This window comes from Melanotaenia boesemani, chromosome 12 (genome assembly GCF_017639745.1).
Source record: "Melanotaenia boesemani isolate fMelBoe1 chromosome 12, fMelBoe1.pri, whole genome shotgun sequence".
Taxonomy (NCBI): domain Eukaryota; kingdom Metazoa; phylum Chordata; class Actinopteri; order Atheriniformes; family Melanotaeniidae; genus Melanotaenia; species Melanotaenia boesemani.
Genome location: NC_055693.1, coordinates 15,596,565 through 15,652,713, shown reverse-complemented (window position 1 = coordinate 15,652,713; position 56,149 = coordinate 15,596,565). Strand labels below are relative to the sequence as shown.

The 56,149-nt window shown below is 37.6% G+C and overlaps 3 protein-coding genes across 3 annotated transcripts; 1 reads left to right on the top strand and 2 right to left on the bottom strand.

The window, feature by feature from the left end:
• Positions 1–1,523: 1,523 nt before the first annotated feature.
• On the bottom strand, positions 1,524–2,930 carry LOC121650451 (NAD(P)H dehydrogenase [quinone] 1-like). The gene is made up of 6 exons (XM_042001976.1): positions 2,825–2,930; positions 2,510–2,677; positions 2,302–2,432; positions 2,122–2,235; positions 1,948–2,049; positions 1,524–1,867 (listed from the first exon to the last, which is right to left on the bottom strand). The coding sequence occupies exons 1-6, from the start codon at positions 2,826–2,828 to the stop codon at positions 1,571–1,573; spliced, it is 816 nt and encodes a 271-aa protein (XP_041857910.1). The 5' UTR covers positions 2,829–2,930; the 3' UTR covers positions 1,524–1,570.
• A 9,287-nt stretch (positions 2,931–12,217) lies between these two features.
• LOC121649766 (vang-like protein 1) lies at positions 12,218–31,880 on the top strand. The gene is made up of 9 exons (XM_042000815.1): positions 12,218–12,332; positions 16,896–17,134; positions 17,898–18,069; positions 24,962–25,390; positions 26,080–26,255; positions 27,518–27,651; positions 29,184–29,334; positions 30,246–30,480; positions 31,202–31,880. The coding sequence occupies exons 1-9, from the start codon at positions 12,243–12,245 to the stop codon at positions 31,460–31,462; spliced, it is 1,887 nt and encodes a 628-aa protein (XP_041856749.1). The 5' UTR covers positions 12,218–12,242; the 3' UTR covers positions 31,463–31,880.
• A 2,446-nt stretch (positions 31,881–34,326) lies between these two features.
• LOC121650408 (calsequestrin-2-like) lies at positions 34,327–41,061 on the bottom strand. Its single transcript, XM_042001904.1, has 11 exons — positions 40,608–41,061; positions 38,376–38,460; positions 38,157–38,257; positions 37,945–38,056; positions 37,438–37,511; positions 37,226–37,356; positions 37,057–37,102; positions 36,917–36,971; positions 36,333–36,433; positions 36,136–36,210; positions 34,327–36,031 (listed from the first exon to the last, which is right to left on the bottom strand). Exons 1-11 carry the CDS (start codon positions 40,842–40,844, stop codon positions 35,723–35,725), a joined length of 1,326 nt encoding a protein of 441 aa, XP_041857838.1. The 5' UTR covers positions 40,845–41,061; the 3' UTR covers positions 34,327–35,722.
• Between the last annotated feature and the right edge of the window lie 15,088 nt (positions 41,062–56,149).

Here is a 56,149-nt window from a genome sequence, read left to right as displayed (position 1 = left end):
AATTCTCTCTCTTACAATGTCTTGCCCAGAATAACATCTGTTGAACATATGTTGTACCACCTGCTTTAAAAGTACATCTTCTGATGCCTCTGGACACATCTTCTGTGGTATTCTTGGAATCACTAGCTTTCAACATCATACACCCTCATGTGACCCAACCGAGGCTGATCAGTCCTCAGCTGGTGTCCAGGTGGCTAGCTAGCTACCCTGTCTCCAAAGATCTCCTCTCTTGAGCCACAGCCATCTTGACACTCACTCTGCCAATTCGATGGTATTACAAATGGCTCTGCTTTTCGTCTCTCTCCTCTATGTCCAAATTGCTGTAGGCTCTGGCTAAAGAAAGTGCTGTGAAACCTCTGCAACCCACCTCCACTGGGAGGCACCTCACTCTCCATCCAGCAGACAGTCACTGACCAGTCCCATGTACTTTGAGAGCTTCCTCTCAAAGGCTTCTTCCAGGCGGTCTTCCCTTGGGACCGTCATCTCCAGCAGCACAGCCTGCTTGGTGGTTGTAGTTTAATTGATTTCATGTAATATTCTAACTTTCTGGGATTTTGATTTTTCATAAGCTGTAAGCCACAATCATCAAAATGATAAATGCTTGAAATATCTTATTTTAATAAGTCTGTATATTAATTTCTCCTTTTAAGTTGAATTACTGAAATAAAAGTTTTGCATGATATTCTCTGAGTTTCACCTGTATTGGTTGTGTAAATTTACTTTTTGCGCTATTATATAAAAGTGCTAAAATAGTAAGCATGAAAGCTACACTAGAAACTGGTAGTTTCAGCCACATCTATTTAAATACAAGTTAATCAGAATATTTAAGGTGGAGTTATGGTTCAGACATTGAGTTTTGTGGTTAACCATCTTGTTAAAAAAAAAAAAAAAACAGCATTTAATAAGTACTTAAATATCAAACAGTTGCACATGCGTTTAAAAGCACATTTAAAACCTGAATTGGTTAGCGCATTTTGCATTGTAACAGGAATGGCCCCAACTTGAACACAAACACAGGCTGGTTAGCTCAGTCCAGTTGAGTGCACATCCAGGGTGGAAGTTTTATAGAGCTGTATCACCCTTTATAGAACAAGTACATTTCATGCCATTACTGAATCTTCACAGGTGTACCCTACAAAATGTTGCCCCACGCCCATTTAGCACAACAGGAAAATGCGATATGGGCCATTTAGAAGTACTCCAGCAGGCCACCTGCAACAGACTCCTGGTCCCATAAGGTTAGAAGGATGCACGTCAATTCTTGTGCCAATTCCTCATCTTTTGAGACCTAGAGGTTCCTAATGATTATCTCCCTAGCCAGCATGTCCATTTACATAGTAAATGAGCATTTAAGTTACTGCCTTCATAAAATCAGGCAATGACTGTGCAAGCTTTGATAACCTATTATCCCCACACCATATGTTGGGGTGGCAGTTTGTTTGGCTGTTTTACTAAACAGACCTAATGTAATAAGCCTCAACCTTTAAGGTGTAAGAAAGCGCTGCACCAGACAAGCACAAATGTCAAAATGAACCAGCTTTTATTCATCATCCATATCAAAACCACATCTTCAGCATCCAGCCTTCATCTGGCTGTGGGGTGGCAGTGGCTTGCCCAGGTGGATGCCCACTGTCAGTCCAAACTCCTTGCTGGCATGTTTCTCACGAACGTCAGGCTTCAGCTGGAAGCCCTTCTCGTCAAAGCTGTCCAAGGGAATGAAGGACAGCGGTTTCTCTTCCAGGAGGCCTTGCAGCCGCGCACGCCAGCCCTCCAGCATGCTCTGGCGAGCTTCAGGAGAAGCACAAGAGGGAGCCCAGAAGATCTGGGGAGCCAGAACCTGGAAGCCACAGTAGTGCAGGATGCCATTCTGCAGAGATAACATTAACGCCAGTGTGGTCACATGATATTTGGTCACTACAACAAGCCCATTTTATACCAGAGCGGTACCTGCAGTGGCCACAAGGTAACATTCATGTCCCCATTGACGCCAGTTGGGCTGAACATGGATTCAAGAGACCCAGTGGTAAAGGACAGCATGGCCTTCTTGTTCTGAGAGGAGGAAGCAAGTTCAAGCCACAAGATCCTTGGAGACATATGCAAGCATCCTGACTGAGCCCTTACCTTGAAGACTCCCTGGCTGTACAGCTTCTCCAGAGAGAATGCAAATCCACTTGTGAGCACCCGATCAAACCAGCCCTTCAGGATTCCAGGAACACTGAACCAGTACATGGGGAACTGGGAAGAAAGTCAAGTTAGTATAAAGATAATGGGCTGCAAGCATCACTGCTACACAGGTTCTACCTGAAAGATAACAAGCTCTGCTTCAGTGAGCTTGGTTTGCTCCTTAGTGATGTCATCTGACAGCCTCCCTTCCTCCCATGCCAGTCTGCTCTCCTTCAAGTAACTGAAGTTCTCAGCTTCCTTGATGTCACCTTTAAAACACAACAGTGTATGTTAAATTTGATGAGAAGTATCAAAGATTTAGACTCCCACCCACCCAGTAGAATACCTTTGATGTCCTCAGCAGTAGCAGTGGCTTTAAAATTCATGGCATACAGGTCAGAGACTTCCACTGTGCAGCCCTGAGCTGTCAAAACCTCCACAGCAGCATTTTTGGCTGCAGCACTAAATGATCCAGAGCTCTGATGGGCAAACACAATCAACACTTTCTTGGCAGCTAAATCCAAGAAAGAAAGAAGAGGTTCAGTACCCTTCATTTCAGAGTTAGTATAATAAAATGAAGTGAAAACTGAAAGGAAGCAAATGCATTTTTGATTTAACATAAACAAGTTTGTTTTTCATTTTTTTAAAAAAAGTACATTACCCATGCTGAAGACAAACTGAAACACCACAAACAGCTGGTTAGCTGAAAGAAAGAAGAGCTCATTCTCTTGCAAAGCTCAGTATGCTGATTTTATACAGCTTGGAAAAGCAAGCTCACTCAGCTGCTGTCAATCAGCAATCAGGTCCTTTAGTCAGTCAGGTGGATGTTAAGGATTATCCACAGTCTCTATTTTATTTTACTGTAAAATTTGAAAATTAAATACACCCCCCCCCCCCTCAAAAAAAAGGAAAATGTAAACACATTTGCATGCCATGCATACATTAAACTTTATATATTATAAGGTGTATGCTTCTTATTTGAGCCTAACAAAAGGGGGTAAAGTTCATGTTTGCAGGCATAAGTTGGTATACAGATTTCTGTATTACTCCAACACCACAAAAACACACAGATAATATTCATTTTAACATTATCTGTGTATTCTCTGATTATTTCTTTGGCCAATAAAATAGTTTCTTGGAGTTTGGAGTTAAATAGAACAGTAAAGTTGAACTGGTCTATCTGACTGAAATAACAGGAAATGGTTTAAAACCACAGATTTAAAAAGCTGGCCTGAGGCCACACCACACAATAACACTCACAAAGTCACTTCTAAGCTTCTACCAGTAGATGGCAAAAATGCACTATTAAAGCCAAGAGATTTATTTTAGGTAGTGTATAGTTTAATCATGAATTGTTAATATCCAGAGTGAGTGATTGCCCTGCAGATGGTGAGACATAAATTGTAGATGCACATTGATTAAACATAATCATTGTAAAGCATGCAAATGGCAACCTTTAACAGATTAATGTAGCTGATCTCATCACCAGGATGACTGCGAGTAAACAGAGCAGCAGGATTTATTGTCGGACTTTTGGCTCCACTGCTAAAGGCGTGTCTGATAGGCTGTCTTGCATATCCTGCCGACTGTCTGGTCAGACGTGCAGGCACTGAGGATTTAATCATTGACCAGATTTTGATCAGTTTGCATGTGTGTCTGCTTTAATATAAGGCCAATAAAGGCTTTTAGTTCACCTTTCAAGTAAGGACTTGCTGTCATTGTAATATGTAAGTCCAAGTTTCCAGTAATAGGTCCAAAAATATATACTGTTAAATTTGTCACCCCACCCTGTCACACACTCACTTTTACATAATTTATTTTCATCATTTAATGTGACAGAATTTATTGTACTTTTTAAAAATGATTAATGAATGCAAACATAGTTAAAGATTAGGTACGCACTTTCCGCATTGGATAGTTAAGTCATAAACAAACAAGACAACAATCTAGATGAGACTTGATAGGAGTAAATGGATCATCACTTTTTGATTTCACCTGCGGCTGAGGGTACCACCATTTTATCTCATGATGAACGGTGATTTTGTAAGTACTTTGTTAATATTTTTTAACTTAAAAATATTAAGCCCTGTTCCAGTAAATGTGACATATTAAGTCTCAGTGTATCTCCACCTTCTTCTCATACTTCCTCTGCTTTGTTCTACTGATAAATCATTCATTACATTTTTGTTAGCTAAAGAAGGGTTTCCTCAGAAAAAAAAAACAGAACCTCCTGGCATCATGAAGAAATGCTCAACGAACTGTGACAGTGAGGCACTGAGTTACACTGTGAATAGAACGGATGACTGACAACTTTTGTGCATTTTTATTTGATGTCATAACTTGGGAATGCACTCAGATAAGAGCCTCTGTTTCTGGAAAACCTGAGTGAAACTCTACTTGCTTTGAACCTTAACATGCAGCTTTCTACTGTTCACTCAGCACACCAGAGGAGTCACAAACTCTTGTCTTTAATAATTTATTTGCTCATAGAATAAGAATTATAAAAAAAAAAAACTAAAGTTGCTGCCTTAGTTTGAAATAAATAGCTGCCAAAGTGTTCCCTAGTGAATGTACAACAAATCCGTTTACGCTTCATTTTCATTTAAATGTCTTTTCTCAGTTGATGTTAATTATTCGTTTTGCTGCATCATCCTGTGTGAAATTGTTCTTTACATTACTTTACATTTGGAGATTTTGCACACAGGCCTTAAAATAAGCTACGTAACTGTAAAAACTGTAAAAAAAAAAAAAAAAAGTGTTCGAGGTCTATTAAACATCTTGCTCTTAATAAACAAGTGATACAACACAACATCTTCTTATAAAAAATTGTGGCCCATTCTCTCCTTTCTTTGAGAGCATTTATGGAAAATGATGCCTAAAGACAGCCTGCTGCACCATTCCACACTGAGCATCATCTGTTCGAAATGTTGCTCTTTGGAAAGCATTTCAGGACATAAAAACAAGGACAAAGAGACTGAAACAGTTTTTGTGTCAGCATTGTTACTGCAGTTAACACAAACATTTACAATGCTTTGAAATTCCTTAAACGTTAACTATAAATAAACTATAAATCTGATTCTTGACTTAGCACACATCATAGCTCCTGAAATATGTGGACTATTTTCCCCACCACTGCTGCCACAGCTGATCAGTTCAATGTCACCAGATTCTCCACCTGTAGAAACAGATCGTGACAGCAAAAAACCCAGACACAGCGAGTTAGAGAAGAAATCTTAAAATCAACAATTCACCTATTAGTATCATACTGTGAATGAAATTGTTGACAAAATGGAAAACAGGTGAAAACAACTAACATTTAATAAAGGAATAATGTAATTTTTTCAGCACTGAAATAAAGACATCAGCTATACCTTGAGACAGATTTTGAACTATGGGATGCATCTGTTTTGTTTATTTTGTTGTTATTATTATTATTATTATTTTACGTAAAAAAAAAAAAAAAGCTATAATTGCATGTCTAATAAAACATTCCTGTGCACACTACGTGAACATTAACACATGAGCTGGAGATGAAAATGTGAAACATGAGGCTGTGTCCTTTAAACAGATGGTGTCTAGACTGAGACAGATGATGAGTTAAACCCAGAAAAACCCAGTGGTGGAAAAGGCAGAGAACAACATGCGGCAGGTGGAGTCTTCACAGTAATACAGTATGAAAACATGAAATTACAAGCAAATATAAGTTATTGTTTTCTAAATGCTTCACATGGACTTTTCTATCTGTATTTAGAAATAAGAGTGATAATTCAAAATGTAATAAACTGAGACCAGCTGTGCAAGCAAATTTGATCTGATTAGCAATGAATCTGTAAGAAAACAGTGGCATCTCTAGCATTTTATATTTAAATGTATTTGCCATAGCTGTGAAATGGCAATCAATTGTGCTCTATTAGTAGTTATCTAAACTCAAAGTAGAATCTGACCATAATCTGACATTTCTAACGGTGTGCTGTGTGCAATCGTCTCAAAAGTAATTATTAAGGGACACTAAAAGGTAATCATTTATAGTTATAATGATTAAAACAAGCTTTTTCAGATTCAGTGACATTTTGCTGAGTGTGAGCTTGCTTTGAGTTAACTACTAATTTAGGAGCCTGGGGTTCAAGTATGGGACCCTTGTTCTCTTGATATTTTGGCCTGTTGTTGATAAATAAAAAAAATGTAATGAAATAATATGATCTGCAGCCTGACCCTTGATTTATCAGAAGTCTCTTTTTTATATGATTGTAAGCCCTTCAAAAACAGAATATTTAAGATTTTGTTCAGTTACTCAAGACTTCAAAGTCAATCAAATTTCTACATTAATTTTAACCAGACATGCAGACTAAAGATGCTTCATCAAGTTCTCACTGAGAACAGCAAATTTAACAACAAAGTGCAATGTTTCCTATCAAGAGTTAATACAAATCTTTGTTTACTATCTTTCTTTCCCACTCCACAAGTTAAAAATGGTCATAGTGGCTCTGAGAGAAGGATACAATGTGATCTATACGCCACGGCCCTTTCAGTGATTGCACATGAGCCCCATTCAGCAGTGACGGTGCAATTTTTCACAAGGTCAGAGGAATCATTTTCCACCATTAACTCAGAGGTGGAGGCCTCTTGGTCATTTAGATAAAGAGATTGTACCAGTAATGATTCGCACTGACATTTTCCTTCTCAGACATGAGTGGATGAAAATGCCAGAATGTCACAGATACATTTGACCACAGGAGAGAACAACCTATCTAATAAATAAGCTGCACACATTTTGCTTATGGTTGTTAATTTTGGATTGGTGGCATTGTCAACCTAGATCCACCCATCCATCCATCCATCCATCCATCCATCCATTCATCCATCTATCCATTCAAGCTCAAAACATACTTATTTAGCCTGCCTTTTACATAATTTATTTAATATTCTTTCATTTACTTATTTATGGTCTTTTAACTGGTGTCTTACATTGTTTCATTGTTTTATTAATTTCATCCATTTACTTATTTATTTGATTTTACTTATTCCTTGTTTTTATTTGTACTGTTGTTGTTTTTTTGTTTTTTGTTTTTTTTTGGTTGTTTGTTTGTTTGTTTGTTTGTTTTTTGTCTCTGGTCTTTTCTTCATAGCCCTTCCTTACTGTGTTGGCAGGTGGGTTGAGTGAGTTGTTGATATAACAACCTGTTTTGTTTTCATTTTGTGCAGCACTTAGAGTTACACGATGTCTGAAAAGTTCAAAATAAATAAATATAAATAAATAAAGACTGACTGACTTAGACTGCTGATGTCAGGTGTCCAGATTTTTTTTTTTTTTTTTTTTTTTTGTAATGACAGATGCGTTTATATTCAGTTTCTATTTAGAAACACACGCTCTTTTGACTCCAAACAACAATATCCGGGAAAACATGGCAGTTATAATAATCTATCTAAATCGTCATCATTGTATCATCAGTTCCCGCTAAAAGCGCGTTTCTTTTCATGTGCAGTGGATAAAAAGAGAGATGGAGACCGCAAACGTCTCTCATTGCCCCGCTTGTCGTCACTTCGCTCTACTTTAATGGAGAGATGTGGATGTGCAGGGACAGCCGAGGTTGGACTGAAGAAAACCGGCACATCTTTTATGTTATTGAATAAGGCGATACTAGCGAGGAAGAGTGCATCCGAAATTATACTTATATCACACCTAATCCCTTATTCTGCTGACGGACACCATGAACCCCAATGGGGAGATCTTACCGGTTACCTGCACTGACTTCCTGATGCAACTTGAACGTTTACAACGTTTCCTACATTTAAATCTGGCATTTTGAATGTGCAAGGTAAGTTTGAACTTTTTCTCTCTCTCTTTATTCTGCAGTAATTGACGTACTTTTCTTAAATTTCAGTTCTTCTAAGATTGTTTGAAACTCGTGCACTTTAAAGTTAAATCTTAGTTTAGCCCAAAAGTAACAAACATATATAAATATTGTAAATTCAAGCCTTCTTCAAAAATAAATACATAAGAGGTTCGATGCATGAATAATTATCTTCAAGTCACTTACGCTTGGCTGCAGAATATGACGTTCAAAAAAACACCTGAGGATCTATAAGGCTCAATCACATGGTTGTTTTGGTTCCTTGTTTGTTTTTTCGTCATATTGTTATTGTTTCAGCACCTCGGACAGCGTCTGTTACTGCATGCAGCAACTCCGTACACCCTCCACTGCGGGGCAGCACGAGACTCTCGCGTTAGGGCCATCTTTGTGCAAAAACTGTTCAACAACAACAAATGAAATGCCACCTATTAAACACAAAGATTTAATGAACCAAAATGAATCATTGTGGTCATTCACTTTCACCAAATTCATCTGTAAGAATTTAAATCAATGATCAATCTATTATTTATTTATTTATTCACTTATTTATTTATTTATTTAATGAATTAGCTTAAAAAAAGAAAGACATCTACTAAATTAAAACAGTTTTCTCTAAACTTCCACGTTTTTAAAAGAACTTCCAGTGCGTGCATGATGTGGTTCTATTCTGACCAACAGGAACCTGATCTCCCCTGCGGACTATAAAGCACACGAAGACCTTTCTGCGTGGGTTCATGCCGACTGAGCTCGTGGGTGGAGAGGACAGGGCGCGCTCCAGGGAGGACAGGAGGCGCAGGAGGCGTGCGACAGCTAAATATCGATCTGCGCACGCCTCCAGGGAGCGGATTCGCGTTGTGGCCTTCAACGTGGCCTTTGCAGAGCTGAGAAGACTTCTTCCGACGCTCCCACCGGACAAAAAGCTGTCCAAGATTGAAATCCTTCGACTAGCGATTTGTTACATCTCCTACCTTAAACACGTGCTTGATGTTTAAGCTGTGACAAGCAGCTGAGGCTAGAAGAGAGACATGAGAATAAAGGCGATTTTCTTAGAAATTTAAAAATATTTTTCAGTCAACATTGATTGATGTTGAAGTTCTGTCCTGTCTGCCCCGTTTTTTACCAACAAGGAAACATGTTTATTTCAAAAGCAAAAAAGAGATGTTTTTCTTTTTTATTTTTCTTCTTCTTCTTCTTCTTTTGTGCTTTAACAGTTTGGGTTTAGTTAGCAGGTTAAATTACACCTGAAACTTTGAAAATCTGTAACAGGTGTAACATCTGATTTGCCCTGCAAAAGATCTGAAAACTTTTTTCTTTTTCACATTCCTGATTTTAATGGCTTTTTACGTTTTTAAATGTTTCTGAAAGCACCTGGCAGACATGCCGTATCTCTTTATATCATAACAAAAATATTAAAGATCTAATTACAAACTAAGAATATAATTAACATGGACCCAACTTTTGTATTAAAATATTTAAAAATGACATTTTAAAAGACAACAAAAGAAATAAATTACCCTCCATATATTTCTGTTCTCTGCTTTGGAATTAAGGTTAATGAGATGTGCATTAATATTTTTGGTTTAGCCTGTAAATATCAAAGCAAAACAGTCTGCCCAGAGCCTGTATGTCACCCTTTAGAAGGTATTATCATGGCTTCAAGGAAACAATTTTAGCTTATGCTGTCACTTTATTTAGTAAAGTATACATGCTCTATGGGAGTAAAAATAAATCTTTCAACATTTGAGGTTGTAGCATTCTGCATCTAATGAATATTATACTGTATGAGCTCAAGCTGTGGATGAGATCTCACGTGTTCTTTGCTTATGCTTCCCATTAGTCAGAGACAGCCTGCACTCCCACTGTCATCCCTATGTGAATCTCTGCAGTGTAATGTGACCCAGGGGGCTTGAGTTATTGTTCGTGTCCACTCCAGCAGCAAGAGTGACAGCCCTTTGTCTACACACTGCACATTATACACATTGCACACTAGTCTACACACTGGATAAAATCGCTGTGTCCATGAATATAGAAAGGAGAAACCTTACTTTAATATCTCATTTTAATAGCTCATATTTAGATGATTAGTTTGGAGCTTTAATCTAAAACCAGAAAATTGAGTTGTGTAACAATAAAAAAAACACACACACACACAAAATTTAAGAATATTTTAATGTATGCTAATATATGCCTAATGTTACACTGATTAAGACATTTGCAAAGGCATCATTTTCTGCACAGTTTGGTACACACTTACTGTTTCAGATAATGCTTTCAGAGGGAGCAACACTGCCATCTGATGGTGTTTCATGGGAGAAATTACAAGATGTTTCTTGCACAGGTTCTCTATTGTTTAAAGAGACTTTTTCTGAAAACACAGACCCTATTCATTGTATGTTTGAAGCTTATCCAACTATCTTTGTTTCACAAAATGGCTTTATGTTCTGCCCAGTTATTTTAGACTCCCACTTTTAATCCTTCTTAAAACTTTACTGTTTCATATTACCTAGTGCAGGTAAGAATGTTTAAGATATACTCTTTTTTTCAGTGGTGGAGGAATAGAAATAAGCAAGGGTGAAGCTGAATTTCTTTCAGTACATTGAACCACTGAAAGCACAGCTTTCTATTTGTCTCATGTCAGTCCAGACTGCTGGATGAAGTGTACTGCAGTGAATTAAGAAGATATGTTGAAATCCAGACTAGTGGAGAAAAGCTCCAAATAGTTTATTAGATAATAAAGATGTCAAAGTTTGCTGTCTGTCAACTGCCATAGGGTAAAAAAAAATATATATATATATATATGTATATATAGCTAACCCATTTTGTACTTTTCTTTTTTGATCCTTGCACCACATCCCTTCTTGTCCTTGGTTTGCTGGGTGCAAAAGTGATTTCTTTCATAACAGAGAAAAATTGCCTTTTCCATCACATTACATTTCTATCATCTGGCTGTAGATGAAGTGCCACAAGATAATTAATCCAATACAGAAACTGTTTGTAGCAGCCACATAGGACATACCTCTGAGACAGTTTCTGTCATATGAAGTATGAAACTGTCAGCATTTTATTCTCATTCAGATGTTATGATACAACATGCAGCCATTAATATCACATCATCTGTAATTGTGTTACTGCAGTCATTGCTTGGTGTTGGATCCCCACTTTCTAGTCTTCCTGGAATTCAAGTTGCATAATTTCTATATCAACAGGATGACAAACAAAAAACATTTATTTATTTGTTTGTTTTTGTTAGTTTGTTTATTTTGCATGTTCTGTAATTTGATTACTAAAATTGTTCAGAATGGTTCTGAATAAATATTTAATATTTCTTACAAACAAAAAACAAACAAAAAATACATAATTTTCCTTCTCTCCCACTAACATGGACATTTTGTAATATGCTTTCAGTTTCAGATCTTTATGCTTCACATTTCACTGGAGGGGTGCAAACAAGTCTTTCAGGGAAGTTTCAGTGAACAGTGGTGGAAATATTACATGAGCTGTCAAAAGCCATACAGATGTCTGGAGGAATTAGTGTTGATCTCAGGAATGTCCATTTATGTATTTAATGTAGACTGGATATGTCAGTTATCGGTGTGCAGTCATGTATGGGATTGAAAATATCATAATCCTATAAGTATCCAGGAATTTTGAAAAACAGGGGGTGGAGTGAGTGTGTTGTCTTTTTATTGACACCTTTTCTGAGTGAATACTGGCTATCTAAACCTTTAAGGAAACAACATTACTTAATTTGATCCTTTTAACAGGAATCTAAAACTCTTGCTCTGGAGGACTGTCCTGTAGGTTTTAGATGTGTCCCTGCTTTAACACACCTGACTCAAATTAATTGACCATTGTGCAGAACTTGACTGCAAGTTGTTGGATCCTTTAACTTGAATCAGGGACGTTGAAGCAAGGGAACGTCTAAAACCTGCAGGATATGGCTTGGAGTCTAAGTTTAGAAGTTTAAATCACTGTCCCCCCAAACAAAACTTATTAGAACCACATTTTGTTTGGGTATCAATAAATAACGAGCACAACACATTTTTTCGTGGACTGCATGTTTTTAAACGTTACGGTTTAGAGAAATATCCTGACAGTCCCAAACCTCTTGCAAAGGGCGACCTCCTGTGGGCCACAGAAGAACAATCTCATTGTATTGCACATGAGAGTATTGTACATCCATGCTGCCTCCCTCTCTGTCCTGCAAATTACAATGGCCAGGCTCGTATGAGAGAGCGTCTCACAGCAGCAGCCGCGGCGGATCCACTGACAACGAGGCGCAAACTAGGCGGAATATTACACATTTCTGAGACAAAGGTAAGTCTATGAATAGAAATCCTAATGATAGACTAAATGATTGAGACACCGGGATCGGGTGTAGGCTGTCTGCCAAAAATCCAGAGGCGGACGACCTCATATCACTGATGAACTTCTCTTCTAAAATACCGTGGTGTGAGAAAAAAGATTTTATTCCTTCCAGACAGATGTGGCCTCATACTCCGTTTTTATTTCACGCGCAATTTTGTTTTGTTTTTTTCTTTCTTTTTTTATCTAAAAGGACTGCTCCAAGCGCCCTACAAATGCAAATAAATTCGCCGATCCACCAACAGAATGAGTGTCTTATTTGAAGGGATTATAGACCATTTAGGCCACTGTGGTGAATGAGGTTCGGGGTGAGACTGATACTGTAACCGAAACTGCAACTGTACAATGGAGGAGTAACATCCCTTTGCTCCGTCTGAGCCAAAAGACTTTAAAAAAAGAAGGAAAAGGGCGTTTGTGGACGAGGCAGTTTCCGCAGGGCGACGGTGTATCGCCATCATCAGCATCTGTCTGCAGGGCTGCACAGCTGGATGAGGTGTTTTATGACTAAAACAGCCTCGTGCATGTCCTCTGGCGCTGTCTCCATCAGAGTCATGATGCTGCAAACAGACTGCAAAGAGACCAACAGTTATTCATTATTAAGCAGTGCTGATAGGTCCTGTGCAGGGAGGGTCAGGACACTGTGAAAAACTCTTGATTAGATGAGTCATGCAAGATATCAGTTCTTGCAAGGGATGATCAAAAGAAAGTAGTATGCTGTTGCCTTTGTTCTTTTTAAAACCGTGTTGTCTGACTGACCATATTGTATGTTAAAGTGAAATTAGAAGTGGAACTACCTTTAGGCTAAAGAATAAGAAATGCATGCATCGTGTTATACGTGATACATTATAGAATAGTCTGTAGTATACAGTCATAAAAGCACGTAAATGGGGAAAATGTAAAACCCACAGCCTCCTTTTTCTTCCTTTTGTACTTTTATTTAGTTCCACTTGAGTGAAATGGAGGGGCCTAAAGTTTGCATTCCAGAAACTGTGTCAGGTCTTAACTTTCTCCCTTTCTTTTCTGAGTTTATGTGTGGGTGTGAAGGAGCAATAAGGTGGAAGCAGCAGAGACTCAGTCAGACTCCAGCGGTTTGCTTTCTGCATATATTTAAAAGATGTTATTGTGCCTAGAACTGAATATGAAAGCAAAAAAGAAAAAGAAAAAGTCTGTCTCACTTTATAGTGTAGAAGTTCATGTGATTGAAATCCAACAGCAATATAATCTGTTAGTGAGCAGTTGTTCTTCTGGGTTATCTGAAGTCCACTGGGGGATTGGGAACTGAACTGACACACATTTTGTCTGACTTTGCAGAGGTTTTAACAAGCTTATTGGAATGTGTTTCCCATGTGTTGCTCTGCTTATTGTGTGCGCTTAAAATAATGTATTTTACCATGAAACCACAATTAGCTGTCCACAGATGTGACTTGTTTCTTAGTTTTTATTGGAAAGAAATTAAGTATAATTCACATTTGCTTCACAAAACAGCAACCAGTTTTACTTTTTTCAGATATGTATATTTTGCAGCTTGGTGTTTTGTTTGTTGACTCATGTCGAGTTGTGAAACAGTCAGCTGCTGCATCTGGCAGCTTATGGCATAATGCCACCAGAGCAGAATGTGCATGAAGGAAGGAAGGCACAATGGCTAATGGGTGTGAGGGAGGGCACAGATGCCATGGTAACCAAGCCTCAGCATGTCCTCTAGCTGAGCTATGAAACTGATCTGTGGCATTTAGGGTGCCAAGATTGCACTGGACACTGGAATCTCAAATTTTTCTCTTTCTCTGCTCAGTTTAGAGGGCATACGTCTTTCACATTTGTAGATCTGTTATTAATTTTACATGTGATATGTTGCAGCTTTTTTGTTGCCAGAGTAAGGTCTGGTTTCACTCTCTCTTTTGAATAGAAGTACAAGAAGAGCTCGCAGTACCATATGTGTTTGCACCTCTTCAACAGTACATGTGTAATTACATTAGTTCCTACTGTACAGCAGCCTCCTTCCACTAAATAAACACATTAATGAATGTTTGTTTTACATTAGTGTCAGTATCTGCTCTTGTGTGTCACTGCTTGGGGCAGTCAAGCAGGACGATGTGCAGCGATGCAAGCGCACCCCACTAGACAATATATTTTCTATACAGACCCTTACACAGAGGACTACTGAATTATTTTGTACGGGTTGACTCAGTGTAAGCAGGCTGCCGCATGTCTCCGAAGCACGTTTTTTAGTCCCGCATGCTTTATTCATAGTTATCCTTGTTTGTAACTGATAGTTTTTCTTACCCCATGGCTGCGATTTTCCACATGGCCTGGTTCACTGCGTCTCTTCATGCTCATCTTTTGGATGAGTGGCCTCTCAGTGGGATCTCCTTGGCCCACATACTGCGGCCACACGCCCAAAGATCAGCACTCAGGAGGTTAACAGCTTTCATTCAAGGCATCTGGCTTATTCATTTAGCCATACGGGTGATGGGTGGGATGAGAGACCATTGTTTGCTCTTTGTGCCCTCTGTTTGTGCCACCCCCCACTTTCACTCTCTCTCTCTCACACACACACACACACATGCATAAGTGTATCACACAAATTTACTCTGGGCAGGGGTGATTGATTGTTGCTCCTAGATGGGGCCTCCTGTCTCCTGCCTCCTGCATCCTGTGTTGCCAGGGTAACAGTGGACGCTGCAGATGTGGGCTAGAAATGAGATATATGACTTTGTTTAAAATGGGAAGCTACACCATCAGCTGTGACTCAGTGATTGGCATGTTGAAGCACTTTATTTATTGACCTTAGTCGCAACATCAGTAGAATAGGTTTCATCAAAGACTGATGTCCCCTCTGGGATTTTATTTTTCTTTTCTTTTTCTCTACATGGAAGCATTATACACCTGGATAATAGAAATTACAGCATTAGTCCGACACTATAAATCCTTTAGGTTAATTCATATGCATTGCATTCCAGTCCTTAATGGAAAATCTATCACTTCTCTATAACATTGGTAGCAGTATTTCCCCTGACATGTTGTGGAAGGAAAGAAAACTGCACAACCCCCACAAAACAAGCTATCAATGTCTTCCTCTAACCATAATAATCTCCACATCATTCACTTTCTATTATGCTGTATCTTTTAATTTAGTGTTTGTACACATCATTGCCTGAAGAGACAACAATGGCCTTTAAATTATGTGCAGAATAATTCCAGTTAGCAAAATAAAACGGTGGTGGTGATAGATATTGGCAGTCGGTTGCCAGGACAACAGCTGAGAGACAGACAGTGTGTAGATTGAGGTCTAAATGAATGGACATGCTTGGTGAAGCACTGAGACATCCTCCATCACCGTGTAGTACACTAATTATAGTCCAGGAGGGTGGTAGATGTACCCTTGACTCATTATGACTCATTATGAGTATTTGTTTTTGTTTTTTCAGATGAATGTGTATGTGTTTTAAATATTAAAATTACATTAATATGCATTTAGTACAGAGCAGCTTAGAGTTAATTTAGTTTGAGATTTATCAGTTTGCCATCTTTTGTTAGTTTAAGTGGGTTTTACAAACCAGAGGGAATATAATTAAAAAATTATATTTAGTAGATATTTTGTAGCCAATAGCAGTCATTTCAGATATAATATGTTTAAATTAGCCTGATATCATGGCTTTAGATATCAGGCTACTCTATTAATACCTAGATAAAGACCAGAGGATTTATTTTCTAATAACTACACTATTCCTGGTAATGTGGAAAAGGATTTTAAAGTTGAATGAGAATTGATTTTGGAGAAAAAACAGACAGAAAATGTAATCAAATTAAAAGACAGAGACTTTATTTTTACATTGAAGAAGATGCTGGATTTGGTATTTTATAATGTATCCCAGAACTTCTGTTAGCATCATTTAAATCTGGATTTGCTGAATGCGTAAATTGTGTTTTCTTCCCAAAGCACATAACATTGTTTTTGTTTGTTTAAAATATGTAGAAATATGTAGAAATACACACACACACACACACACACATATATATATATATATATATATATAGTATATTTAACATTCTGTCAAACACTTTCGTCATGAGTCACATTTTAAATGTCATGTTTGAATTCCAAGTTTTATATAAGTCTGTCCAAATAAAGTTGGTCTTGTAAATTACTCCAAGCTGTGTGTACAGAGTATAATAATGCAGTTCTGCCGAGTTCAGGGCAAAGTCTGAACATTATCCATAAAATATATACCATATAACCTTGAGAAGAATGAGAAAAGTTTCACAAAGGTTTAAATTCACAAGGTTTACATAAATATTAAGCTAACATAAGCTCTTATAATCTACTGTATTCGTGTACAACTCAGTGCAGCACAACAACTCTGACAGTTTAATGAGAATCCTGTCTTTTTGGAATATTCAGCAAGGTTATATGGAGAATTTGAGACCTCTATTCTGTTTCTGTTATGTACATATTAGATGTTGGCTGCTGGTTTTGACACAAACCTGAGACTGTAGTCTTATCTGTTTGTCTCTCAGGTTAATGTGGTATCTGAAGCAGCTCTCTGGGGTAGTTGTCAGTCGTGGATTCCTGAGGCCTGTCTCTATAGCAACCCATTCCTCCTCCTGAGCACTGCTGCCAACCTACCCACTCTAACACGCGACAGTCACTCTTCTGCCCAATCACCAGGTCTGAGCTCTGTTGGAATGGACACTGAGTCGACACACTCAGGCTACTCTTATCACTCCAGTCGCTCTGGGAGGTCAAACCGCCATGGGTATGTTTCCTCTCCATCTTATTGTCTGCTTCTAATTGTTCTTACCATAACATGAATTTGTTTCCACTAGATCACTCACTCTACTTTACATCCCAGCCCTGGCTAGGGTATTTTTACTAGTTTGTTATTTCACTCTGAATGTGCCACATGTTGGTTATGGCCTAGTAAATGAGATGAGAGACTAAGAAGGAAAACAGAACAAGCTAGAGATTGACATGGACAGAGCTTGTGGATTAGGGTCGTCACAGCTGAGTGGTTCTAACCTATTTCAGTGACTGACTGAGTCTACTCTGTAAATGCCAGATTCATTTCATCCTCACCCTGTTCATTCCTGAAGCCCGTGGTTCTCTGCTGGGATTTGAATGCCCCTTCTTTCCCATCATTTTTTGTTTAGCTGTCATTTTCATTATTGATTGATAGAATTTTTATAGATTTTTTTCTAATATGTTTGCCCAGTAAAATGTCAGAAAATAATGACCACTGCCAACTACAAGATACTCAGCATAAGCTGACATCTAAATGTTGTAATTTGAGGTCGAAATGAATAGAAGAGAAGGTCTCTCTTTATCATTCCTACCCCCCCCCCCCCCCCCACAAAAAAATAAAAAAAATTAATAAAAATGTTTTGTTTTAATTTTACTGTCACAAATCAAACAAATGGGCTTTTAATGTTCATTTTTTATCCATTAAACCAGATAATCAATTCTGTGTTTATTCTGTGTATTTTTTCAGTCACATTTATGGTGAATTATCCCTTTTCCAGAGATCGAAGTCGTGAACGACACAAAGCCAGCAGCAGTAAAGACAGCAGTCGCTCTGAGAGATCCGTCGTCATCAATCCCCCTGACACACCGTCCCAAGACTCCCCAGTTCACAATGGAGAACCGCTGCCTGGAGAACCCACACCAGCAGCAGATCATGGGGATGAGGCTCAGGTATTTATTTAAAGCAGTGTATAGATTGGAATAACTATATATATATATATATTACACACTGGTCAACTATGAGGGCATGCCAGTTGTTTTTTGTGTGTAAGAGGAGCACACTCTAAAATTGTGTCAGTAGTAATCACATTAGTTTAGAATAAACCCAGTAATCCATACATGAACTTTATATCCTGACCTTATAAATTCTGGTTCCCACACAGCTGGCTGGCTATTGCCTTACATAAAATGACGACTGTGACCCAAGATCAAATAGGTCAGTGGATTAGCATCCCTCTTGTAGGCGTAGATGGATTTATATGGACAGACAGTGCTGTGTTACAGTGTGTGTGCAGTTGTGTGATATTGGGTCTAACTGTCATGCCTGGCTCTTAAAGCAAATCGGAATAGAAGCAGTCATTATATAAAGCCGATTATTTTCTGAGCTCTGAAAAGTAAACAGGTTTTATAGTAGACGAAGCAAAGAAAATGGACAGTAGATGAATAGTCAGTGCCTCAAGGATCAGAGAGGCCATATAATTGAGATAACTGTATAAAGAAATAGTTCAATATCTTAAGTTTGTTTGCAAAGACTTATACAAGAAGGCTAATGCCACTTTCATACCTGTGTGTGAAGTTACATCTTGCTGCTTGTTAGTTTAGCTTATCTCAAAAAAATGGAAAAAGTTAGCTTTGCAGTGTTCTTCTAAGTAATGACTTCCTTAGTTTTTATCAGATTGCCAGGGACAAAACAATGGCAGTTTATTGTTTTTACATGTTGGTTTATGGGTGTTTCCTAAAATGTCTGTATATTCTACAATGAAAGAAGCAAAAGGGGCCGTTGAAAGTGGACGAACATAGGTAGGAACGACAAAGGGAGACCTTCTCTTCCTTTCAAAACTCAAGTTATTACTCTCCATGGAAAATTTAGCCTAGGGCAATCTTCATAGCGTATTTGACCTACTTGAAATCAATTTTTTTTAAAGAGCTTTTTTTCAGCTTTTATGCATTGCTAACTTGAGTGGTGGAAAAGCTGCTTCTGTGTTGCACAAGCTGCTATTAAAATGTACTTTCCCAAACTAATAAATTTTTAAAATGCAATTAGGGACTGACTTTCTGGCATTTTTAGAGGTCTGGCCTATTTCACCATAATTCTGCTCTGCATCCCCTTCTGACAGGAAAGTAACATTCCACACATTCCCCTCTGGCATGTGATTGTCAGCATGTAGCTTCCATCCATTGTCAGCAGTGTAAGGTAATCTGCTATTGTACTACACTTGCCCTCCAGCAAAATGTGTCCACAGCAACACTGTCATTACCATCTCCCTGCCATCACCAAAGTCCATGCCGGCTTGTGCTTTTTGGAGCGGTGTACATTGGCTGGCAGAGCCACTGTAACACTAACTGGTCTCCAGTGCAGAGAGATATTCTCATAGACTGAGATTAGCCTTAGATTCCTGCCAAATGCCACTTTGGGGAAAACTGATATGAATAATCTTCTGTGTTTACATGCATGACATAAGGATATGGCCTTAGAGTGCAGCCTTTGTATTTGTGTGTGTGTGTGTGTGTGTGTGTGTGTGTGTGTGTGTGTGTGTGTGTGTGTGTGTGTGCGTGTGTGTGCGTGTGTGTGTGTGTGTGTGTGTGTGTGTGTGTGTGTGTGTGTGTGTGTGTGTGTGTGTGCGGGTGTGTGTGTGTGAGTCATACAGAGAGTCTGTTACTGAGACTGTCCATGATGCTTTGTGAGAGACTTTGTGCCAGGAGGGAACAGCTTCAGTTTCCTCCATGTTAGCTCAAGCAACACCAAAGCATATGTTACTCTTGCTTTAGCATTTCACTACTTGCTATTTTAGTCATTTTCCTGCATAGAAATACAGAAACAGCTTCTACCCTAGAGCAGCTTGTAATTTGATGAAAAACCATCCACCACAATAGAAAGAATGGCTACAGTTTTATACATATTTGGCCTTACAGCTCTAAGAATTCATTATAGCTTACACACTCTAAAGCTCTCTCAAACACAAGTAAACCAACATGTAAATGTCATTTAACTAAATTAAATTAAATAAGTTTGACATTTACATGAAGACTTACTATCTTAGATGTCTTGGCATAGAGATTATTTGGCAGAATTTAATGTTATAAACACCAAAAGGAAGCTAAGCAATTAGAGTTCATGTGTTTAGGTTTCAATATGAAGTACAGCTAAAGTGTGCAATATCACTTTAAGGTCAAGTAATAACAAAAGATGTAATCACCTTATGATGTCTATATTCCATATAAGTAATAAAGGCACCACAGTATGAACTCATGGATAAGATTAATCTCCCTTGAAGGACCACAGTCTGTTATCAAAATTTGATAACAGACAGAAAAAAACAGACATTTTTATTTTTCCAACTGCTCTTTGCTTTCATGTTAAAATACCTCAGAGATATTTAGTTTGATTCAAGTCAGGTGACATATTTGGCCTGGTTACAGTTTTCATCATTTTAGCAGTGTGCTCTGGATTTTTATTAAACTCAAATATTTTTTGGGCTACTAAAAGTTAGAGTTATGTTTTTTAGCCAGTGTTTTGCAACATCCATGGGCATGTGTTATTATATGTAATGATTATCCATAGACAAGACACTGAACCCCATGTTGCCTCTGATGTGTTATGAGTACGCATGGCAGTAAAAAGCACTATGAACAGTATATAGTCTACAAAGTGCTGTATATGTATGTGTGTGTAAATGGTCAACAAGACTAGACGGTATAAGTACCATCTATTTACCAAAAAAGTTTACATTCAGGTAGCCTCATTAGGCAAGGCAAAGCAAATTTATTTGTATAGCGAATTTCATGTAAAAGACAATTCAAAGTACTTTACATAAAACATTACAGCAGGGAGCAGAAAGTAATACAAGTGCATTAAAAAAACAAAGATTAAAAGAAATACAATTAATGAAATAAAAACAGAAGGAAGATGCTAAAATAAAATGCATAAAATGCTAGAAATAAAGTTCCAGTGTGGGGGAAAGACAATATTAAAACATGATTCCAGCTTAAAAAAAAAACAGATGTAGATTTTGACTTCTAAATAAAATCTAGTAAAACGCAGCAGCGAACAGGTGGGTCTTTAACCTGGATCTAAATACACTGAGTGTTTCATCTGATCTGAGGCTTTCTGGGAGTTTGTTCCAGACATGTTGGAGCATAGAAGCTGAATGCAGCTTCTCCATGTCTGGTTCTGACTCTGGGAACTGATAAGAAACTGGATCCAGATGACCTGAGGGTTCTGGTAGGATAATGGGTCAAGAAGTCACTGATGAATTTTGGTCCTAAACCATTCAGAGCTTTATAGACCAGCGGCAGAACTTTAAAGTCTATTCTCTGACAAACAGGCAGCCAGTGTAAAGACCTCAGAGCTGGACTGATGTGGTCCACTTTCTTGGTCTTAGTGAGGACTTAAGCAGCTGAGTTCTGAATAAGTTGCAGGTGTCTAATTGATTTCACTCCTGTCTCTGTACTTCAGTGTTAAGACTAAAGAAAAAGCATGCTTTTTGTGTTCATCTGGTTTCCAGTCATTATAATGAATATTTTTTTCTTTGACATTAATGCAGTAGCATTCACATGATTCACAGCTACTGGGTCACATCCGCCTACCTGCCTGCTTGGCTTCCAGAGCTGCAATTGGTGCCATGACTGAGGTTTAATTTTGTAATTATGGCCACAGTGGCTCTGAAAGGTTGCATTATGGCTCCTTTCATCCCCTCTGATTTCTGCTGAAAATATGTACTGGCTGATATTTTTTGCTGCTCACAGATCTTGTATCCTTTTCAACCTTTGTGAAGGCTCCCAGTTAGTTTTCCACGTGGAGCCATGACACAGACATTTAGACAAATACAGTTTGCAGAGTCAAAAGTGACTCACAGGTCATTTTATCAATATATTTTATGTAGTTAGGTGTTACCAAATTAATATTCACAGACATATTCATTCTTATTGCACAGCCTTTTTATTTTGGAGCCTGTGTTTTAAATATAGAATTAGAATAAATTGGTTTTGCTCATTAGATAAAAAATGCTACTAGTCAATTAAAACATTGACTCAGTCATTAAGTAATGATATGTAGATGTTATGTACTCATTTTGGTCATAAATGGTTTCTTTATTAAATAAAAAGAATTATTGTTATGTAAGACTTTGACACACCTTTTCAGGTGATTTTCTGTGATCACACCTTTTTCTGTTTTATCAGATAACACTGATGTAACCGACAATATGAATATTTTTTATTTATTTAACCTTTGTTTTACCAGACAGATGCTTAAGATCACGTAATTTCTTTTACGAGCCCAGCAGTAGCACAAACATGAGGGGGGGTTACACAGGATTATGTCTCATAAATCCTATTTTCTCTTTCTCAAATCAATAATTTCTAGCAATTGGATCATTAGACATTTAAAAAAAACTACATTTTATCCTGTCTACAAAATAATAATAATAATAATAATTTATTCTGCTCATTGGTGAGAAAACGTTAGCTTGTGTGAATGTAAAATATAGAATGGTGAGAAAATGAAAACACTTAGGCAACACTGTGTTGTTTTTGTGATGTTGTTCCGTTCTGCCAGTGAAGTGTGGAATGATGTTAGCTGTTATCACGTTAGGGTCCTGGTAAGTGGGGGTTGGTTTAAGAAAAAAATGGAGAAGTAGTGGAGAGATGTGAGCTGAATAGAAATGAGTTTGGACACTAAATGGAGCAGACATTACTTCTACAGAACCTGGCCAACCTCTCATTTCACTCATTAGTTTTGTAGACACGTGAAGGATGAAATACCTCTGAACTCCTCACTACCTCCACCTTTCTCTCTCTCTCTCTCTCGCTCTCTCTACTTGTCTGCTGCCATATTTCTCCTTAGCCCCTGCCATCCCCCTCTCAGACTTCCCTCTTTTTTATTTTGCTCATTCATCTTCTGGCTCCCGTTGGCATCCCCTCCTCCAGCAAGGCTGAGTTAATTGGCTGTTAACTACACTCAAGGACAGAAAGTGTATTCATATGGTATTTTCCTGCCATGTTTTTTTTTCATGTTGGTCTGTCTACAAATAACAGAAAGCCCACTAGATTTTTAAATGTTTATTTTAACCTTATAACAGCGTGGAATGATCCAAATTACAGTGATGTGCACACACTCTAGACAGGTGAGCAGTAATGAGACCTTCTGTTGTCTGGCTTTCCAGTGGCTTCACAACAGTACAGGGCTCTGCATTCTGTTTGACGTGCTTAGGTGAACGTGTGCACACGTGTGTGAAGATATAAGGGCTTTTCTGTTCAGCTTGTCATTTTTCCAGCCTCTAGCTGTCTCTCTGCAGCTGCTGCTCCTGTGTTTGGTTGTAGTTGGCACAACATAGTGACACTCTTGGGGACAATGAATGGCTAATTAGCTACACAAATTAGTGACAAGCACGCAAAAATTTGAGGCCTCCTTAGAGCAGATTTCTCACATTCTTGCTGTGTTTCTTTGTTGGTAATATTTATGCATGAAATGACCATGACTGTTTGGAAGGAGGAGGGGAAAAAAGACAATAATTTGCAATGATGGGCATGGAAAGCTTTAGCTTTTGTTTTTGTGATTCAAAGTGTGTGCAAATACCCTCATGTTTCTTCATGATGCTGTGTATTTTTCCTTTCAGCTTGAACCTAACTACACATCCTATCCTGTCATCCCACATTACTTCAGCTAGATTTTAAAGGTTTGCCATAATGAGGCAAAACAAAAGAAAATCTGACATCTTTAAATAGCATAAAGGATGTGATGCATGTATAGTGCATAAATTCTGTGGTGCTACTGTGGCCAAGAAGAATAAAAGTAAGTGGGCCTAAATCAAAAGACTCTTTTTAAACCTGGCAGTTTCTCAAGGATCTTACTATCTTTTTTAATTCCCTCTGAGAGATTTGGCTCAAGTTGGTCCTGGTTCTTTATCAACCTTTTTTATTGTCATTTTAAGATTACACGGTGCCACATTTGTGAATCCCAAATTAGCAGCTACTTGACTCACAGTAATTTCCATGTTTGAGATGCTACTTCTAACTGTTCCATGTGTCTCAGCTATGAGCAAACATTCACTTGTTGGTCACAAGAGTGAACACAACAGTCGTAAACCAGTAGGGACTGTTGAAAACATTTAATGGCAATACCATAAAAAATAAATACATCAACAAAACCAAAGCATGTGTTAGCATTTTTGTAGCTAATGTGGCTATCATTAAGATCTCATTTTCTCCTGTTCTATATCCTAATATATATATTTTTGTTTGAATACATTCACATTTCCAGTAAAGCTATTCTGCATCCATATTAGAGCCTATATCAACTGCTGTCAGGTGAGAGGCAGAGTACACATTAGACACCAATCCATCACTTGGACAGTGACAAGCAATCATGCACACTCACCTCTAGGGTCAATTTCAAACCACCAATTTAGGTAACATGCATATTTTTGGACTACTTCCAAGTAGTCCAAGCTGCTGCTCTGCACTGTAAGATCCTGATTTTTATTACCGAGATATCATCTAACAAAATCACTACACAAAAATGTTAAACATCAATGACATAAAAGACACAGCCAGAGGCAAGTTCTACTATGGTATGTTTAGTTGGTGGGGAAAGGTGTCTGACAGGTAAGACAGCAGAGCTGATCCAAGACATAACCAACTACTGTATAAAGTAGAGTCTTCTCCTGGAAATGGGTGTGGGCAACAGCTGCTCACTTGCATTAGATGCAAACAAGACATTAAAAGTAGAAACATTAAAGGCATACTAGACTGAACGGTCAACATAGACAGTCCTGTACTTCCAAATGTATAGAAATGCCTTGAAACACCTGTTTTTCATTGTTCTTCCCATTTCTCCTTTCAGGATGATAACTGGGGAGAAACCACCACAGCTGTGACCGGCACATCAGAGCTCAGTGTTTCCCAGGAAGAAGTTGTTGGCCTGGGAAAGGAAATACAGGACCGAACCCACAATTTCCGCCGGTATCTCCCCCTGGCTGTGGGCATATGTGTGGGGCTGCTGGTGCTGGCAACACCACTGGTCTTCCTGCTTCTTCCGACAGTAATGTGGTCCGACAGACTGCAGGCTTGTGGTGCAGCTTGTGAGGGCCTCTTCCTCTCCATCTCTTTCAAGCTACTCATTCTCCTGGTTGCTATTTGGGCTTTGTTTCTGAGGCCAGGACGGGCCTGCCTGCCAAGGGTGTGTGTGTATCGTGCCTTCCTCATCACACTCACACTCCTGCTCACCATGTCTTATTGGCTCTTCTATGGAGTCCGAATCCTTGATGCACAGGTGGGTTTGATGAATATGCTAGATATGTAACTTGTTTGTTTGTTTGCTTGTTCTTTCCTGGCTGCAAAAACCTAAGATGATTAGGGTTAAATGCTAAAATAGTAATCCTTGGTGACATTCACCAGGGGGTCCATCCACCTTCTAGTTTTCTAAACAAAGAATATATAAAAGTAATCCTTAGTTTCTGCAAAGTCAGCAATTGTAGAACACAGTGTAGACAAAATAACAGTAGGCCGTGTTAGTTTGATGACTGGCTATTTTTAATGGAACCAGAGCTCAGAGACAAGAATTTAAATCAAGCAGAAGATGAGACATGAGGCACGAGGAAAGGAGGGCATCCTGAAAACCAGTTTACCTTTGAAAAATGGCAGTGCTACTATACTCAGTGCTTTGCTGTAGATGTGCTAAAAGCTTTGATGACATGTAAAATTGTTGTGTTTTGTGTTAACATGTGCTTACTTGACTGTCTGAGCCTGACAGAGGCAAAAACAAGCATTTTTTCTTTGATGCTGACAATGACTTGGTGGGATTACATCATGATAGACAGTTAAAGCAAACTTTTTTACTCAAGGTGTCAAAGATATTTTTCCTTCTTTAATTACACTTTTCCAAACCAAGGATAGAAGTGAATGGGTTTGAAAGTTCTATATGATTTATATTTAACTGAACCTGTGTTGTGGTCTGAGCAGGATGAGGATTACCACGGTATCGTCCAGTTTGCAGTTTCCCTTGTGGACTCCCAGCTGTTTGTTCACTACCTGGCTGTGGTGTTGCTGGAGCTCCGCCACCTCCATCCCTGCTACAGCGTGTGTGTCATCCGCTCCACTGACGGAGAAACGTGTCACTACAACATAGGACAGCTCAGGTACGGATGCATAAATGCTGCTGTAATAACAAGGTTAATGTTTCTCTGGGAAGAACAAGACAGATGGACCCCTGCAATTTCACATGTGAAAATAAACTTTCTGCACAGTACAGACTGACACTCACTGGCTTTCTGCCACACTCTCTTAGTCAAAGAATGTGTGTAATTGGAGGGTGATGTCTACGGGGAAGTCTGGAAGTGGTAATAATTGGGTTATTTTAGGAGTCTCTTCAGTGTGGAGGTTATTCAAGGCTTTTGGAGGAAGGATTAAAAAGGGCAAGACAGAGACATTAATCTTAATGCCTCGCTCTGTCTCTGTTTTGGTAAATCTCCTTATAAAGAGGGAGTAAACAGTCACACAGTGAAAAAAGGATGAGTTTACACACAGGACCTGCATCAACTTAAACTCATCCAACGTTTATAGCCTGCTTAATAAATCACAATGTTTTGTTTTAGGTTGTGTTTTTGTCTAGATTTTTGTCTCTGTGTTTTTGGGTTGCCATGTTATCTGTTAACTTGTCTTCCTGTTTTCATTTGGAAATGGTTTTCCTTTGTTCATTCCAGTTAGTTCTGCACATCAGCTTTCAGTTACTTAAAGCTACCCACCTGTTTTCATGTTGAAGTGACATTAGTCTGTTAGAGAGAGAATCCAGTGATTTCATCCTCTTAATAAATTTCCTTCCTATCTTTTATTTCTGCCTTTTCTTGTCTTCTTCCACAACCATGCAGCATTGCTACTTCCTCAGCAAAGATCTCACTAGCCCTACCTTTAGATCATACACAAACTAGAGCAAACAACATGATGTTATAATAAACATGCATTGATTTGTTCATTTATTTCTTTTATATCTACACTGTATTTTGGTTTCTTTTGTTTATTGGTGTTAGTAGACTACTGCACATCTCTGAAGTAGAGTTGTGTCCTCTTGTGTGGGCATTAAAGGAGCATCTTAGCTAGCATTTCGATGTGGTCTTTGCAGGCTATCTTTGTTGCTGTGGGTTTTTAACTTTGGTTTGGTGTATAAGGGCCAGTGCAGTGTGGTATTGACTTGTTGGGTCATTTTCTCTCCACCTCTTAGTTCAGTTCTTGTTAGCTTGGTTCTTTGCTTGATATATAATCCTTTTATATTCTTTATTTTTTCTTTTATTTAATTTAAATGTTTTACACAAAGAAAGATCATTAAAAAATTATTTAATGTCTTATACCGAATCAGTAAGTTGTAATATAAACTGAATTTCTTCCTCTATTTTGTCTCATACAGCATTCAAAGGGCTGCATTGTCCATTTTGGAGTATTACTACAGAGACTTTCCACTCCACAACCCTGCCCTTCTCTCTGCCTCTAAGCACCGGGCTGCCAAACACCTGGCTGGGTTAAAGGTCTACAACGTAGATGGTTAGTCGCCTCATATGTCCCAGTAATTTCCTCCTGTGCTATATAGCGCTTCTGCTAATCTCCTTCTTTTTTTACCACTGGGTTTCCATGTTTAACTGTTCTCCTGCTTTTTTCCTGCTGTACTGTTTTCCTTTCCATCCTCATGAGCAGCTTTTAAAAATAAACTGAGAACATACATTTTGGACAGTAAGTACAGATGAAAGTCCTCCACATCACGCTACTCAGCACTTTAGTACAGGAAGCAACTTATTTCATGGTTCAACTCTTTCCAGTTTTACTGTACCCTGAAGCTCCATCTACAATATAATGTATACATTGCATCTCCTACAAGGCGTGCTCCAATAGTGCTTTTGATATGTTGCCTCCTTGCACTCACATCCACACATCCTTTAAACCCATATATTGCACTCTTTCCTGCAGTTAAAAGGATCTTCCGCTCACCACCCATTAATCCCCCACCACTGCAGAACATCTATAGCAGGGATGCAGTATGGGATATGTTGTCCTACTGATGTCCTCATAGCACTTTATATCCACCCCACCCCCTTCCATTTCCCTATAACAGTGTAATGGAAAGGCCTCTAGGGGGCCTCAGAATTTCAAGCTTTAAATTATTCATCAGAGTAACGCTCATTTCTCACATTCTCCCACATCTCTCATCTCTTCGTTCTCCAGCTCTGCCTGTTCTGTCCTTTTTTTCTTCCTTGTCAACCCCCACACTAGTTTCTGTCTTCCCCATTCATATATCCACAGACCTTCCATTATTATAGCATGAATATGTAGGCCAGGAGGTGAAAGAGGCTGATATTTACTTGTTTTTGTAATATTTCCCAAGCTTCTCAAACAGTTTTTGCCACACACAGAGATGATTTTTCATTCGTATTTCATCACTGCATTTGGTGTCTGTTTCTCACCTGCACACATGTGTTAACACACATATGCAGATCAGATTATTAATGATTTATATCGTTACCTGACCTGCAGCATTAACTCTATCACCTCCCCCCAAACTTTCCTGCTCCTCATGAATATGTACAGAATCTCACACAGAAAACATAGGAATTCTAATACACTGCTAGCTCCATTAGCTTTACAGATTTATCACACAAAACAGTAAATTCACACATCAGATGAGTGATCACCACTGATGTGTAAAACAATGAATATTTCATTGTAAGAAGGTTCTGTAATATCTATGGAAAAATGTGGATACTTTTAGTGGAATAACCCATTTTCCAAGTGTTATCATTTAATTCTTGACAAAAAGTAGCAAAGATTAACACACAGTCTTAAATTTTTTCTCAAAGTCATCATAAGACAAGATGAGCATAATCCAAATCATAAAGACAGATGCATGCTTGGATTACATTTGCAGTGATAGGATCTGGGTTCATCAGATTTTAGGTTTTTCTTCAGTAACTCTCAGTTATACCCATTCATCAGTAGTGGGGGAGGGACTGCAGGTCAGAAACTGCTTCCTCCAATTTAAACTGATATAATCAGTTTACCATTCTTCTCTCTTTCTGGTGCAGCCCCAGGGAGCACAGCAGCAGCTCAGCCCAGTAATGGAAATCAGTCACGGCCTATGGTTACACCTGCTGGCAAACGCAAAGACAATGCACACAATGAGTTGTACTATGAAGAAGCAGACTACGAGAGAAGAGTCCGCAAACGTAGAGCCAGGTGAGTGAAAATGTCTTCATGTTAAAACTTGGGAAAAGTGGGATGGGAAAAGGTCAGATTAAATTCAATGTTCCCTTCATGTACACTTAATGACTTTTTTACATGCCAATTACATCTGAATAAGTTGCTAGTCAATCCTATTTACATTTCTCTAAAACTCTGACCCCCCCCCATCCACATCCATGCCAGAATCACCACAACCTATGGTGTTATTCCCAAATAGCTTTTAGTCACTGGCCCTGTATTTCAGCACATTCAGTTAAAGCCATTTCTACATCCAGTGTTATAGGTCAAAACAGGCTATGCCCAATTTTGTATGTGAAGTCAGGACTTCTTGGTAAATCCACAAATGAATTTTCTAAATAGCATTTAAACTGATAAGTTAACCTGTTCTCATCTCACAACTTCAAACACTACCACTGCTTATTAAGTTTTATCTTCACATCTGGTTTACTCTTTACTTTGTCACAATGAATGATCCTCTTTTTATGGCCAGAAATGTGCGCTTGCCTCTCTGCCCCTTTAATTTTCTCAGTCTCTCTGTTGCATTTTATTTCTTTTCTCCCTGAAGGATGACTTGTTCAATAAACATTTCTAAATTTATTAAGGACAGTCACGAGTTAGCTTGTTAGCCATCATTGTGGCAGTCATTTAGCGTGACCTTTCAAAGGCAATCTATTTTTAGCTAGCTTACCATAGCTTTAGCTAGCAATCTCAACTGTTTATTCATTTCGTTTAGCTAACATTTTTATGGAATTAGGAGTTATTAATTTTAACAACACCAATCTTTGTTAACCATTTATGGACAGACAGTATTATTTTATTCAAGTACATCTAAACTGCTTGCATTACTTTTTATTAGATGTTATAGATGTGCTGGTAACTATCTGTATGTATGTGACTTGTGCCAGACTGGTGGTGGCTGTGGAGGAGGCCTTCACACATGTCCGTCGCATGAAGAAAGAGGATGAAAACTCGACACCGTCTGACATTATGGATGTGCGTGAAGCAGCTTTGGCCATATTTCCATCAATGGCTCGTGCCCTACAGAAGTACCTCCGCACCACCAGGAGACAGCACTGCCACAGCATGGAAAGCATCCAGAAGCACCTTGCTTTCTGCCTTGTCAATAACATGAGCCCTAAGGTCAGTGTAGCTTATAATGTCTGTTGTCCTACTGGAAATTCTCATTAGAACAGATTAATGGTTTAACTTTCAAGTCAAAGAATTCAATGTCTGTCCAACTTGGGCTTTGTTTGATTATATCTAAAAATTGTTTATTGCATCCAATCAGAAAAATCACATCACACCTGTAAAATCCAAAATGGCCAAAGTTTACTTTACAGATAACACATCACGCACAAGTAATCTGTCCAGCAGGAAAACTTCAAAACAGGGAGCAGTCAGGCTCCACAAACAGATCAAGTAAAAAAAAAAAAAAGTTAGAACTGAACCGTACAGATAAGGGTGAGCCATAACACAAAATCCAGGAACAAGCTGAGGTCACACTCTGAAGCAAAATACAAGGATAAAAGGCAGGAACACTAATCCCAAAGGAACTTCAATACACGAGGAAGGAAGTAAAGTAGCTCAGTGACTTTGTACAGCAAAACATGTGTAAAGGGGACACATGAACCAAACAATAACATCAAACCAGTTATATCAAAGCCAACACGTTATGTTTTGTTTTTTTTGTGTTTTGTTTTTTTTTTTAGCGACTTGGTCTTTATTGACATTGGAAATGTAGACAGCAGTAGAAATTGTATGGTTACACTGAATCATTGCATGCAATAACCACGGCTGTAGTGTGTTTTATACTGATTAGGTCATGCAGAATTATACTAACATTGGCTGTTTCTGTGTCCAGGCCTTCCTTGAGGCCTACCTAGCTCCTGGTCCAACCCTGCAGTACGGCCCAGAGCGCTGGATGGCAGACCAGTGGACTTTGGTCAGTGAGGCTTCTGTCACCAGTGGTATTAAGGAGGGCACAGAGTTCCTCTTGAGGTGTCTTGATTTTAGCTTAGCAGTCACTGTCAAGGGCATCCCTTACATTCGTTTGACAGAAGAGTACATCGACCCCAAGTCCCACAAGTTTTTACTGCTGCTCCAGTCAGAAACCTCAGTTTAGTAGCGACACAGTCGACCAACGCTGCCACTGTTGACGTACAGAACTTTTACAGTCATCCAACTGAATTTTTCAAGTGTAACCTTTTGTACTGTTTTTGTATTCATCACACAGATCATCTTTGTCTTCATCATGGAAGACTTGAAAGATGATAAATAGCAGAAAACAAGGAGAAATTGGCCTGAATTTCTCTGTGTGGACATTTGCAGGACACAGTTTAGTTTCTCCTCTATGCACTACAGGTGACCCTCACACATACACCCATTGTCCTCTGTCTGCATGTGTCAGTGTGTGCCTGTATAGGAAAGTTTGGATATTGGGAAGTCTATTTAGATTTAAGATGCAAAACTGTGTGCACTTGCGGTTTTTCATTGAGGTGTACACTGGGGTCTGTCTTGACTGATTCAATATAAACCGATATCCTTTTCTCCAGAACTACTCTTTTTTTACTTGTAGCAGTTGTTATTTATAATCGTCCTGTATTACAGATGTTTGTACAGTATTTATATGTCAATACACTTTATCCTTAACAGACTTTTATACTAAAATTGTGCACTGTTTGATTTTTTTTATCTTGTCAAAGATTTTTTTTACCTTGTGTGTATGTATTTGTTGAGAGATTTAGGCTGTAAATACCTGATATTGTGTTTTTAAATGTCAAAAAAAATCGCAGAACACTCATGAACAGAATGCCAAACCACAATACTACTGTATACAGACACAACTGGCTTTTGTAGTAAACTGTGTAGCTTACTTAGATTTTTTTTTTTTTTTTTTTTTTTTTTTAGGCTGGAAAAGATTTAATATTGGTGAAGTTTTTTATTGGCTCAAAACCTTTGCATATTTCACATAAATCTGTGATCCAATGCTGTTTAATTTCAGATCATTTGCCCCTTAATTTAATCTTAGGTCAACAAAAAGGGGTTTAAGACATTTTATGAAAGTCCCTCTGCAAAATGAATAATTAGTAATCTCATGCTGGTGAGTGTTTAAGCAAGTGTTGAAAATGAATAATTAAATATGAATTAGCTCTGCACAGTGTCAGTATTCCTGCTTAGTGTTTTGTCTGTAACACTGCTGCCACCTACCTGCCATGACAGGAACACTGTCCAGAGCATCTTATCTCCGTTTAGGAATATTTGAGCGATATTTTTAAGAACCTTTTCTATTTATGACGCTTGTGTTGTTAACTGTGGTACCATGTTCACAGACCGTGTAGTTTGTTTAGGACTGTTTAGAAATGTTGGTGATTCTAAATACATTTCTTTTTAACTACACATGTGCCTCAGTCATAGTACATATTTAGGATACGCTTGGCATGCATGTTCAGGTGCGTGTGTGTATGTGAACATGACAAAGAAATGAGAGGTAGCTTTCCTCATGCAGGTAATATGTCATGAGTTCAGGTTGTTGCTGTTATCTTTTTTGTTACAATAAAACATGTAAAATCACAGCAGCTGTGGTAAAGTTTGTAAAATAAAAAAATAAATATTTGTATTACTCTGGTGCTACCAGTTAATGTTGAATTTTAATCAGATTAATCTAGTTATCTGGTTGAGCAACATTTTTATTTCAACTTGATTTTTGGAGGTATTATTGTAGGTACCTGTAACCTCACTGCAGGTTGTAATTATATGAAATTCTTATATTCTTATACAATTCGTATCCTTTATGCGTTGTAACATTTGCTTAATTTTGTGTTCAACTGAACAGAAAATTGATTTTGTTCATACCTTTGGCATGTAAGTTTTGGTCCATATTGACACTGTATCACAAAGTTACTGCAGATTTGTCAGCTGCACATGCATGATGAGAATCAGCTATGATGTTTAACGCATGCTCAGATAGTACTGTGCAGCCCAAAATGTGCCTCCCCCACACCATCACACCACCATCAGAAGCCTAAATTATTGAAATAAGGCAGAAAGAATACATACTTTTTATTTTGTTTACACCATGACCCTACCATCTGAATGTCATAGCTGAAGTTGAGTAATCAGACTTGGCAACATTTTTCTAATTTTCTATTCTCTAATTGCAGTGAGCCTGTGTGAATTGTAGCTTCCTGATATTAGTTGACAGGAATGGCACCTCTGCTGTTAGTCTAACTACTATACTATTTGACATGTGCATTCAGAGATCGTGTTCTGCATACCATAAAGCATAAATTGTGAATATGTTGGCTAAATTACCTGCCAAAGAGAAAAGTAGCTTCATCTGTGATTTCTTTCCAGGATATGCCACAATGAGATTTTCTTATTTTCTACCTTCTCCTATCCCAGAACAGTTTTGCCTCTTCTTATTTGTTGTTCAACAAATAAGATTAAACTGTCATTGCATTATCAGTATGATCTTTCATTTAAAAAAATGTCTTCCCCCCCCAAATTCCCTCCTATAATGTGTAAAGTATTTAGAACTTGGATGGCCAGATGTTTCGACCTGGCTGATATTTAACATGCTCACTGCAGTCAGCCTGTCAGCTTAAAGAAAAACATCAGCTGATGTGATATTTATCTGGGGTGTCCTGTTGTGTTGTATTAGTTTTGTTCTGAAATGGAAACAAATTTACATTTACTAAAAATAACAAGTAAATAAATGACTAGATTAAAGCAATTATTCTACTCATGCAATGAAAAGTCACTGAGTTGTTGACTGGCTTGTGACTTTCTGCAGGTAGTAGTAGAAGGCCTGACTTATTCTATGCTTTGTCAAGCAGAAATAATTGTCCGACTGGGCTTTCATGTTCCTTTGCACTGGTGTAATGACATTATTGTCTCTCTCTGTACATTTTTAAGGGTAGAAAATATACTGTTTCTAGATGAACCAAACATTACATACAAAATGTTTTACTTGAGAAAAATGTTGGTATAAAAGCAACTGAAAGGGGAAAACACATTTACCAGTCAAACTCATTTTTACTCTCAATAATGGCAACGAGCTGAAGCTCTAAGATTAAATGAGAGTAAAAGGAATTGCATTTTTTTTTTAAAAAAGCAATTGAAGCACTCTTTGTACTGGCAAATTTACAAAAATACATAAATATAATAAGAAATCCCATATGCACTATCTAGAGGCTAAAATGGTTGGAAACTACATTGAAAACTACTTTGCTTTTCTTAATCTTCTCTCTTCTTTTGCTGGTCTGTGGCAGTTTCTGGAACCATATGCCTGGATATCTTCACATTTGGCCGACTTATTAATTACACTCAACATGTTCTTTTTGCCAAGTTTCATGTCTCTAGAACAGCAGCACCAATGGGCTGAAATAAGAGATGCATTTCAACAAAACGACTCGCATTCAGTCATTTTCAGAGGCAACAGCTTTTTCCAATTCTTAATCAAAATTGGGTGGCTTTGATTTCAAATTTGAGAGCTTATGTGATCTTTACTCAGACAGAATGTGTCTAAAGCTTCAATCAAGCAAACAGATGTCCACAAGAACCACATGTGCCAGGCTAATTATGGTGTTAATATGGTGGGTTTGATACTATAAAAAAACAGCACAGTTGAGCAGCTTCCTTACCACATCACACTTCCCAGCTCTGATCTGCTGTGTGTCTATCCAGCTGCTCAAAACAAAGGCCATGACAAACAGAAATCAACCAAGAGGTTGCATGTTTGTTTGTTGACAGCCAATAACTTAACAAAAGTTATCTATTCAGATTTATATCTTTTTAAATAAACATTCATTTATGAAGTTGCCAAGTCATCCTTCTCTGCAACATTTGATCACTAGGGGCTGAAAAGTTGCCATGGCAACTAGGCTATTTCCTGATGAACTCCTTTTCTCCCTCTTTGCATCTTGCAGCTGTAGCAGAGACAACGGAGATAAAAAAAAGTTTCTCTGAAATGAAAATGTTTAGGAGCCACTTACACATTCCAAATAAGACCAATTATAATTACAGACATTAAAAATACACTCCACACTGGAGCTGATCTGAGGTTGAATCTACTTCCTGCTACACTCATTTAGTAGATGAGACTGGCAGATGCTCTCATAGCATTTTACACCAGAAGATTCAGTTATTTTGTTGTCAAAGCTGTTCGTTTTAAAAGTTCTTCTTTTTTTAACAATCACATTTATTTATTCACCAGTTGCTACATCTTATCCAGATTTTTAAGCACATTTCCCATTTTTTAAATTCAAATCCCAAAAACTTCCAGGATTCAAGATTCCAGGCTCATTTACAGATAAAAAATGTTTCTAATATAAAATGTGACTCACTGAGGAGAAGGAAGCATTTACTACTTGCAGATTATTGATTACTCATCATCATCATCATCATCATCATCATCATCATCATTGCCATCTTCCACATCCTCATCATCATCATTGTCGTTATCATCATCATCATCATTGTCCTCATCATCATTATCATCATTGTCATTATCATTGTCATCATCCTTATCATCATCATCATCGTCGTCATCATCATCATCATCGTCATCATCATCATCATCATCATCTTCAGTATTAACTTTGCCTGAGAGCACATCTTCAACCCAGTCCTCCAGCTCCTGAGCTGTGGGCAAGTCCTCCTCATCTTCCATTTCCATCCACACGCTATCCGCCTTCACACGCACACACACATAGAGAAACATCAAACACTGACATGAACAACTGTGATGGCGATCACATCAGGTAACCAGGCATTTACAGACTTTCAAGGACTTACATCTGTAACATTGACAACCCCAATCTGTGGTCTGAACAGGTCCACCTTGAAGGTCTTTTCCCAGTAGGGAATCAGCTGAAAGAAGGCAGTGGAAAAAACAATCAGGCCTGTTGTTGCTACTTACATGCTACATTTAGCCACTTTTTCTATGTTGCCAATCCTTCCTTTCTATCTAAGCCATAAAAAGTCTGTTTCACCAGTGGGAAGTCATCAGGATCAATCCAGATGATGCTGAGGTCAGGCAGGTGAGTGTTGTCTCTGGCCACTTCCTTTAAGATCTCCAGGAATTCATAACCATCTGGAAGACAGCAGTTTCCCATAACAACAGTTAGCATTGCTTGCTTTGATTAAATTTGTTTTCTGGCTGACTGTTGTGATATTCTGGTGCTTTCCCAAATGTTTCCAGCCTTTCAAGACATTTTCTAGAAACTGTACAGCTTAAAAAAATTTAGATATCACCACGAAATTTCCCAATTAATTATTTCAGTAATTTGCAAAAATATCCAGTGAACAGCTTTAATGAAAATAAAGAATTAAATGTGTAATCAATGGCTCCAGAAGCTTATTCACTTTGTATGACTTACATGCTTTCAGCATGTCAACAAAAAGCTTATTATATTAATTTTTACCATTGTATCAGCTTGAATCATTACATTTTCATCATTTCTATGTTTACGTATGCATCACATGCAACACAAATAGTTCTGAACCTCCCATTTTTGCAGCAACTATCCTCTAAAGTTTGAAGTGGAAGCATTTCCACAACATATTATACTCTTACCAGGGTCCTCCTCCTCTGCAAAAGCCACAATGTGGATGCCCTCGATATCATCCTCCTACAAAAAAAGGACATAAGGTGAGATATATTAATATACTTTAAATTTTAGGGAATAACTAAAATGATTAAAGCTCTTTACTCACCCAGGTTTCAAACATATCTTCTGGACGCAGCTTTCGAAGGGTTGGTCTGACAGCACACAAGACATCAGATGTTAATAATGCGTTTATATAAATAATTTCAAAATGTTATTTGCACGATTAAAAAGTTATTCAAATAAAAGCAGAACAGGCTGATTTGCTCTTTGTTTACCGTCTGTGTTCGGTTATGAAGTCGACCAGTTCCTCCTCAGAGTGAGGCTTGCCTGGAATGGTGACGGGCTCCTCCATGAAGGGCTCATAAAAGTCTACCTCATTCATTTTCAGAGTCAGCTCCTTGGCCACCTAAAGCAGCAGAAGCAGATCATTAAAAAAATGATAATAGTAATATCATTGTGTAATTGTTAGCATTTGTTTGTAACTTACAGATTTCTCAAATGTGGCAAAAAATTTTATGTAGGGCTGAAACTGCTCTGCAGCTTCTTTAAATGCTTCATAATCTGATAAATAAACAGAGGAAGAAGAAGTTATTTACAGAGCAGTGCTGATATGTTGCATAATAATGTTTTTCGTGTAATCTACATGATCACAGATCAGTTTGTCCCTTCTTTGGCTGTTGTATACTTGACATTTGCACACCAGGGAGCGGAAATAGCTAAGCTTTGACCTCAGCGTAATGCTCCCACAGATGGTCAGATGGGATGTAACTGCAGCTCATTGCTGTGAGTAAACTATGGACTCGGCCTCTTCAAAGCATGTGAAAAACTGTGGCAGCTGTGTTAGCAGCAAAGGTAAAATTGGATCTGTAAATCCATGGAGATGAGGGGGTTAAAATGCAATCATGTTATAACGAAGGGCACAGAAACTCCATTGCAGACCTATCTATGTTCAGGCTGCAAAAGGTCATTCATTTTACAAATCAAATCTACTCACGCTCAGAGTCTTCATTCTTGAAGAAGCCAATGAGCCGGATGTCCTCCTCCATTCTATCAAAGGCTCTCAACTCCAAAGCATTTTCTATAATTTCCACTGGCTCATCCAATAGCTAGAGACATACAGGAAGTATTATGTGTTTATAACTTGTGCAAGACTGGTGTTGATTGGAGAAAACAACTGAGAATCTGCTCAGAGGTAAATCTACTCACGTCCAGCAAGAACTCTGCCAGAATGTTAGCAGAAAGAAAGCCATCAAACTCGATCATTCTGTCCTCCTTAAAAACATACACACTTCCCTCCTCCTCCAAGCCTGCAGTCAAAGATAAATTATGTGTTAAAGACTCAGATTCATAGCTCAAAAGCTGTGATCAGAGGAAGTTCTCAGTCATGATAGATAGATTTTAAATAAGGTGGGTGTTCATACTCACCGAGTTTCTTTGCCACCTTTGCATCTTTTTGCGAGTCAACCATCCCAAAACCAATGTCCTTCTCCTCCATTACCTGAGCTACGAGCTGAAGCCAAGAGAAACATATCATGAGGGATTAATTTGCAAGAATAGAAGTCTGAGGACATAATGAGACAAGACGGATAGACAATCATTTGTTTTGGATTTTGAGCTTTGGAAACAAAAGTGCAAGCAGAGTTAAGACATTAAATGAGGTCAGGTTTGTGAGTAGTACCCTGACAGCAGCACCAAAGTTGGCAATGTGACAGAGCTGCAGAGGCACAGGGATAGAGTTACATAATCATCCAGCTTGCCTTGTTCTAAATATAACCAAAGTGAGAATATACTGTATGTAATTGTTCTGGCAATTGTCATGTGAAGTACAGTACAGGACTTCAGGCAAAGTATGGCCTCTTCTACCACAAAGGATGGAACAGGATAATAAAAGTCTCTTGTTCAGGTTTTTCTACTAGTAGTACAAAACTTATAAATGGGTTTCAATTTGGTTTAATTTACAAGAATAGCAGGCACACAAATGAGCAGACATGGTGACGTTTTTAAACTGCTCCCACTGGTGACACTTACTGGTGCAAATGTACTAGCAATGGTAGTAAACCGCCAACAAGTGACGGACGTAATTAACGTAATTAAAAATGTATTTTCATAACACGGATCTGACTGAATGCATGATCAGTAAAACTTTATCTTTTTTATTATTTTTTGTTGTTTTGCCGCCACAGCTTGTCATCTTCCAGACTGCTGGAAAAAACATCATCCAAAACATGAATTTAGGAGGTAATTTGTACTCTCTACTGTTAGTGCATGCAAATCATGGCATACACATATTATCTCATTTGCAAATGTAAACACGATGTTACAATTAAAAAAGAAAAAACATTGTGTTTTATATATGTTATCTAAAGACATTCTTTATTTTTAGTTCTCACTTAAATAAAATAAAAATATTAATGACAGTTAAAATCTGCTGCATTGCAAGTTTTAACAATAATAAATTAAAAGTTTGAATTAGCAACAAAGTATTTATAAGATTTACATTTAAATACAAACATAGTAAAAAATAAACAAATGAATGGTCCCATTTAAAACATTTAGTTAAATATGATATAATATCACAATTTAACCTCCCAAAAATGAGCTTTATAACATTCCAAGTGAAATTCGTTTGATTTCCCTCTAAACTGTAATCCTCCTGTAGTAACTGTATCAGAAACCAAGGAGTCTGCCCCCCCATCCAGGAAACCCTAGCCTGCTCTGATTGGTCAGGTCCACAGGCCTGAGCGGGTACTGCCCACAAATATCAGCTCCACTTATTGAAAAATGTTTTCTTTTTATGTTTACCAAGTAGTTATGAATACTAAAATGTAGGAATTGTCATTGATTGGCATATTGGCAGAAAAAATATGAAAAGCAAAACAATTAAACTTTAAATTTGATTGAATTTGTTATACCACCAACAAACAACACTATTATAAAATAACCTCCAGCTGGCTATAAACTGCAGAAACACCAGCAAACTGCAGATAATCTGCACACACTAGCTTTACAGTTGCATCCTTAATGAGCTCATTTTAAACCAGAATTCACTCCTGCAGAGTGAACTGTGGTCGGCCACCACAAATTCTTTCTTTGTGGTTTCTTGGTTGCAGATCTGCCCACCTGTGTTGTCTAAAGCCAGTGAAGCTAATATCAGGATTGCATGTCTGGGCTCAGATTACTTTTAACAGGTCAAAGAGGAATTTGTCCTCAGCTCTATGTAGTATGAGACAGACCATAGTGCAATACTATCAGTTATTCAGACAGATCTATTTAATCCATTCATTAGTTTCCATCTCAATTCAAAATACCTTTAAGTCTTACTTTTGCTTTGTGCACCATTAAGGAGAAGGCAGCAGTGCCCTTCAACTCAGAAATGCTCATTAGCTTTTGGCCTATTTCTGCCAGCAGAGGAGAGCCTCAGGGTGAACAAGCCTCGTGCATTTCTATGTAATGGAGATGCAAATTGAAATATGATAAAATAACTTTAACAGCACTACATCTGTGACAGCACTGCATCTCACTGGAAAACTGTGCACTCCTAAAGTCAAAGCACACTGACTTTGTGGAAATACTGTACACAGTACACCTTTTAATCTACAAACTTCTCCACTACCCTGCTTTCTCCATGCATTACTTCTCTTTCACGTCATACTTTACCTCCAGCACCAACTCAATCATCTGGTGTCGTTTCTGCAGCTGCTTGTTGTCTGGTATGGGCTCATGGTAATATAAGCAAAGCATATTGTACTTCTTCAAGGCTTTCTTGTAGTTCTTGTCATTAATATCAAGAACACGGTCCTTCCCATCGTACTGTGGGAACTCCAGGCCCTTCTCGGCCGGTGCCAGAGTCACAAAGCTCAAGCAAGGGAGCAAGAACAACCAGAGGGAGAGCATGGTCCAGAGTTACCACACACTCCCAGAGTATAGTTTGCTTGCAATGGATGAACCTGTACAACCAGACAGGTCACACAAGGCCTGTGAAGGGAAAGGAAATGCTGCAGGAGTTGACGGTAGAAAGTGGTCTGTCAGTGGAAGTTCTTAGGCATCCCCAAAAAAAATCCACCAGCTTCCTCAGAAACTCTTTCTCCCACTGTGATAACTCCTTCACGCCTTCTCTCAGTGGGCAAAAAAGACCAAAGAGAAAGGCTGTTAGGCCTATGATGCACTGGTGGGTGGATACCATACATAGCAACACTCCTCTTCTTCCTACCCATGCAGGACAAGCCCATTTTTAGGAGACCAGTTGTTTGAGTGCTATTAATAAAACTATGGCGAGTGAGAAAGGAAAATAGCAAAGGATGAGAGTTGTGGTTTATTAAGTACAATACTTGTTGCATCTGATGTCTTTTTAAGACTGTTATATGGAAAAAAAAATATTTCAAGAACTTAAACTGATGTTTGGTTATATAGTAGAGAACATTGGTGTATTTTTAGTGACAGCTCATGGCTCAATCTGCTAACAGGTGTGAAATGAGCGATTCAAACAGTCTGCATGTATGGTGTTTGCTCTGCCTATATGTGGTCCTATGAGTTTGGTATGTGCAATTTGCAATGTAACTCTGTGATGTGGCCTCTTTATAGCAACTCATGCTACAACTGAGATGCAGGCTGCTATGTCTAACTGGTTTGACATATAGGGGACAGTGTTATGACAGTGATTTTATTGTCACCTTGTCTTTACAGACTATATTAGCCCAAAGTATTTTTTGTTAAGGTGTGAACCAGGACAAGTACATCTTGGTTTTAAAATGCTCCACACTTTCTTTTTGGAGATTAGGTCAGGATTGAAGGGCTAGTAGTAATAAATATTTACTCTTTTTAACTTCAATCATGCATTTGTAATGTGTGCCGAATATGGTTTCATATTGTCCTGTTGAATTAGTGTAAAAAGGTAGCATATTTTACTCTAAAATCCCAACGAATTTTTTGCATTGATTCAACCAACACAGAAGTATAGAGGAGTTTTGCCAAGAACACACATTGTTGACAACAGTCTGGATGGCCCATTTCCTCCAAATAGGATCTTTATGAAATTTTTATTCTTTTTTTTTTTTTAATACAATCTCAACCTCTGATTTCCTGATTGTTTGTCCCACTATTTCATCCTTTTTATATCGACATTACACACTAAATAAAGTTTTCCTGTGTCTATACTGACAAAACAGCAGCAGATGCACAGTTATTTTAGTCTTTTTCATCTTCACTTTCGTCTCAAGTACAACACTTCTAGTATTTAGGTTTGCCTGCCCTCCAGTGGAAGAAAAACATATGAACTGCTGATTCTTTGGGGTCATAAAAATAAAACTTCTGCAAAATGGGGCACAGGTAAGTCATGCGCAAGCTGCATCACTGGCATCACTAATGGAACTAACTCATGTTTCATACAGCATGTGAAGTTTCTTAAACTTACAGTGAGATAATTTAATTAACCATTTAATGTTGTATGTATCATATTTGATACACAGAGTTTCTGAGACATTTTGCATACCTTTATGGCAAAAAAAAAAAAGTTAGATCTAAACTCTGGTGAACACGATCTCTTCTGCCCCCTGGTGGAAACCTTTTGCACTACAGTAATTTTGACAAGTATAGATATTATTATTTTTATTTATTTGTTATTTTATTACAGAGTCAAATAAAGACTTCAAATAAAAAAAAATGAATTATCTCCCCATTTTTCTTGGGTTAGTTTTTAGACTACTTTTTGCACATTTATCTTTAAAACAAATATTCTCATCCCAAACATTTCTGTAATAAATTTTCAAGGAGACTGATGTGACATGAGAAGTGTCCAGCTTTTCCTGTCTTCAAGTGCTTACCCCCATAAATGTTTTCTGGGGTTGAGGTCAGGGGACTGTGGAGGAAGGTTAATCACAGTCAGCACTCCTTCGCATTCTTTGGTCCTAAAGTAGTCCTTGCAGACGTTTGAGGTGAGCTTGAGCTTATCATCCTGCTGCAGTATAATGTTTTCTCCACAGAAGCATAAACCAGGTGGTTGCATCATACCTCTTATTTGTCAGGGTCAAGACAATGAAGAGCGGGTGGCCAACTCTAGATATTCTTATCCATTTTTAAAAACTGGACAGCTACAGAGAAGTAGTCAAGTAGTAGTCAAAAAGTTGATAACTACCTGCATGCATCCAGCTTTTTTGTCACATATCTAAATCTCTAATTCCCACTAAACATGGTTTTTCATCTGCGGAATACTTGAGTATTTAAGTCCTTCCCAAGCATTTGGTCTTTTTTTCCATCAGGTTAACAGAAATTCATCCTCTGACACTAAAACTAGAAGTTTTGTTTAGACAGAACGTTTGCTGATTGGAGTCTTGTGTTCTTTATTTAGCTCATTTTTATATCTCTGATTAAATGTCTCAGTGCTTGATGTGATGATCAGTTGATGGTGTGGTCATTTTTGGCCTGCCTAAAATTATTCTGTTATTGAACAGTAACAGGATCATTTTAGGCAGGCCAAAAATGACCACACCATCAACAGATCATCCCTATACCCTGATTTTATTAGCCAATTACCAATTTACTATTACCCCCAAAATAATGCTCTCGATCACTTGCTGTGAGAGAAAGATACTTAAAAATGTAACTGTATTGTTTTCTAACTAGTCTGTACTGTACCGGCCCTTTGCCATGTTTGGCATGTCATCAGTTTAGAGATTAAGAAATCTTTAAGCTACTAGATGAAAACAAAGCACTGCTGGTGAGCGTGAGCTACAAATTCATCCATGTACTATTTCACAGGAAAGAAAATTCTGTTTATTTGCTTTTTGTATCTTTTCCTATTTAAGTTTGTGTGCATAGGGATGGCTGGACTGAGCATAACCTTGAAAATGTCAGGAAAACAAAAGTGTAGATATTTTCTTCAGCTGGTAAAGAAAAGGGAGTGTTCAAAGTCTTTAAAGTTGGCACACACACGTTCAATGTCATTATAAAAGCAGGAAAGTTTGCCTTTGAAGATTGACCTGACGTGTGAGAATAGGTTGATTTATCTGTAATTCCTCATCCACCCACATAGAGGGAGCACATTTTAAGGAATCATTGACTCCCTGTTCAGCATATAACTGCTCACACTAGATGGCAGTATAACTCAAGACATTTAAGAGTCATAGAAACATGCATATTTCTTTATGTAAAATATGACCTCCATAAGTGATTTCCTCCCATTCAACAAAGCATTGCTTACCTTTTGTTTGACTACATTGTCTAAGCCAACACCAAAATTGTAATATTTCTCAGTTAAAAAAAAAAGTGACTTATGAGGAAACAGTGCCAGCAGCCAGGAGTCCTTAGAAATTTCTTATTTTCAAGGACACCTCAGCTTTGTATCTGTTTCAAACTGCATTTTGTAATTGTGGTTCTGATGGTAATGACCCTCCGCCTCTGATCATTCCTAGATCATTTAGGCTGTTCCATGCCAGGAGACCGGTGCTTACTTTCTCTTCTGTGTAGTGAAACAAGAGAAAGTTGACGCTGTGGCAGGAAACACATACATGCACAGAGAAATTAAACTTAAATTACTTACAAATTTTATAGTCAAAACAGGAGAGAGACCACAGAAGCTGCAATTGCAAAACCAGTATGAGTCAGATTTTAACACAAGTTATTGTTTGCTGAAAACACCTTCGAAAATGCATAAACTGTCCTTGTAGGACACAAAAGATAAGAGAGAATGTTACACTACTAATGCAAATGCAGGGCAACTGTCATGTAAAAGCTGTTCATTTATATGCACCAGTCTGATAAGAATTTAATTTTCCAAAGTTAAACATTAAAAAATGTGCACCAAGTTTTACAATGAGTGGAATTTTCCTGTGTTTTTTTTATATCCCCTGGTCAGTTTTCAGCAGACTCAGTGTGGAGAAAACCCATTACAGCACACTACATGCTGCAATAAACTGACAGCAGGATCCAGTACAACTGATGCTTTCAGCAACAAATGATAGTGATGCAGCAGAAACCTAAAGAATATTAGTATCTTCTTGCTTACAGCTAAGATCAAGCTCATGGGCGAATCACTACTGCTAGGCTTCAAGTTGAAAGCTTGTGGCCAAGGTTCAGTGGTTTGGACCAAGCTGTGCTCTGTTCTGGCAGCAAACAGTTGGTTTTAACTGTGACAACTAATGGTCACAGTTTTTAAAGTGGTTGGTTTTATCCTCCGGAGTATCAGAACTAGAATGTACCTTAAATTAAATAAAATATAAAGTTAAACATGAAGTAAAAACTGTTGTTTTTACTTTATTTGCAGACATTAAGAACAGATGGTGCCAAACTGTGTCAAAATGGTCATTCTGGAGAGTTTGCATGAACTGTGTGTACAAAAATTTCTCTGTTTTTGTTCTGCCTTTTATCAGAGTTGACTTTTATAGACATGTTTACATACAGTAATATGACATGATAGAGGTTTAGAGTTGCATTATTGCAAAGAGATACTTATATTAATTCTGAAACTGTTTTATTTTGGGATAGTCATTTCATGTGTGCTATGTGCCATCTTTATTTATTCTTCACCAGTAATACATTTACTGATATTTACACAAATTTCACAAGTGTTCTCTTTATTATGGCTCCAGAAGTATTCAAATAGATGGTGGCGGAGATACAATATACTTATTTCATTATGGGAATGATATTTTTTTAGCAGAGGCTTTAAAATAGGGACAGATCTCAAAGGGTTAAACCAGATTTCACCAGGGTTTGCAATGATTACAAGAACATGATTCAAGCAGATTACCTTGTACTTACCACAAACCTACAATTAAAACACTCATCTAATAGTGTGTAGGTTCCCCACAAAAACAGCTCTGCCCCACAGTTGGTCAAGTTTGTTCTAAGGCATCCATCAGATTCTCAGTCAGACTGGGGTGCAGAGAGTTTGGTACCTGGACCAAAGTCTCATTGTGTTACTCTAACTGTTTATAGGAGCCTTGTCCTGCTGGTGTCAGGTAGCGTTGTTATGTCTTGTCTTGTCTGCAACAAGGTTTGGGTAAGTAGACTGTTTTTACAGTAAAATTCCCATGAATGCCCGGAAGGTACAAAAATCCCTTAAAACATATAGCATCTTAAGTATCTGTTAAGTTACATTCCGAGGTTTTTGGATCAAAGCAGACCTTGTTCTGTTTAAGCTAAACTGCTTCTACTGTCCAACACTTTATGTTTGCAGATAATGAAGTTTATATATTCTGCAATTTATGAATATAAACAAAAAACTAATTGCAAACACAATGTACCATGTAAAGAGCATATTAAAAAAAGCCCATATGATGCCAATGTTTGAGTAAACATTGATTAAAAATGTTGTGAAGTGCAGCTTCCCCTTGGGTGTAAACAAGCCAGGAACAGCAAAGTTATAACTGATTTCACCAGAAGCCATCTGACATCATCACAAGCTTGGCTGGATTAAATGTCAGAGGTCAGAATTAGACCAAAAAAGCAACAGAAACCCTGAGGCAAGAGTGACATATGCAAAAGAACCACAAGGGCAAGTGAACCATAAACCCCCAGCCAAGCTTGAGTATTACATAAACTTAACTGACTCACTTTTGCACATGAAGGCAGGATCATACTCACATGAATCACATTCTGATTCCAGGGTGGTGTGTGTATGTGTCATTCACAAAGTGTCCAGCAGTCTGCTGCTCACAGGAGTATATGATTACATAATCATAAAAGTGTACAATGATGACTTTGATGGGTTTGTAATTGGAAGGGCAGTCATACCTGATCGTGCAACCCTGTTTCATGCATCTAATGATTCATCTCGCTGTCAACTATGTACAAAAATTGCCTGTTGTAACTTGTACATGTTGGGAGTCATCCTCTTGGCTATAATCCCGTCCTTCTGCTTTGTTTGTCCTTGGAGAGCGACGCTGCAGTACTTTTCCATTCATGCTCATGAGCTCATGAGATGTTATCAGTCCTGCACAGGTCATGATTTCTCATGTAATCTCACTGACCTGCCGGAAAGGCAGTTACACCTGACCAGAGATATTGTGATAATCATCTTTAATCCATTATATATTATTTTTGCATGGTGATACAAGGGGATGAGTATTTTTGGTTCTTATTTTAATACAAACAGGTGATTGCATATGCAAAAAAGATTATTATTGTCATGCTTTTTGGTTTTGGTTTTTGTTTTGTTTTGTTTTTTAGTATTTTGAACTCCACACATTCCCTGAATTTAGTGCTGATAAAAGTCTGGATGGTATTTTGTTGAGAAGTTAATGCCCCCTCTGGACAAGGTTACATGAGGCTTCTGTTACCCACAGAAGCCATATGTTGAACTCATGAATATACCTCCATAAAGTACTTTTTAAACACGTCTCCCACAGTGATTCCTTGCTAAAGTGGTAATATCAGCTGTTGATGAAAGACAGTTCTTGACACAGTGCTGTCTGAAGGACTGACGATCATGGGTGTCCAGCTAAGGTTTGCAGTCTTGCACTCTATACACTGAAATTCTTCCAAAAGCTTAAATCATTTCATGACATGATGCACTGTAAATTATTCAAGTCTCTTCCACCCATGGCAAGCCCATGATAACATTTCAACTTATCATATCTTCTGTTTTTTTACTTGACAACACTCCTTCTAGTGAAATATCCCTCCTATGATACACAAAACATGGTGGAAGAACTAAATTCAGGCCCTGTGCAGGCTACTTGGGACAAAAAGAAGGCTTACAACATTGTATAGCCTTAAAAATTTCCATGCAGCCTCACCTATTTTCTAAAGCAGTGCCAGTAAGTTCATGGTCACGTGATAATATGAGACCACATGATAAAAGTGTTAAGGACAGTTTTCCTCACATTTTACAGCTTACAAGGATGAGCAGTGTTGATAAGGCTTGCTTCACACATATATATCAAATTAACTGTTTTTGTTTCTGATCATATCAACAACTCACTATTTTATCAGCAATATTTTTATCTATAGTTTATTCTTCACATCCAAGTTACACTGTTGTTGATTTGTCACTAATCAAAAAATGTTGTTGTCACTGGTCAGTTTGACCTAAAATGGCCCAAAAATGGCCTCACTGGTGTTTATTTCATTGACTCACAGCCATTACGTCTCGACTTTAGACACTATTCTTCCTGCTGTTATTTCTAAAGGAGGTAAATATTTCCTTTTGCCATTGAAGCCCTATTCAATGGATTAATGCTAGAATCCCAGGCATGCCGCCATAGTTTAGTTGGGCTGTGCATGGGGAACGCCAGGAATGCAATGACTATGTGTTTGCTGTATATCTGAAAGGCCATACCAAATTTCCTACATGGCTGCTTCCGTTGTCACATCAATGGGAATGAACAACAGAGACATTTTTAAACCTTCAAAGTGTCTGGTTAGCTGTGACAGCAGAAAAAACATCAGAGGCAGAAAAATACATAGACTTTTCGAAATGTAATTACATTTGCCAACATATAGCTTAGTTAATTTATTACAGTTGCAGTATTTTATTTTTAACCATGATTAATATTAATCATTTAATGAATCAGGTTTTCATAAAAATGCTGTTATATATCAACAAAAACACAATAGGATGATTTTCACATCTTTCAAATTCTACATTAGATGGACTAGCAAACTAAATGCTGAATCTGAATCATTTCTTCTCTGTTCTTTGATACCAGCAACACATTGGAAAGCAGATGGAACAGTATCACATTTACAGCTGTCTTGCTTCATTTGACAATGTTTTCAAACTGTTTCTGTAGCCTTGAAAAGGAAATGCTTTCCAATTCCTTTATTGCTCAACAGTCTAGATCTTTGTTTGACATTGACTTACTGTAATAAGAAAGATTTTTTCCTTAAAAATTACATTGTCTAAAGGCAACATATGTTGCCCCAAAACCTGAATATTAATGGCGTTGAAGTACTTATTAATATACTTTGTACCAAAATACGTGCTGAATTTTAAAGACTGTGCTGATAACAATGCAAATTGTCTCTTTAGTCTGGAGGATGTGTTGTTTAGGATTTAAAACATATTTAAGTGTTTGGATTCATTAGACCATGGGACAATTTTAAGTTTGTAAAATGTTTAGCCAGAAATCTTTCACAAAAATCTTTCAGATGTTTAAAATCTTATTTGAAACAATAACATCAAAATTTGCATGTTTTTTTAATAGATTTTTTTAATTTAACATTTTTTATGCTTTTTTGCTGTTTAAAGATCTGCTGAACATAGCGTTCTGAATTCACCCACATTTTTCATACCACCTTTAAAAATCTTGTTAAAGGGTTTTTTTAAACGCATAAACAAAAAAAATATATATATATGTGACACTGTTGATTGTTTAAACTGCTTAAGATTTTCCAAGGCAGAAAGTGTTGATGTCCTGGAAAGTTTTTGAACTAGAGGGCATCCTCTAATTGTCCTCTGCTATTCCGTTATTCTCAACCATTTCCACATTTTTTTAAGCACAAACATAGCTGAGCTATCAGAAAAAGTGCTATTGCTAAAGATTCTTAGACTGTGATTATATTGGGGAAAAGGCAATCTGTTTTCTTACCGTTTAACATGGTTTTACAACACCGATTTGAATAAACTTTTTCCTTCTTTTACAATGTTGCAAGTCTTAACCGAGAAACATCAATGGTCCATATCAAGAGACCATTTGAGTGGCAAGATGCATTGATGCAGCATGCATTGTAGTAACTTATCAGTGTGTACTAATTACAAAATCCCTCAAAGCTGTAAGAATATATCTTCGAAACTTCTGCACATCAGGTAGTGATGCATTCAAGGGGTTTTAGTGAAGGGCCAACAACAAGCTTGGACATCAATGAGGGAGTTTAATAAGTTACATTACTTCCTGTGTCTTTTTTTTTTCTTCTTCTTCTTGCCTTGTCCAGCATCATAGCAGCAGATTGATGATTTGGTTGCTCTGTTGTGCCAAACAAATTTGCTTTGCTAAGTGGAGTTTTACGGGTATAAGTCTCCTCTTGATAATCTGATTTATTTATTTATTTAATTTAAAATCTTATTTATTTATTTTGAATTATGGAATTTACATTATCTTGCTGGACCTGACCAGAGGGGACAGAAAGAAATGAGAATAATAAAAAGAAGTAAAAAGGAAACAAAAAAAAGAAAGAGGAGACAAAAATACAACAAATAGAAGACAAAGACCCTTCTATCCAAACTAACGACAACCAACTTTTTTGTTTTTGTACACCTGTACAAAAACATAACAGAGAATTTCCTACGGCTTTTACAGGAAAACAAAGCTCACAATCATCAAGAGTTCCTAAAATAAATAAATAACCTAAAAAATAAACAAAAAATAAGAGAAACATGTATCAAAAGTAGCTCAGTGACTGTGTCAGTGTGCAGAGTATGAGGAATGAGCAGTGATCAGAGATGAGTGTGATTATGCATATGCAACCACGCCTCTACGGAGGCTAGAGGCAGACTAGGGAAGCCCAGAGACCTGGGTGATCAGCAGCAAACCAGGAGCACAAACCCAAGCCACCCCACCATCAAGACCACCCCAGACCCACCCCAAGGGCGGCAGAGGAAGGCTCCAGCCTGAGCCTCCCATGGTCATGTTGCCAAGTCAGCTGCCAGGCATCAGCCATCCTGGGCGGCCAGAGCAAAGGGCCTGAGCCCCAAGGACCCAAAGGCAGTCCCCCCTTGCTCACCCATAACATTTCTCATATACATAAAAATAATACCCTAAATTAAACTGAATTTCTTTAGATATATTTAGAATCTCAGAATTTCAAGTATAAATATTAATGCACAGCATTACAGCAAAAATAACAATGAAGGCAAAGATTGTGTGCATGCATGCATGTGTGGCTGTGTATCTAAATAGAAAACTGTGATATCAATATCAAGTGTAATTTTGAGCCAAAGTCAGCTTTTTCAAAACTGAAATTCTTTTCAGTTTTTGTTTTTGACTTGCAAAAGAGGGTACTCTTGCTAACAATTTTTCTAAATAAAGCTTTAAAGGAAAGAAAGTAAATGGCCTTTGAAGCTTTGAAGAGAATTATCCAAAAACAGCTCCCGTCTCTAGGAGACAGAGAAAAATGCATCTCTGTGTGACAGAGAATGGTTCAGCAGACCTGATACCCACAATTTGCTACCCCCTGAGCTGCCCAACTGTCATTTATCTGTATCCAACCCAGCTGTTAGATAAATAGTCCTTTGGTTTCCACCTCTTTGTTGACACAGACGCATGACATCAAAACTGTTGTTTTGTTTGTGCCTGTGGATGCAACGAAGTTGGCACCTCCTTCAAACTCAGACTATTATTTGCACACTCATTCACATGCTGGGCCAGAGCATCAGGAGCTGGATTCCCAAGAATGATGTTTTAGCACTTCCATCAATCATAGGACTATGTTAATAAGGAAATTCTACAAATCCTAAAACTGTGTTCAGAAAAAAATAATAAACGTGCTGCATTGTTTTGTGCTCACAACTATTAACTCACTTTTATATATTTTCCAAATATCTTTGTTTCTTATAAATAATGAGTGTATGAATGAATGAATGTTTATTTCAAACATAATAGCATATTGTATGGAATTATTACATATTTCATAAAACATTGCCTTAAACTCTTTTCTTTTTTTTCTTTTTTTTTTCATTTCCTATTTTTAGCCATTTTCCATTTGTGGACATAGCCACCCTGAAACTGTAATTGTAGTTTTATTATCTTTAGGTCAACCACAGGACAGCAAGGCAAAACAAAAGCTAAACAACAAATCATAAAAGACAGCTAACATTAAATTCATAAAACAAAAAAATAAGAAAAAAAAGAAAGAAAGAGCGATAACCGGGGAGGAGTTAAAAGAGTATGCCTTATTTTGACTGTGCACTCTGTGAAATTAGCTTATCTCCAGGATGTCATCATTACCAAAGAAAACTTTTGGTGTAACACTCCTTCTGAGTACATTATGTTGTAGGTATATCTACACATTAAATATACAATGATACAATATCAATAGTAAGGTTTAGTAGTGATGGGCAGTTATATGTTTAAGCTTTTAGAGCCATGCTAACTGTTAGCTGCAGTCTGCATGCTAGGCTACACCAATTACCCTGTTAAAAATGTGAAGCTGATGTCAGCTGATGTGAATTTTGGTTAACTGGGGGTAATTGTTGACCCTTTGTTGATCCATTCTTTACAGATTTGTGTTATGGAGGACCCAGTTTTATATAAAATAATAATCCTTTAAAAAGAAAAACCAAAAGCTCCACAGCAGTAGGTAGTCCAGGAAGCATAAATTCAAAATACAGAACAAAACTTTACAAGAGAATGAAACAGACAAAAAAAAAAATAAATGAAGATGAGTTGACAAACAAGCAAGGATACTTTTTAAATATATAGGAATGTAAAAACAGCAGGTGTGGTAATTAGCATATTAAGCCTGATGTGAAATAGGAGCAGAAGCAAAACTAGCTAGCATGAATAAGGGAAGTAAATCCTACTAAATAACATTAGAGAGATAATCTAGAGACTGGAAAATAAACTAACAGGAAAAACATGAAACAAAGTAATGTGGAATTAACTTAGCTGTTGTTTTTGCTCTCTTGTTTTGTGTAGCATTTACTTTCCTAGTTGGATCTGTTGGAAAAGTTGCTAATTTAAAAGTTTATGATGATTAAATGACTGAAATTACGGTCCGTTTTTAAATCAAAACTGTTCCAACAGGTTTATATGCTCCAAACACTTACTTTAATGTTCTGTATCACAGCTAAAATAACATTACAATAATAAAATCTTCATCCCGGTTATGTTTTTTATCAGAAGCTTCAGTTAACCACCTCAGTCCTATTTCAGGATGGCACAATTACAGACCAAACCTGAGCAAATGCTGTGTACACAACACAAACAAATAAATGCAAATACAGAAACAAACTACAGGTATAATCAAACTGGGTTGTTCAACATTAGGAATCAGTCCAACACTGGGAATCAGACACCCCTGTTACACATTTGCAACAGGTTTGCATATATAGAAAAATACTGCAAATGGTCACAACCAAATATCACTGCATTCAAAATACCCCAAACAAATACACTATAAACCAATTCAGTATTCTGTCAATTTGTGTAAATACTACCTTTTTATTGTGTTTTGGGAAAATGTTTTCCAGTCTCAAGTTAAAATAGTAACTTTTAATTTAAAGACAAACATCTATAAATAGAACTTAAAGCACTGTGCCTAAACCTTGAAAGTTATTGGAAGTGGCTGTAATGTTGGAGATTTATTATATTAAGAGGTGGGTTTTCAAAATGGATGATGTCATTAAAGGCAAATGTACACCTGGGGATGTTTTAAAATTCTTATTGGGGACTTTCAATAAAATCTGAAAAAGAACTGACCCTTGGACATTTTGGGCATAGAACGGACAACGTACAGCATGGCAACAAAAGACGATGGAAATAGAAAACCCCGGAATAGATCATTGCGAATCTTCAGGTTTGCTTTGCTGCTTTTAACAACGAAAACTGGTAACAGACATTTCACATAACAGAAGCAAAAATTAGCTTGAAATTTACCTTATGTTCTTTGGTTAAGGAGCCTTATCCAAATCAGCAACTATAGGATATATGATTGTGGTGTTTTCTTTTCCTTTTCCTAGTCAGAGACTAGAAAGTTTCAATTTGCTTTCAAAAGCAGGGAGGTAACAGACCAGTATTAACGACTGATTTAATGTCACACAGTAGTTTGTGAAATGCAGTTTTGTAGCTTTTAGCTCAGCATTTTGCTTTTGCAATCTTGGTCCTTTTGGAGCCACAAATTTCCATATTTTTGACAAGAGGTCAAATGGAATTAAAATATTTATCTTTAAGACATTTAAAACAGATAGTTGTTCTCATAAGGAAGCATTGCATATGGCTCAGATTGAATCTAGCCAATGTTAAATGTTTTTTTAAAATGGTTGTTTCGATATTTCATAAGAAAAAAACAGATCATTTTTAAATGGGAACTGGAGTCAGTGATGTAGAGGAGGCATTGACTGTGGCCATGTGTAGTAGTATTGCACTTGGAAACACCTGTGTGTTGGCGTCACCTTGGCCAGTGAGTCACTATGTTCAGTTTTTGTTTTTAGTTTTTGTTCTAAGGGGACCTTTTGTGTCATGTTGCTACTATGTGCCGCTTGATTCTAGGGGAGCGTTTGACCCTTTCAATAAAGGAATGGCTTTGATTAGTTTGACTGTCCTACAATCATCATTTTGTTCATGAATTGCAGTTATCTGCAGTTGCAGTTGGGCTAAACCTCACTGTATTCTGCCTGCTTTGTCATAACATCCCTTAACCCCTAACTGTTAGCAACAGTTTAAGACCTCGTGTTCAACATCCTCTGCCAAAAGATTACCGCTAAGAGTTTCTAACCAACTGCACTGACACAGATAAAGAGATAAAGACTAAGCAGGCTACAGTTAGGTTATGGTGTGTTGTTGGAAAAGTACTGTTAATTTAAAGCTTTATATTTACTAATGGACTGTAATTCATATTATCAAACTTTTTCTGTCTGATCCATCCATTTCAAGCATTTGTATCAGACTATTGTTCGTGTTTTCTCTGTCCAAATAGACAATGAACAAAGCATGGCCTGCATGCCAGTACTTTTCCACAAGGACAATATCATTACGGTAGTTTCCTCTTGGGAAAGAGGCAGGGCATGAGTCTAATGGGGGCTGGTAGAGGAGTAAGTGAAATGGGTCATGAATCTTGACAGTGACAATTAAAACTAGCTTGAAAAACAAGGCTGTCAAACTCAAAGCATGCGTTGCAGCTTACACAAGTGATGTGAAATAACTGCAGGACATTAGAGGTGAAGTCCTAGTTTACAGCAAAGCTGCGGAAACTCAAAAGCAGGTTGTTCTGCACTGGTTAATAATCTGTTAAACAAACTACCCATCTGTAAAACTTTAGTAAACAGGAATGGAAGAACCTTTTAAATCTTTAAAGTCACCTTGTGATGCTGCATTATAAAATTCCTTATTATATTTCATGTATATGAAGTCCTTTTAAATCAACTATTAGCAACAAGATATGCTTTGGTCAACTAGTATTAAAAGTACATTATTTTATTGTCTTTATTGATTAATCGATATGTTATCGGAACTTTGTTTTTGCATTGTATTCCCGCAGCTGGCCATGTTATAATGTCCTTATGGGACATAATGATGTTTTTATCAATATTCTGAACATTTTATAGACTAATTGTACTTTGAATTAAACACAATAAATTCCTTCAGGTGGCAGATTACATAAAAAAAATCCAAATCAAAATGCTTTGTCACATCTTTGTGCTGTTTAGTCAGTTGCATTGCTGGAAAATAAATAGAAGCATTACTTTAGGAAATATTTTTGGTTACTTAAGACTGCAGAAAACAGCTGAAGTAATTACAGTTGTCATCAAGAAGGAATTAACTGATCAACTCAGTTACAACATTGTTTAACATTTGTGTTAGCATTTTATTGGCTTCTGGGTTTCATACCACACAGAGTAAATGCTTACAATATATTTTCTTATTCAGCTGTTTAGTTTTGGGTGGTTACTGGAGAATAGGTGGATGCACAGAGCTAAACTGAAGGAAGTGGGGACTCTTGCTGCTGCTGGGTTTTTGATTGGTAGAATCTAGAGTAAAGAAGACTTGGACCATCCAATCCCCGTTTGGCTCAAAGCAGATTAATGGGGGGCTTGCTGGGGTTTATGTAATCTTGGTTAATAATACCAGAGAGTCTGATGTATAGGAAACACAGCAAGGGATGGTCCAAGTGATGATTTTGCTCCTGTCCATAATCTCTTCAGAGTTTTGAAAAGAACACCTCAAACTGAAACTAGCATTAGATTGTTTTGCAAACTGTCAACAACCTCTAACAATGTAGTTATTCAGCAATGTAATTTGTGCAGAGAGCAACAGGACCACAGGAAATTAACTGCAAAGTAAACAGCAGATATTCTCAGAATGAAAATAAACATTTATCAAATGGAAAATAACAGATATGACTTCATGCTGTACATGGTGGCATCCGCTGATTATAACAGATTGTTTTAGATGCTGCAGGTCTGGAGTATGAAGTCAATAACTTGTGCTACTTGGAAATTTAAAGTATTAGCTTATCCATTTATCTTAAAATAATTAATAGCAATAATGAGCAAAACTGACTTTATATTACATTTTACAATAATGTAATTACTTACTTATTCTCTT

Excerpts from the sequence above, each read along its gene's own strand:
- LOC121650408 (XM_042001904.1), bottom strand. The coding sequence starts at position 40,844 with ATGCTCTCCCTCTGGTTGTTCTTGCTCCCTTGCTTGAGCTTTGTGACT. Across the intron at positions 38,258-38,375 it reads AAAGGTGGCAAAGAAACTCG|GCTTGGAGGAGGAGGGAAGT; the intron begins GTGAGTATGAAC and ends CTTTGACTGCAG. Across the intron at positions 37,512-37,944 it reads CAAGAATGAAGACTCTGAGC|ATTATGAAGCATTTAAAGAA; the intron begins GTGAGTAGATTT and ends TTTATTTATCAG.
- LOC121649766 (XM_042000815.1), top strand. The coding sequence starts at position 12,243 with ATGAGAGAGCGTCTCACAGCAGCAGCCGCGGCGGATCCACTGACAACG. Across the intron at positions 17,135-17,897 it reads GGGAGGTCAAACCGCCATGG|AGATCGAAGTCGTGAACGAC; the intron begins GTATGTTTCCTC and ends TCCCTTTTCCAG. Across the intron at positions 27,652-29,183 it reads AAAGGTCTACAACGTAGATG|CCCCAGGGAGCACAGCAGCA; the intron begins GTTAGTCGCCTC and ends TTTCTGGTGCAG.
- LOC121650451 (XM_042001976.1), bottom strand. Across the intron at positions 2,236-2,301 it reads CAGAGCTTGTTATCTTTCAG|TTCCCCATGTACTGGTTCAG; the intron begins GTAGAACCTGTG and ends CTTTCTTCCCAG. Across the intron at positions 2,050-2,121 it reads ACAGCCAGGGAGTCTTCAAG|AACAAGAAGGCCATGCTGTC; the intron begins GTAAGGGCTCAG and ends TCCTCCTCTCAG.